Below are 72,089 nucleotides of genomic sequence, written 5' to 3'. Positions count from 1 at the left end.
TAAAATTTTCACAGTTCCAGGTTGGCTGATTATATTTTCTGAATGTTGTTTAACTTGCTTTTACTCTTCTTCATATACCTTGTGCATTGATTTCAAGCAGTTTCTCTTAACCTGGACTGCACATTATATTATTACTTGGATAATGTTTTAAAACCCTGATGGCTAGGCCACAGTCCAGGTCAATTTACATCAGAATCTCAGGATGGGACTCAAATATCACCAGTTTAAATGTTGTCCAGGTGATCCCAATGGACATCAGAAATTTTGAAAACACTGACCCATAGATCAGCATCAGCAGTAGCTGGAACCTCATGAAATGCAAATTATAGGGCCCCCGCACAGATACACTGAACCAGAAACTCTGCAGGTGGGGCCCAGCAATCTTTGTTCCAACAAGGCTGCCAGGGGGGTCTGATGCACACTAACATTTGAGAATCCCCATGATTGAGGTTTGATTTGCTTATTCAAGAATAAAGATCTCACTGATGGTGCTGTGGATTTCCAACTTTGGCTACACATTAAAACCACCCCCACAGCTCTGGTTCACTAGAATTCAGGCCCTACAGCAGATCAATTCCAAATATCTGAGAGTGGAGCCTTTAGGCCAGTGTTTTCAAAAGCACATCAGGTAATTTTGCACATGTTGGAGAGGTTAGGAACTACTGTCCTAACTCATGACTTCACAAGGTTAGGGTGTCCCACCTTGAGTGATGCTAAGATTCATTAGTGGATTTGGGTATTGTCCTTCTGTGATCCATCCATTATAAAGATGATGTTTATCATCTGTTCACCAATCTTCGCCTAGGTATTCTATTTGGTGTGAAAAAGTAGCGATTTTCAAAATCTATCATTCCTATTACATTAGCTCTTCTTCAAAGAACTATTGCCCTTTAATTATTTGATTGCTCTAATAGTTCACACAAGAAAGGTGATACAAGTGCTGGCTTCTTTCCACTGTCTGTCCTGTGCTGGGTGGATGCCCAGATAACACCACAGGTCACCAATAAATATTTTTCTAAATGTTGGTATTGCTCATAGATTTTTTTATCTATGTGAAATGATTCAATACATTGCAATTATTATTTGTTCAATGTTCTAATTGCCACAGAGTTAGTTAGGGGAAGTCCTTCAAGATGTAGACTTTGTCTTTGATGTGACCCCACTAGTCTTGAACAACCTGCCTGCTGGAGTTATCTACTTTGTTTTCCAATGCAGGGCATACTTGCCCTGAGCATATCTTATACATTTCCTTCCCCAGACATGATTTAATTTTCTCTGCAGAGCTTTGCTTCTTTTAGTAGGATATGTTGTTTTGAAGCCACAGTCTGAGTGCTAACTATGCTCGTTGCTACTGAGTCATCAATTCTTCTATAACTGTTCAGTGGGCAAAGAAAGGAAACATGAGTTAGAAAAAGAAGGAAATCATGAGTTCAAAATGCTATTTCCAATTTTAATTTAAGACTATAGGATTTTGAGTTTATTTTCACTACTTTGACCTTATATTTCTCTTACACTAAGGTCTTTGCTTTCAACTACATTAATATAGTCACTTATTTGCCTTTTTAAGATTTATTTATTTATGCATACAAGAGCTGGGGTACAGGTCAGAGGTATGGGGGTGAGAGGATCCACCAGAGACAGAGTGGGGAACAGAACAGGCAGATTGACCAAAGTACACTGCTGAGGGGAGCAGTGGGGAGACAGGAAATGTCTGCTGTGCCATATAGGCAGCCTCCTGGCTGGCCGGGGATCGAACTCATGCTGCAGAGGCTGCGGATAGCTTAATAGTGCTGTGCTTAATCCCTTGTGCCACCAGGAAGGCCACACTTATTTGCATTTTATACAATATATTTATAATAGTTTTAGGGATTGAATTGTGTGCCCCCAGCCCAATTCCATATGTTGAAGTCCTAACCCCTAAAGTGATGATATTTGGAGACAAAGTCTTTAAAGAGGAATTTATGATAAATGAGACCTTAGGGCAGACCTAATCCAATCAGAGTAGGTCCTTATCAGAAGAAGAAGGTATACCAGGATTGTGCACATACATAGAAAAAACAGGTGAGATTGAAACAGTGCAAAAGAAGTGCTCAAACAGTGCTAAGGGACAGTGCCCGAGGTGCAGAACAGGTCTCTGCAGTGGGTTCTCACACTTTCACAACTGCAAGACCACTCAGACTCAGGCGCTTGGCCCAACAACAGTGGTGCCTATTTAACAAACAGGAGATTGAGGAAAAGGGAAGAGTCTTTAAGGCTATAAGTGGCTGGCTATCTCACAGCAGATAGTGTTCACAGTGTCCAAAAGTCCCAAAGAAAGTCTACTCAGGGAAGATGAGGTGACAGGGCAGCAGTGCACAGCAGCAGTCTGAACGATGGGCCAGATGCTGGACCAGGCAGAGATGGACTCAACAGCACCAGGAAGTGGTGCCAGAGAACCAGAGGCTGTGGCCAGCCCATTGAGACACCAGGTCAATCTCGATGGCGCTCCTTGCAGGGTCAGAGTTAGGACCCAAGGCAGGTGCAGCCGCCTAGTCTCTGCAAAGGTCTACTGAGGTCTAAAGGTCCATAAGTCCATGGAGTTCTGCTGAATCCAACAGAGGAGCATGATTCTTCTCTCTTAAGAGGCCATCTGCCAAATCCTTCTTCAGAGGTGGACTGATGTTGCTTCCTTTTCCGCACCTAGGAGCAGAATGCTGACTCATCCAAGCTGGCTCTTGCTCTGCCTTATATCTCCTACAAGCCTGATTGGAGTGTTTTCAATCCAAAGCATCTGATTGGACCATTTAGCACCAATCAACTTGTTTCCCATTTTTCAATCCAAATAATTAATGAACCAATAAAAAATAAAGTGAGCTTGAACCTGATTGATCCATTGAGAATTCTAGAGTCATATACAAAAGGAGGAAAAGACCAGCCCAGCCTGCACTCAGGTCAACACAGGCTCAAGGGACAGTTGACTTCAGGGAGCCAGGGTCACAGCGGGCCTTACTGGGGCTGGGCATGAAGGCACACATGAGTGGGCTGAGGCTGCCGTGTCTGAGCCCCAACAAAGCCAACTTGCCTCACAGCCTCTGGGCAGCACAATAATCTAATTACAAGATCACAAAGAGGAAGCAGCCATCTGAAAGCTAGAAAGAATCCTTCCCTCCAAAATGACCCTGATCTTAAGCTTCTAATCTCTAAAATAAGAGAGAGAAAGAATTCTGTAGCTTTAACCACTTTCTGTGGTAAACTAATACAGTCAGAACAAACTAATACATGTAGTTTCAAAATAATAATACACTACGAACAATCTACCAAATTTACTGTTTAAATTTTGTTGTTGGGCCTCCCTGGTGGTGCAAGGGGTTAAGTTGCAGCACTATGAAACTATGTGCAGCCACTGCAGCAGAGTTCCAGGGAGCTACCCACATGGCAGAGCAGACCTCTCCTGTCTCACCCACTGCCCCCCTCAGCAGTGTATTTCTTCAGTCTGCCTGTTCTGCTCCCCACTGTCTCTGGTGAATCCTCTCACCCCCCACATCTTGTATGCATAAATAAATAAATCTTTAACAATAAATAACTTTTGTTGTCATCATTAACCCCTAGAATACATCCCACTATGAATGTAGAATCAACATACTGCGATTTTAAAAAGTAGAAGAAACGCTTACAGTCACCAGCTTGATAAGGTCACGTTCAATAGGTTGTTCAGTTTTACTCGTACACACCAGTAAGGACTGGCTGTTTTCCTGTGTCTGTAATGTAGTGGTAAAGTTATGATTTCTCTTAACCATTATTCTGGGGTTCCTTTTCTCCTGATAATTGTCATTTGTCTTGGTTTAGCTCTCCATTTTAATGGTGTGCAATTTCCAGTAGCTTCTTGAGAAAGAGACAATGGATGTAAGAGTAAGATTATTTTTCCCACCCTCATACATGATTGGTGGTTTGCTGGTTGTAAAATTCTAGGTCATAACCTGTTTTTCTCGAAATCATTGAGTGATTATGCCATTGTTTTCTAGCATCTGATATTGAGGTGTCTGATGCATTCTATACCTTGATTCTTTGCATTAAATATGTTTTCTTTCCTTTTTATAAGGTTTTAGGATCTTTGCCCCCAGAATTCTGGAATATTAGGCATTTCTATTTTTAGTTATCAGGCAGGCCTTTTTCAATTTGGAACCTCATGCCAATCCACCCTACAAAATATACTGATTTTGCTCTCACTATTCATTTTCTTTGTTCCAAAACTTTTGATGGCCTTAACTCGGACTTCCCGAATAGAATCTCAAATTTGCTTATCTTTTTCTTCCAATAACATCCAGGGTTCTTTCTTTCTCTGCATATTCCTTTTTAAAATAGTGTCCTAGTCAAGTTTCAAGGGTGCAATATCCTCTCTCATCTCTCAAATAATGTTTGCAAATTTATTTTTTGTTTCTCCTGATATATTGTCTGTTTCCTTCAAGTTGAGTTTGTTTAGTTTTATTTTTTTCCTGTTTTGCAACTTGTCTTAGTTCCTGTCTTTCATATTATGTGTTGTCTTCAAATATTTGAAATCCTTGATTAATAGAGAAGCTGTGAAACTTGGATGGGTGCTGTCTGTGTCAGAGGCTCATTGACTCTCTTTCCTGTAAAGGGTCTGACTGAAATCCGCACTGCAGGAAACCCCATTATCAAAATTATTAGTTTGTTATTTTTCCTGGGTTGGTCAGATTCTTCAGAGAATGTTCTTTCATCACTTGCTTGGAGGGAAGAAGCCTGGCTGTCAATGGTGTAGGAATTCAGGAGGGACAAAGGACATTCTCTCATGTTTCCAATGCTCACACCACATTTCTACTCTAGTTGTACTTACTGCCCAGAAACCCTGTCTTATCCTCTACTAAGACCGAACCTCAGTTTCCTGCCAGCATTGAGGAAGCCACTGCCCCGTGTAAAAACTTGGAGAGGAGGTCTGGGGGTCAATCTGCTTCTTAAAAGAGATTTGCAACTATTTTTCCTGCTTTTAAAAATTTCCAGACATTCCTTATGCTGAAAATTTTTGGCCTCCTGGGGATTCTACTATGTAAACCAGGTTGCTTTTTGGTTTTCACTTCTGCCAGTGAAATTATCCGTTTTCTCAGCTGAGCTACATCATTTGCCACTCACCATCTGCTATCCAGTTCTCCAAATTTTGTTATTTTTGTCCTTGTGGGTTTATGCCTTTTTGAAATGTTTCTTATTGAAGTCTAATACAAAAAAGGAAAATTGCATAAATCATAAGAATAGATCTGAACCAATGTTCAGAAACAGAACACAATCATGTGCCCAACTCCCACATCACAAAACACAAAAAGCAATCCTCTAGAGCCCCTTGGTGCTCCTTCCCAGCTCCTGTGCCCCTCCCCACAGTGGGATCCACCATCCTGACTTTAAGAGCACAGAAGAGTTTGTCCTGCTTTCCAACTTTGTATAAACAGAGTTACAAGCATGTATTCCTTTGTGTCTGGCTTCTTTCACTCATATTTTGTTTGCGACATTTATCCAGAATGGTGTATGTGGTTGTGGATGATTCATTCGTATTATTGCATAGCTTTTCCACTGTGAAATTATATCATAATTTATTTTCCCACTACTGATGACACCTAGTAGTTTTCAATTTGGGGGCCATGTTGCTATAAATATTCTCGTGTATGTTTTTTGGTGAACATGTGTGTGCTTATCTCCTCGGGACCTGCCCGTGGTGTCATAGGGTATGTGAATATTCAGCTGTTGCAGACACCATCATATTGTTTTCCAAATTCTTTATATCAATTTGCACTCCTACCTGCTATGTATAAGAATTCTGGCTTTTTATTTCATTACCAACATCATTTTCATTGCAAATTTTCCAATTGGCATTTTTTTTGCATTAAAAAAATTTCTTTTTTCTCTTAGTAGGAATAGAAATAGAAGTAAAGTTTAGCATTGTGTGTTTGCATTACTAGATTTAATGAGAAGCCACCAGGGCTTCTGTTCTCCTAAAACCAGTTTGATCAGGTCTCTCAACTTTACTAAACATTCCTCAGCATTTCTCAGGATAAATCTCAAGTTTCGTTCATTAGTCTTCAAGGCCATCTTGAACTGTGTCTGCGTAGCTCCCCACACCTTTCCCATCTACATGGCTGTAAGCATATAGAGCCTCTTGTGATTTTCCAAAAGCAGGATGCTCTCATTTAGGCATCTCTGCAATGAGATTAAATATATCCTCCTCTTACATTGCTTTCCCAGTCTTCTCTACCCTTGAAGACTTCTTCCCTGTGTGCCCACAGGTGTCTCCTCAGTATTCCTCCAACGGTCTCAATTTTTTCTATCATAACGGTGCCAACACATCACCACGTGTTCCTCCCCCATGTCTGGAAGGCACATGAAAGGAAGAACATTATGTCATTTCATTTTGCAGCAGCAATACCAATTGCAGTGGTTGAACAAATGGTTCTTTAATCCACTTATTCATCCATTCATTCATTTGTTCAACAAATTTTTAATAAATAATACATTCATGTCTCTGTTCTAAATCGAGGATACCATGGTGAGACAACAAGCAAAATCTCTGTTCTCAAACTAACACTCTCCTGAGTGAGGCAGAGAGTAAGCAAATAATCACAAAGAAATAAATAGAATCATCGAGAGTGTGCAGACAGCTTCCTTAGCCAGTGCTCCACCCTTCTCTGAAGAAACTCCTCTCCATCTGCCCTGCCCCAGCAACATGGGCCTCCTCGCCACGCCCCTCACTGAGGCCCGGGCTATGACTCTGCATTGACCTGAAAGGCTTCTCCTCCCACAAACTCTCTTTATCATTCAGGTCTCAGCCTCAATGTCACCTGCTCTTCTCCACACGCTCCATCTACTGTGGCAGCATGCTCTTTCAGATCTCCACACAGGCCTTAGAGGGATTTGGCATCTTTTATCTTCATGTCTTGTTTGGTTTTGTTTCTGTTTCCCCTGTATAAACTCCATGAGAGCAACAGTTGTGTTTTTTTTTTTTTTATTTTAACTGTCTAATTCTTGTCTCCCACATAGCAGTTCCTGATAAATAATAGGTGCTCAACATATTTATTAAGTGAGCAAATGGCCAGAATATTAAAAAATTGAATTTCAAAAGGGAAAATGTTGACACATTCATCTATACAGCCTCGCAACTGAACTCCTAGTTACCCACCCAAAAGATACGAAAACATGCCCACTAAAATATTTTTATGTGAACGGTCAAAGCATGTTTATTAATTGGCAAAAAAACTAGAAGCAGTACAGTCATCAATAGAGAAATGATAAACAAGTGTGATATAGCCAGCAATGAAATCCTATATGGCAACATAACAAAGGAGGACACTAGTGAATGAAGCAAGCAGATCACTGGCATGGTTGCCCGGAAGAGACACAAGGAAACTTCTAGAATACTAGAAAAGGTTTATATTTCAATTGTGGTTATAGGTACATGGTTTACACATTTGTCAGAGTCGCTGAACTATGCTTTTAAAATGGGCGCTTTCCAGTGATGCAAAATATGAAGCATTTACTTAAAAATTTTTGAAAAGAAAATGTGAAAATTAGAGCATACCTCACCTCCACTCTCATCCCCAGCCTCATCCATCCATGTCTGCCTGAGAAGGCCATCCCCTTTGGCTGTCCTGAAGTCTCCATCCCACACGTAAGGAGTCAGTGTCAATATCGGTTTGTTAACCCACCAGCCCCTGCCTGATTGTCCCCAAGGTCCATTCTACTCATGGATTAAAGTCCATTATCTCACCCAGGCAGCCACTGCTCACCCTGCCAGTCTTTCCAGAGGGAACAACTAGTCTTGCGCAGCTCAGCCCTACAAGCCCTGGTATGGCCCTGGCAGATGTATTGCCAGAACGTGACCCCACACCAGCAGAATCTGAGTCACCTGAATGCCAGGGAGGCAGAGGCAGCCCTGCCCCAGACCCGCGGAGTCTGAAGCTGCAAGGTAACCTAACCCTCAGGGGGTGCTCGTAACCCTCAGGGGGCACTCGAGTTTCAGGAGCACTAAGCTAAGGGTTGTTGTTTCAGATTTCTCTTTGCAAATGTTATCAATCATGCCTGTCCTTCCGGCACCTAAGGAGGGTTTCTCCAGGTGACACCACAGGCAGTCTCCTAGTAGGAGTCTGTGAGTGCCCCCCTCCCTCCCGCTGATCCTAGTGCCCAGGCAGTCCAGGATAGCCTCAAGCCTGCCCATATACAGTGTAGTTAGAGGGTCAGTGGCAGATCAGAGGAGCCCTCTGAATGGTGGAGTGACAGACTTCACAGACCAGGAGACATCATTGGAACCCACAGAGCATGTGCCCGGGGGAGGCTACCCATGATATCATCAATATCTCATTGCACGATCCTCAGCCCAGCACAGGCTACTAATAGCAAACACATTTCCATGTTAATCAGAAGGTGGCATTTCCAGTTGGGTCATTGTCCCCAGTGTGCCACCTCTCTCTGAGGATGGAAATGAGGCCTTTGTCCCTAAAACTCACCATTATTCACCTGCCTGCCAGCACGAAGACAGACACACCTCAGCTAGGATCCAAAAAATGCATCCAATAAAGGAGCGCCTTGGCACCCCTCTCTCTCTGTCTTCTCCAAGTTTTCCTTCCTTCTCCCTGCCCCTCTTTTCTCCTCCTTTAGCTCTGGCCACCTCCTCCTCCGGGGAAATGGCTTTCCCCTCAGGCTGTGGCTCATGAACTCACAAGACTAGGTAGGGATCTGACTGTAGCTGTTGGCCAGGACCAACACTTGTGCCAGAGTGTCCCCAGCTCCCTCGTGGGCACCCCCAGCCCCTTCTGGGTCCCACTGCCATTACAGTCCAAGGAAATTCCCTTGTGCTGATAGAGAACAACCATTGTAGTATAACCACAACAGGGTAGTCCCAGGAAAGGGGGAGGCTCCAGGTACCCAAGGGAGGGTGGAGCTGAGCAGGGAGAAGAAGCTGCAGAGGTGACTGAGAAGGAAGGAGCAGGATGGAGCCTGAAGGAGGCCTGTAGTGGGCACATGGAGCAGAGAGACACGTGAAGAAACTGCACTTGCCTTGTGGTTGTGGACGGGGTGACAGAGTCACCCACTGGGTGAGAGTCACCTACTGGGTGAGACAGTCTCTCACTGGGTGAGAGACCCATGGGGAGATGACAGTGGCAGCTTTTACCTGGATTTTGATTTTGCTCTTTTTCCTCCCAGACTTGTCTGGTTGATTCTGACCCTTTTCTGTGGGTCCCCACTGGAAGGTGCTTTAGACTTGGGGCAGCTTTTGTGCCTTGCACTGGGCCAGTCCTGCTTGGGTGGACTTTTACCCATGAGGAGACAGGTGACTTTGGGTGCTTGATTTGGAAACTATGTTCTTTGTCTTGTCTGTATTGCACACTAATTGTATAAATTTCCTTTTGATTAAAAGTCTTATATGTTTTGCCTTAATGTGGTGGATGGCAGAACCTATTTAGAGCAGGCAGGTATGGGAGTTCTGGGAGTGCCCCCTCCCTGCTCTGTAACATAAACACCTTGGTGGCCACTGCCCCCTCCAGTTGCTCCCACCCCCAGATAATCCACTAGATAGTTTATACACATCTCTATTTAATCCTCAAAACCAGACTAGGACAAGGAGAGAAGAGCCCCCCTATACAGGAGAGCCCAGGGAGGAAGAGAGAGATTAAGCACTAGACCCCAGTTCACCCCAGAGGTGAATCGAGGGTCTCGTTCATCTGGGCCACCTTGTGTCCACCCTTCCAGCCTGGCCAGCATCCTGCTCTGTCCTCAACTCACACCTGCCTTTAGAGCACTTCTCTGGGATGAGAGGAAGTGACTAGATCTTGGGACTGAGCTGGGGGAAGGGTGGGCGGCAGGGCTTGTCCTGGGGAGCCAGGTCCCGTGGCAGGGGTGGGGATGCTTGGATGCTTGCTGGTGGCGCCTCCATATTTCTTCCTTTCCAAGGGTCTCCGGTGTCAAAGTGATGGTCAGTATGCCCCTGGCTCTCTCCGCCTCGAGTGCCCTCCTCTGGTCAAGCCACACAGGACACTGAGAGCTCGCTGCGGCCTGCTATGTGAGGGAATGAGGGTTAATGCAGGACGATGGCAGTGCTCCCCAGGAAAATGGAGCCAGATGGAGCACATAAGTGCAACTTACTGCTTAGAAACCCAGCTTGTAGTGACAGTGTTGCCAGCACTCCGAGCAGTAATTGGCATTAAGAGCAGCTTGGAACTGCAAACCAGTGATTTTCAATTGGTATAAAAAAAGTAATTGACATTAAGTGCTGTTTGGAGCAGGGAACTAGTGATTTGCAAATGACATTCAATAAGAAATCATTTATGTCTATTGATATTAAATAGGCAGGAGCTCAGTGAGCACAAGGGGCATCAGGGCAAAGAGGGGGAGCTGCTGGGAACTCAGTTGGATCACAGAGGCCTGTGTGAGACAGGCCCAACATCCCGCACTAGGGTTCCCATCAGGTGTGGGTGTCCTTCAGCTCCAGCTGAGATCAGGCTGCATTCCAGGCCTGGGCGACTACTCTCCTCTCCTCTCCCCTCCTGTGGCCCCACTAGGCTATTCCCAGCAGCCTCAAAAGCCCCCCCATAGAAGAAGATGCTCCTGACCCACTTGGCATCTCTACTGCTCCCTTTGGCAGAGGGCTCTCTCATGTCAGGCTGTGCCAGCAGCCCTAGGAGGCTGGCTTCTGATCTGGGGGTGCTCTGTTCCCCATGCTCCACCAAGAGACACAATAGCCTCCAGGGCGCCCCCTCCCCCAAGTGCTGAGGGTTAGGGCCCAGAGTGCAAAGCAGTGAGTGCGCACTCCTTGGACATTTTGGTTGAAGGAGTCCAGCAAAGACAGTGGGGGAGAGTTCTGCAAATGATGGGAAAAAGCAGTAATGTGCTGCCAGTGGCCCAAACAGCAGCCCATGCTCCTGAGAGTAGAGGTGATTGGCGCATATGCCAGGGACCCCATCCTCCACAGGGGCAGAGAAGGTGGCATCAAGGTTGTCTTCTGCCTGCTGCAGCAGTGCACACACACATGGCAGCATGCTGCCAAGCAGCCTGCTGTAAGGGAGAATGAGTCTTGTAGCAGCCAGAGCTAGAGTCTTAGGGCAGTACTAGTGCTGGGTTGTGCATGTATTTTGCAATCATCACAACTACACTTTGGGTCCACAGCAAGAGCCACATTCCAGATGGGGGCTCGGGTGGCTCACCCTTGCACACATAAAGTCAAGCTAAGTTCTCTCTGGCCCTGAAACCAACATGCTTTGTACCACAACACAGCCCCGACTCCACTGGTGGAGGGTTGTGTGTAACCTGGGCCCCTGCCATTAACTCTTTCCAGGGAACTTGCGCAGGCCTTTCCCACCAGCTGCCTGGAGTGCTTGTCGGGCAGCACAGCTGAGAAGGGAGGCGACGCCATTGCGTTGGACTTGAGCCCCCCTAATAAGGGAGGATGGGCAAATTCAGGAGGATCTCTTTCCCAGGGGGAGAAAAATTATCAACCAGGAATGTTTCTCTTCTTGTTGTTCCATTGATTTCCCCAAAGAGCGCTTTTATGGAGTCATTTGTAATTATAGAAAAGGAAATTCAAAATACCCTTAGTCCAAGGCAAGAGTAAAAGAAACTCGGGAACAATAAATTAGAAACCTGGAGGCCTCCCCAGTGGCGCAGCGGTTGAGCGCTGAGTTGCGAAGCTGCCGTTAGCCTCTGCAGTGCCAGTTCGATCCCTGGCCACCGGAGGAGGGTCCCACATGGCATGCAGACCTCTCCTGCCGCTTGCTGCTCCCCTCAGCAGTGTACTTCGTCAGTCTGCCTGCTCTGCTCCCCGCTCTGGCTCTAGTGAATTCTCTCACCGTCCCGCGCTTCTGACTATACCCAGTGCTCGTATACATACATACATAAATAAATATTAAAAAAAAAAATACAGGTCTCAGAGATGCAGTTTCAATATTGAAGTGTGAGGAGACCCGCAGATTCAGTGCGCAGTAAAATAACCATATATAATAAAAATATGTACATATTTTTAAAAATTTAGACCATTGAATTTTAGTAATTTTTTCTAAGGCATACAACAAATCAAGAAGTACTTATTCAAGAAAATCTACTAACCCTCATTAGTAAAAGTTACGATTGCATCACTTCTGATCAACTGAAAGCCTGAGGGGTGTTCTCAAAACCCTTCTCAGTTTTGATAATTCACGAGACCCCTGGAACTCTCTGAGAGCTGTGACAATCATAATTATGGTTTATAACAGAGAAGGGGTACATGTAAAAATCAGTCAATGGGAGACAGAGTCTGCGAGGATTCTAAATGCAAAGCTTCTGGTATTCTCTCCCTATGAAGTCATTGTGTGTGTCTCTGTCAGCCTTAGTAGGTGACAATGTGCAAAAACTATTGCTAGGGGCCTCCCCGGTGGCGCAGCGGTTGAGCGCTGGGTTGCGAAGCTGCCCGCGGCCTCTGAGGTGCCGGTTCGATCCCCGGCTGCTCCTCGGCCACCAGAGGAGGGTCCCACATAGACGCAGACCTCTCCTGCCGCCCGCTGCTCCCCTCAGCAGTGTACTTCAGTCCTTCTGCCTGCTCTGCTCCCCGCTCTGGCTCTGGTGAATTCTCTCACCCTCCCGCGCTTCTGACTGTACCCAGTGCATGCATAAAACAAAAACAAACAAACAAATAAATAAAATAAAACATGCCTCTATAAAAAAAAAAAAAAATAATAATAAAAAAAAAAAAAAACTATTGCTAAACAGGGAAGTTCACTTGAGTTCAGTGTCCAGGGTTTTTATTGGAAGTTCATTATGTATGCATGATTAATTGATGGAATAATCATACACATGGTTTTGACCCAAACCTCCCACCCTAAATCACATGGTTGATTTTTATGGTATGGCCAGCCCTTACCCTAAGACTCTGAATGTGACTCTGAATGTTAAGATCTGGATTATCCACCCTACACAAAGACCCTGATCTGGTTTGACATAGATTAACTTCTAGTAGTTTCTGCAAAAATCATATATCATTGACCTTGACCTTCATAAAAGGTCAAATTTTTTACATATACATGCAAATAAAGAGATATGAATATATACACACAAACATATCACTTATAAACACTTAAAAGTATGCATGAACCTAACAACAAAGTCTTAAAATCATGAGGCAAAAACTAGTCAATTGCATAAAAATTGACAATATAATGATAATAACTGAAACTCTAGTACCAAACTTTTAATAATGTATAGAACAACTAAGCAGAACATTAACAAGGAAATAGAGTAAATGTATCACACTATAAACTTATTCACAGGTGCCTATATAATAAAAGAGTAAACCATCTTCTCAAGGGACACAGAACATCTCAATAGATCACATGCCAAGTTAAAACAAGTCTCAATTAGTTTTAAATAATTCACATCACAAAAACTATGTTATCCCACAAAATGGAATGAAATTAAAAATCAGTAGCAATGAAATTTGGAGAATTCACAAATATATGGAAATTAAACAGATTATTCATAATAACCAATGTAGCAAAGAAGCAATCACAAGAAGAATCTAAAAATGTTTTGACAAAATGAAAATATAAAATAATTAAACTTATAAAATGCAACTATGCTTCCTCTTCTTCATAATGCACATTAATATTTAAAAACCCATAACATTATGCTTAATGGTGAAAAACTGAATGCTTTTCCTCTAATATCAAGAACAGGATAAAGATGTCTGTGATTACCACTTCTATTCAATATTGTATTGAAATTCTAACTAAGACAATTATCCTTCCTGCCCCAAAAAAGAAAGTGAAATGAAGGTGTGTAGATTGGAAAGGAAGAAGTAAAACTCTATCTTTTGTTGGTTGGCATAAGCTTGTCTATAGAAAATTTTAAGGAAATTTCTCCCAACAAATCTATAGAACCATAAAATGAGTTTGGCAAGGTTGCAGAATACAAGATCAATATACAAAAACTAGCTGTAATTCCAACACTAGCAATGAATAACCCAAAAATGAAATTAAGAAAATATTTTCTATAACAATTTTAAAAAGAAAAAATGGGAATAAATTTTATAAGTTTTATTTCAAAGAAAGGACAAACTTTATATTCTTAAAACAAGATGTTAAAAAATTAAATAAGTGGAAAGTTAACCCCAATAATAGAGCTGAAGATACAATAGTGTTAAGATGGCACTACTCCCCAAATTGATCTAATATTCAATACAATCCCTCTTGAAACCCAAGTGAAGTTCTTTGTAAAATTGATAAGTTGATCTTAAAGTTCAGATGGAAATTCAAGGAACTCAGGACAATATTGGAAAACCAAAAAGAGGGAGCATGTGGACTCATGCTCTGCTGTTTCAAAACTTATCACAAAGCTACTCAAGACAATGTGATGTAGGCATAAGGATAGCTCTATAGATCAACAGAATAGACTTGCATATTCAAAAATAAACCCATACATTTATAGTCATTTGATTTTTGACAATGATGTCAAGACAATTTAATGGAAGAAAGAATAAAATTTTCAGCAAATAATTTAGGGTCAACTGGATATTCATATATAAAAGAATGAAGTTGGCCATTTTTACATCATACACAAAAACTAACTCAAATAAATCAGACTTAAAGTTTAGAGCTAAAATTATTGAAACGTTGAGAAAAAAACAAGAGTAAATCTTCATAACATTAGGTTAGCTACAATACCAAAAACATAAGGAACAAAAGAAAAAAATGGATAAATTGGACTTGATCATGATTTAAAATGTGCTTTAAAGGCCACTATCAAGAAAATGAAAAAAAGGCCTCCCCTGGTGGTGTAAGTGGTTGAGCACCGCGCTGTGAAGCTGTCTGCAGCCTCTGCAGCACCGGTTAGATCCCAGCAAGATACCAACACGGTCCAACAGACCTCTCCTGTCTCACCTGCTGCTCCCCTCAGCAGTGTATTTCAGTCCTTCTGCCTGTTCTGTTCCCTATTCTGCCTCTGGTGAATCCTCTCACCCTCCCATGCATCTGGACTGTACCCCGGTTCTGGTATAAATAAATAAATAAATCTCTAAAAAAAAAAAAGAAAATGAAAAAATAGTCCACAGAATGGGAGGAAAATTGTGCAAATCATGTATCTGGTGAGTAACATGTATCTAGAATACATAAAGAACACTTCCTATTCAATAATATAAATGATCCAATTACAATACAGGGAAAGGACATATATATATGATATATAAAATATAAAAGGACATTTTCTCAAATATATGTGAATGGTCAATAAATACATGAAAAAATATATGCAACATTATTAACCATCAGGAAAATTCAAATCAAAATCCCAATGAGACATCACTTCATTCACCCTAGGATGACTGTAATAATTTTTAACAGCATAAGAACATGTATTTATTTATTTATTCAAAATTTATTTATTTATTTATTTATTTATTTATTTATTTATTTATTTATTTATTTATTTATACAAGCACTGGGTACAGTCAGAAGCGCGGGAGGGTGAGAGAATTCACCAGAGCCAGAGCAGGGAACGATACACTGCTGAAGGGAGCAGCGGGCAGCAGGAGAGGTCTGCGCACCATGTGGGACCCTCGCCGGCCGGCTGGGGATCAAAATAGTGCTGCAGAGGCTGCGGGCAGCTTCGCAACCCAGCGCTCAACCGCTGCACCACCGGGGAGGCCCAGAACATTTATTTATTAACCAAAGGGATAGTCTTAATGAAAGCAACACTTTAAAATTATAAAATATTTGTGTTAAAGATAATTGAATACAGTAATAAAAAAAATGTATGATGAATTACTCAATTATCCCTGTGGTTAATTCCTGTCCAAATTGATGGAATTTTTTTTCACTTTTTCATTAACCTGATTACGGATGACATTATTCATGACACATTCCACCACTAATTTTCCATCTGCCAGTTTTTTTGTTATTGTCCTTTCTTTCCCATCCCAATCCTGACATTAAACCAATGCCCACTTTTTAAAGTTGAGGACATTCTGAATTTTTCTGTTATCAGCTGTAGTTTCTTCAAACTTCTCTCCCAAGTCCCATGAAAACTGTGTTGCTTTCAAAGTGCTCTCTTTTTATGGTGAGGCTTTTTTTTAAAGATTTATTTATTTATACAAGAACTGGGGTACAGACCAGAGGTGTGGGAGGTGAGAGGATTCACCAGAGACAGAGTGTGGAGCAGAATAGGCAGACTGACTGAAATACACTGCTGAGGGGAGCAGCAGGCGAGACAGGAGAGGTCTGCCACTCCATGTAGGTATCTCGCCGGCCAGCCGGGATCAGATGGCTGGGATGGAACCAACTCAGCAGAGGCTGAGGACAGCTTCACAGCATTGTTCTCAACCACCTGTGCCACCAGGGATGGCCTTTATGGTGAGGTTTTTGCCATCAAAGGTAATAACACAGTCTGGGTCAGCCATTGCACCCATACTTTGTAGAGCCATTCTACTTCTATTTTCTTCATGTCTTCATGAAAGTCCTTGCTGTTTTCCAAGCACCATTTTCCAACCAGCTGCCGAATGGCAGCTACGGTGGACACAGGAGGGCATGCGGAGAGAGCAGAGCAGAGTCCCACATGAAAACCTAGAGTACCAGAGTAATTCTTACATTGATACAGCACTGGAGCAAATATAAAATGTTTCAGTCATTTTGGAAGACAGTTTTGGAGTTCCTAAAAATGTTGAACAGAGTTACCATATCATCCAGAAATTTCACTCCTAGTGGCAAACCAAAGGGAAATGAATGTATAGGTCAACATAAAGACTTGCACAATAACCTTCACAGTAGCATCACTCATTAATTGCCAAAATACCCCATCTATTGATGAATAAATAAAATGTGGAATATGCAAACACATTTGGGATATTATTTGATAAAAAAGAAGTGAAAGATATGTTACATGCTACAGTGTGGAGAACCTTGAAGACATGGTTCTAAAAGAAAGAAACCAGGCATAAGGAACCAAATATTATATGATTTTTATGAAATGTTCTGAGTAGATAAATCTATAGGAAAAGAAAATAGTATCTGGTTGCCAAGGACTAACAGTGGCAAGTGACCTAATAGGGATGGGATTTATCTTTGAGCTGATACAAGTGTTGTAACATTGATTGTGACAATCACTATAGAAAACTATTGAATATACAGAAAATCACTGGATTATACACTCTAAAACAACAAATCATATTGTATACAAGCATCACAATAAGGCTCTTTTTTAAAATGAAATAGACTGCCGGGGCAGACTGGGTACATAGGGAGTGCGTCCCTGCATCACCACTTTAGAACAGGGACATTTCTTCAGTAAAGACTGCTTGAAGGCACACAGACCTCTCCTGCCGCCCGCTGCTCCCCTCAGCAGTGTACTTCGGTCCTTCTGCCTGTTATGCTCCCCGCTCTGGCTCTGGTGAATTCTCTCACCCTCCTGCGATTCTGACTGTACCCAGTGCTTGTATAAATAAATAAATAAATCTTTAAAAAAAAAAAGACTGCTTGAAACTGGCAGAAGGCTCCCGGAGGAGCCAGAGGTGAGCTGGGAAGTTCGCCCATGCCAGGCCCCTTCTGGCCTGCAGTCCGAGCCCACAGGGGGAGCGGGAACCCACCACCAGGGCTGATGGGGCGCTCAGGGAGTGCGTCCCTGCATCCTCATTTTAGAACAGGAATATTTCTTCAGTAAAGACTGCTTGAAACCGGCAGAAGGCTCCCAGAGGAGCCAGAGTTGAGCTGGGAAGTTCGCCCAAGATGCCAGCCAGTACCAGCAACACAGTGTCCCAATGCATACGGCAAATTAGAAAACAGACAGTAGGGAGTAGAAAAACCACATGCAACCCAGCAATTCCTCAGGAAAAAAGCACACTACAAAAAGAAAATCACCCCCCAGATTGCAATGACAGTAACTTGGAAGAACTTCTGAGCCTTCCAGAAAGAGAATTTAAAATTACCATGATTAAAAAACTGACAGAAGTCATAAAGGAAAACAATGATAAGGGGAAAATAATCAATGATCAGAAGAATGAAATTGAGTCCCTAAAGAGGGAAGTAAAAGAAATGCAGGAGATCAAAGAATTAATGGAGGCGCTAAAGAACTCTGGGAAAAGCAATGAAAGCAGAATAGATGAGATGGAAGAACGAATAAGCACTCTTGAAGACACAGAAATGAAAAGAACCAAAACAGAAAAGGAAAGAGAAGTATGAAGGAAAAAGACCAAAGAAAGACTTCGGGAACTATCTGACTTCATGAGGAAAGGAAATATAAGAGCTATAGGAATCCCAGAAGGAGAGGAGAGAGATGTAGGAACAGAGAAAATATTCAAGGAGATAATTGAAGAGAACTTCCCAAACATGAAGAAGGAGCTGAAAATTGACATACAAGAAGCAAGAAGAACATCAAATTTCCATGATAAAAGGAAAAATCAGCAAAACACATAATAGTAAAGCTCCCAAGAATCCAGGACAAGGAAAAAATAATGAAGCTGACAAGAGGGAAGAAACAGATAACATTCAAAGGAAAACCAATCAGACTGACATCAAACTTCTCCAAAGAAACACTATGAGCAAGGAGAAAGTGGAGGGACATAGTCAACAGACTCCAAGAAAACAGATGCCAACCAAGAATACTCTATCCCGCAAAGCTCTCCTTCCTCTATGAAGAAAGAATAAGGAACTTCCCAGACAAACAGAAACTCTGGAATTTCATTATACTAAACCCCCAATCCAAAAAATACTACAAGGAGTCCTAAAGCCAGAACCTCAGAGGGACGAATAACAATGAAAGAAGGCCAAAAAAAAAAGTCATTAAAAGAATAAATTAATAAAATCAAAGGAAAGACAAACACAATGGCAAATACAGATGCTAACATATCAATATTAACTCTAAATGTAAATGGACTAAACTCTTCAATAAAAAGACACAGAGTCACAGGCTGGATTAAGAAACAAAACCCAACCTTTTGCTGTCTCCAGGAAACACATTTAGGCACAAAAGATAAAAATAGACTCAAAGTTAAAGGATGGAAAATAATCCTACAAGCAAATGGACCAAAAAGAAAGCAGTAACAGTTATACTTATATCAGATAAAACAGATTTCAAACTCAAAAAGATAAAACGGTCACTACATTATGATCAAGGGGACAATACTTCAAGAAGAAATAACACTCATTAACATATATTCACCAAATGAAGGAACACCGAAATGTATCAGACAACTATTGTCATCTCTGAAAACAGACATCAGAGAAAACACATATGTAGTGGAAGACTTCAACACACCACTATCAACAACAGATAGATCAATGAGACAAAAAATAAGTAAAGACACTAAAGCTCTAAATAAGGATCTAGAGCGCTTGAGCTTAACAGACATCTATAGAACACTAAACCCAAAAAAATCTGAGTACACATTTTTCTCAAGCACACACGGATCATTCTCCAGGATCGATCACATACTGGGACACAAGACAAACATCAACAGATACACCAAGATTGAAATCATATCAACCATCGTTTCTAACCATGAAGGCATCAAACTAGAAATAAACCATAAAAAGAAGGCAAGGAACTCTCCTACCTCATGGAGATTGAAAACCACACTTCTGGAAGACCACTGGACTAACGAGGAGATCGAAGAAGAAATTAAAAAATTCTTTGAATTGAATGACAAGGAGGACACCAATTTCCTAAATGTATGGGATGCAGCAAAAGCAGGAATAAGAGGAAAATGTATAGCAATATAGGCTCACATCAAGAAACAAGAAAGAACTCAAAGAAACAACTTAATCTCGAAGCTCAAAGATCTAGAAAAAGAACAACAAAAAACCCCAAAACCAGTAGAATAAAAGAAATAATAAAAAACAAAGCAGAAATAAATGAAATTGAAACTAAAAAAACAATCCAGAAGATCAATGAAACCAAGAGCTGCTTCTTCGAAAAAATAAATAAAATAGACAAACCCCTAGCCAGGCTCACAAAGGGAAAAAGGGAGAAAGCACAAATAAACAGGATCATAAATGAAAGAGAAGAAATAACAAGAGACACAGCAGAAACCAAAAGAATAATCAGAAACTACTATGAACAGTTATATGGAAACAAGTTCAACAATCTAGAGGAGATGGACAAATTCCTACAACTCTACAATCACCCAAAGCTAGATAAAGAAGAAATAGAACACCTAAACAGACCAATTACAAGCAGCGAAATTGAAATGGTAATCAAAAACCTCCCCAAAAACAAAAGTCCAGGACCTGATGGAATTACAAATGAATTCTACCAAACATTCAGAGATGAATTACTGCCTATCCTTCACAAACTCTTCCAAAAAAATTGAGAAGGAAGGGATAAGACCAAACACGTTCTATGAAGCCAACATTACATTAATACCAAAACAGAACAAGGACAATACAAAAAAAGAAAACTACAGGCCAATCTCCCTAAAGAACACTGATGCAAAAATCCTCAATAAAATTTTAGCTATCAGAATCCAACAATGTATCCATAAGATAATTCACCACGACCAAGAAGGATTCATACCAGGAACACAAGGATGGTTCAACATCTGAAAATCAATCAATGTTATCTAACACATCAACAAAAAGAAATATAAAAACCATATGATAATATCAATAGATGCTGAGAAAGCTTTCGACAAAGTGCAACACCCATTCATGATAAAAGCCCTTGAAATTCTTGGGATACAAGGAACATACCTCAACATCATAAAGGCCATCAATGACAAGCCAACAGCCAGTATCATTCTCAATGGTGAAAAGCTGAAAGCATTTCCATTAAGATCTGGAACAAGACAAGGATGTGCACTAACACCACTGCTTTTCAATACAGTACTGGAAGTCCTAGCCAGAGCAATAAGACAAGAGAAAGATATACAAGGAATTCAAATAAGAAAAGAAGAAGTCAAACTATCACTATTTGCAGATGATATGATAATATACATAGAGAACCCCAAAAACTCCACAGAAAAACTAATTCAACTCATCAATCAGTTCAGTAAAGTGGCAGCATACAAAATCAACACGCAAAAGTCAGTAGCCTTCCTATAAACAAACAATAAATCTGAAGAAGAAGAAATCAAAAAACCATCCCTTTTATTATCAAAACAAAAAAAAAATCAAATACTTGGGAATAAATCTAATAAAAGAGGTAAAGGACCTATACAAAGAAAACTATAAAACACTGTTAAAAGAAATAGAAGAAGACACAAAGAAATGGAAAGACATCCCCTGCTCATGGATTGGAAGAATAAACATTATTAAAATGGCCATCCTACCAAAAGCAATATACAGATTCAATGCTATTCCAATCAAAATTTCAATATCATTCTTCAAAGAAATAGAACAATTATTGATGAAATTCATATGGAATCACCAAAAACCCTGAATAGCCAAAGCTCTCCTGATAAAAAAAGAAGGGAATGGAGGCATCACACTCCCAGACTTCAAACTATACTACAAAGCCATAGTCATCAAAAGTGCATGGTATTGGAACAAGAACAGACACACAGACCAATGGAATCAAATAGAAAATCTAGAAATAAACCCACAGATTTATGGTCAACTAATCTTTGACAAAGGTGCAAAGAATATGCATAGGAGCAAAGAAAGTTTATTCAATAAATTGTGCTGGGAAAACTGGGTCTCTACATGCAAAAGAATGAAGCTTGACCACTACCTCACACCATACACAAAAACCAACTCAAAATGGATTAAAGAACTAGACATAAGACCTGAAACCATAAAATACATAGAAGGAAATATAAGCGAAACACTACGTGATATGCACATCAAAGACATCTTTACAGACACATCACCCAAAGCAGTGATAGTGAAGGCAAAGATAAACAGCTGGGACTACATCAAATTAAAGAGCTTCTGCACAGCAAAAGAGACAATAATCAATACAAAGAGAAACCCCACCGACTGGGAGAACATTTTTGCTCACAACACTAATGATAAAGGACTGATCACAAAAATCTACAAAGAACTGATGAAACTCAACAAAAACAAGAAAATAATCCAGTCCAAAAATGGGCAGAAGAGCTAAAAAGAAACTTCTCTGAAGAGGAAATGAGAATGGCCAACAGGCATATGAAAAAATGTTCAACATCACTTGTAATCAGGGAAATGCAAATCAAAACTACCACGAGATACCATCTTACACCAGTGAGAATGGCACATATTAAAAAAACTAGCAGCAACAAATGCTGGCGAGGGTGTGGAGAAAAAGGAACTCTTCTGCACTGCTGGTGGGAGTGCAAGCTGGTCCAACCACTATGGAGAGCTGTGTGGAGATTTCTGGACCTACTAAACATAGAGCTTCCATATGATCCAGCAATTCCACTCCTAGGTATTTACCCAAAGGACACAGAAACATCAATTCCAAAGAGCACCTGCACCCCTATGTTTATAGCAGCACTATTTACAATAGCTAAGCTTTGGAAACAACCCAAATGCCCAAAAATACATGACTGGATCAAGGAGATGTGGTACATATACACCATGGAATATTACTCAGCATTCAAAAAAGATAAACACATGCAATTTGCAGCAACATGGATGGCGCTGGAAGGGATCATGCTCAGCGAAATAAGCCAGAAAGAAAAAGAAAAATACCGGATGGTCTCACTCATAGCAGGAATCTAGAAAACCTAAATAAGGGACCAGGAAAAAGAATAACTATAAGAAAGTTAAAATCAAAATCAACAAACATGAACCAGAGACACTCTATGAGGGGTGGGGGGTGGGGAGAGGAGGGATTGGGGTCAAAATAAGGGGGTTGCAATTGTATGGGGAATATAAAAATAAAAGAAAATTATATTAAAAAAATTAAAAAAATAAAAGTTGAATCTGATAATGAAAAAAAAATAAAATAAAATGAAATAGTCACATGTGGGCCAACTATTCAGTTCTTCACCCATCACAGGTAGGACAGTATTTTTTTTACCATTATGTAATCTCTGTTTACATTATACCAATGAATTGATTTGTCTTGATAAGGCTGAAATTATGTAATTAAAATGTATATAAAGACAGGAGTTAGCTATAAAACAAGAACATTCTGCAGAGTCCAGAACAAAACAATAAATATCAGTTTTCCCAGCAGTGAATTTTTTTTCATAAAATTTTTATAAGTTGTACCCTCTTTTATTAAGGTAGCATTGGTTTATAACATGTATATGATTCAGAGGCTCAGATTCAGATGCATGTAACCACAACACACCTCCCACCAAAACATCAATAATCCTCCACCACAGCCCACTGGACCATCTCCCTCTTTGCTCCCCAATCCTCTACTTCCCGCTCTATTAGCCTCAAATCTGCAGTCAGATTTCTATGATTTGTTCTAATCTAATTTTGTTTGTTCATTTGCTTTATTTCTTTGTATTCCACACATGAGTAAAATCATCCAGTATTTGTCTTTTTCTCTCTAAGTTACTTCAATGTTATTGTCAAACCTCTGTCAACTTAATAAGTAAAAAATAGTTTCTTCTTTTTAAAACTATGTTGTGTCATTCATTAGTATGCGCTAGAACATTTTCCCAAGTACACATCAATAAGCCAATGTCTTTTTCCAATTTGAAAATGCTAGAATTAAAGATTTTTTTGTTTCTTTGTGTTTGTGGTCTTATCATATACTTAACTTTGCATCTTTTATAATGTTAATAGTTTATAACAAAGACCACTTCTGTATGTAACTTCAAATGAACTTAATTTAAATAGCAATAGTCCTTTAGTGACTATATTATAATCCACTGAGTAATTTCCCGGATGCTTAATACTTAGACTATTTTTTGTCTGCACACACACACACACACACAGAAACAGCAGCAATGCCAATAGGACACTTTGCATGAAACCATGTCCACATTTAGGTTATTTATGTGGGGAGATGACCAGGGATGGAAATGCTGACACTAAAATGTGAACCATTTCTTGATGGTTGACACACCTACTTTTCCAAAGGTTTGTATTAATTAACACCCCTCCATTTCGCCACAATTTTGAGTGCTTTGCAAAGTATCCTTTGAAAAGGAAAATCCATGTCTATTCTGAATGCTCAAGAGAATCAGCTGTTCTAAAACCCCTGTGTAAAAGACACGTGAGCCACTCTGCTCCGCATGACCACGGAGTGGTTGCATCTTCACACTGCCTTTGCTCGGTGTAGATGCCACCCACATGCTGCTAACACTGCGGCACTGCTCATGTGCATGTAACTGTCTGGTGTCTGCCAACTGCCAGTCTCAGGACTGACATGCCTTCTGTAGGTTGTTGGTTCTGAGCACCTAGTTCCAGGGAGGCTGTTCTCAACAGGAACACATTTTCCCAGTGGCACTAGTAGCCTGAGGTGGGGGCAGAGCATGTCCTTGTGTTGCCTGTTCTCAGACCTGCACACGCAAATGGAAATTTGGAGACAGATTGTTCTTAAATCTGTCCTTGGCATTTCCTGCCACATCCCCCACAGTGCTCTCCACATGGCAAGAAACAGAAAGAGAAGGCAAAATTCAAGCACACATTTCACTGCAGGGGCCCTTGCATCGGCCCCGGAGACAGGGCCAGGGCAACAGCAATGAATGGGAAGCAAGCTTCTACCCAGAGACAGTGCCTTGAAAGAGTTATTCACCCTGTTTTCTAAAAATTGGAGTAGCATTGCCTACGAATGTGCTAAAGAGCATCTTAGGATGAAAGAGCAGCATGGCTGAGCACTGCACACAGCTTAATTGAAAGAGTATTTCTGGAAGAGCGCACCATATGTTTCACATTTGCATCCAGTCTATAAATATCCCATAACAACTTGAGTCCATAAATACTGCATTCAGAATGCTTAGCTGGAAACATCTCTCACCAACCGTAGTCATCTGTTTACCAGTGTGATTGTTCATTGTCCTCCTCATGGCACAGAATTATCCCCAGGATCAGGGTCATGTTGGGAAAAGAGTGGGTGCCCATAGATCCCACAACAGCCCGGCAGCCTGTCCTCTATGGCAGGCCCTCTGATCTCCCTCCCCTTGGCTCTCAGTCTACCTCAAGACTGAAGGTGACAGATGGTACTTCTTTAGCAAAGGCCTGTGTAGGAAGACATGCAGTCTTTAAGAAAACTCTAAATAGACTGCAATAAAGGAAGGGCCCTGTCCATTTGTAGAGCTGATCTTTCAGCATATTTTATGTGCCAAGCACAGTGCTAGGAACTTTTTATTCCTATCTTCACCACAAATCTACATTGCCAGTATGATCTCACGTCTATCAATGGGAAAACCAAGACTTGCCAAGGTAAAGATGCTCACTCTGTGAGGAAATCAGGATTCTAACCTGGAGGTTACTAACACCAAAGTATACTAGAACAGGCCCCATGCAGGCGAACCCAAAGCACTGCCATCCATCCACTCAAGGATCAGAAATGCCCACCATTTGCTTTGGGGCTGCTGAACAATCACAACGATGAAGCAATTTCACATGTGTGCACTTACATTCTACTTAGCCTTCTTCTGAATGGGGATTTAGAACACATGCTGGTCAGTCCATTTTCTGGGCAGGGGAAGCATGTGCAGAGAGAAGCAGTGACTTGCCCAAAGTCACACAGCTAGCAGAGAACAGATTTAAGAGGAATATTTTGACTTGCCAATTTCTATTTCCATGTCCTCTCCCTTACGGGGTCCACGAGTGTCACTCAGGCAGAGTCAGGAGCAGAGGCAGGACTAACCAGAAGTGCCTTGGAACAAACCCAGGCATTCTCCTGAGGCCCCCGCCCTGCTTGGGGGTTGCACCAATGTGTGGCACCAGGTTCTACCAGGGGCAGCAGGCCCGTGAGGGGCCTGCAGAGAGAACTTGCCAAGAACTTTCTGCCCCCGCCAACACCACATTCTTCTAGATCATGAAGAGGGGCACAGGGATTGCTTCTGCAATTAGGGAAAGGGCAAAGGCCGAGACACGAGTTCTCAGCTTCCTGGGCCTTCACTACTCTCAAAAGTACATTCTTTATGGAATGGAAGTGAATGACCTCACTCCCCAGTATCACAGGGACACATGAGCAGAGGCCTCTTCTGGGCATATTAAGAAAAGCCCACCTGCCCCTCTGAGGAGACACAGCCCACACGTATTTGCTCCATGTGTGGACAAGGGAGGAGCCGCTGGGTACAACCCCCGTGACCGTCGCAGGGCGTGTGTCTGTCTATGGGGCTGCAAGCATCAGGACCAGACGCTGGTCTGCACCGGGCAAGGGCAGGGCAGAGCAGAGCCAGCGAGACCAGGTGGCAGCACCCTAGGAAGCTGAAGGCCACCACACACTGAGTCTGTAAGTGTCTTGGCTGTTTTGTGAAGGAAAACAGCAAGGCCAACAGGGAGCCCATCCACCCACCACTAAAACATGGAGACCAGATTACCCAATTAGTCAGCGAAGGGGGCAGGCCTCTGCTCACACAACCTGATATTCTGGGGGGAAGGACAGTAAGTAAGTAACCAGTACATCTTTGTCACATGGATTTAATGCCTTGATGGAAAACAGAGCTCAGTGTTGGAAAATGACTGACAAGGAGTTTACGTTAGTAGCTACATTGGCAGGAATGTCCTCTCTCGGGTGAGGACATATATATTAAAAGGCTCGGCCTGGGGGTTAAGTCTCAGCACTATGAAGCGATCCTTAGCGACTGCAGCAGGAGTTCAATCCCTGGCCAGGGAGCAACCCACATGGTGCAGCAGACCTCTCCTGTCTCTTCCACTGCTCCTCTCAGCAGTGCTGTCGGTCTGTCTGCCTGTTCTGTTCCCCACTCTGTCTCTTTGTGAATCCTCTCACCACCCCCCACCTCTGGCCTGTGCCCCAGCTTTTATATGCATAAATAAATAAAATAAATCTCAAAAAAATAAAAGGGTCAAACATGTCAAAGTCCATCATGGTCAGAGCAGAGTGAGCCAGGTAGAGACAGAAGATGAGGATGGGCTAGCATCATCATGAGCCTTATCAATAACAGGTAGAGCTGAAAGTTTATTCTGAATGTGATGGAAGAATGGAGTGGAGGGGGTGAGGTAGAGCAGAATGGTATAATCTGAATTTTGCTTTCCTAAGATTATGCTGACCTTTCCTGGACATAGATCCAAGTGCAGTCCAGTGGGGTCAAGGAGCCAGCATTGTTTACAGTCACACTAACCTTAATCACTATACATCTTGAACCCCACCTCACTACCTCTTCCTGCCTCCCTTGATTCTTTCGAACCTGACTAGGGACTCACTCTAACAGATAACCCAACTCTTCTCATACCACAGGCCAACTACTTGCCCATAGTCTCTGTTTAGAAGAGAGACTGAAATGTCCTGTTTTTTAAAAAGACAAATTGGGAAGTCAACGCTTCAGTATTGCAAAATGCTCCTATACTTCAGTAAAGATCGTGGGGAAATTAATGGACATGGATCAAAGAGAGAAAGTAAAACCCCAAGTGTGTAAAGTCTGCTCCTATAGTCCCTTGCCTGCATGCTGTATGCAGTGTGTTGGATACTAATAACTGATAGTGACCCTACCTACCTCTTGGCTCAGAAGATCATTGCGACTGAGTGATGGCCCATGAAAATTAAGACTGAGAAGTCAGGAGATTTTAGGAAATAGAAATGTCAGGGTGGTTGATAACAAGTGCTGGTTGGAATGACAGTCTGCCATGGGGCTGGCATCCCTGCAATCTTTTGGGGAGTGAAGACTGCACAGTCTCTGGTTTCTGAGGCAACAAGATGCGAGGTGACCACCGCATGACCACAACTACCATGGCTGCTTGCTACAAGATTTGCTTCTCATTTAAAAAGCTCAGCCCCTGTGCCAGGTTGCTCAACTGTAATACAAACTGACTGAATGAGTAGCAGAGATCTAGGCATTGCATTCTCTATGAGACTTGGGAAATAAGAAACCACCAAAAGTAGACTGACACTGACTACTGCTCTTACTGTGATAATACAAACTCTCATCTCTGGTCCAGGAATCTATTTTTCTTTCCTCAGCATGCATGGAACTAGATTGTTAGCATGTTCGTTATATAAAATCTCAGCTCTCCACAGATCTTGACTATGAACTCGGTTACACTCCAGCTATGTCTTTTAGAAGAGGCCGGAGATACCCCTATATCCAACGCAAATAGGAGAGGGCGTTGTGGGAATCTTTGAAGAGCACTTAAGTGGCTCTTCTCAGGAGGACAGGATGCAGTCAAGAGGAGAGGCAAGGAGGATGAGGTTACTGATTTAAACAGAGGTACCGACATGCAAATATGCAGGCATGGTATAGCATCTCTGTCCAAGGCACAGAAGGCATGATACGATAATGAGCAATGGCATTCATGGGACATGTAAAAGGTCTGCTTCTGGCTAATTAACCATGGGGATACAAGAAAAAAAAGAGGTTGACTACCCAATAATTTTTTCCTTGTGTAAAACAAGCAAAAGATAACAAACAATGCTGCCCAAGTCCAAATAAAAGAAACCTCTGTTAAGCCTCAAGTCAGAAAATCACATCCAGGCCTCCCTGCTGGTACAAGGGTTTAAGCATAGTTCTTTGAAGCTATCCAAAGCCTCTGTAGCATGAGTTTGATTCCCAGCCAGCCAGGGAGCAACCCACATGGTGCAACAGACCTCTCCTGACTCGCTGGCTGCTCCCCTCAGCAGTATATTTCAGTCAGTCTGCCTGTTCTGTTCCCCACTCTTCTCTGGTGAATCCTCTCAGCCCCCATACCTCTGGCCTGTACCCCAGTTCTTGTATGCATATATAAGTAAAAGAAATCTTAAAAAAAAAAAAAGAAAATCACATCCTCTAACCCAAATCTCCAACCTAAGTCTGCTATTCATCCATCACCATACATGAGTCTGTTCACCCACATAAACATGATAACTGCTCATCCATATCCCAGAATCGAGTCTTTTCTAAATGGACATTTAGAAAACAGTGTAGGAATAACCAGGAAATAGAGGTCAGTGTGAACAAAATACCAATTTCTGGTATCATCACTCTTGTAGAGTCACCAAACCAGTGCTCATGCCCTCTCTCATCCTATATTCTACATGCCAGACACTGTTCTAGGTACAAGAAATATAAGGAAAACAAGCCAATCCTCTGCCCTTACTGGAGTCATAGTTCTAGAGGTAAATGAAAAATGTAGTTTTTCAAAGAAGCAGGTTTTGGTTTAATTGATAAATCTTTACAAAAATGAAAAACAAATAAATGGGATCAAAAGTGAAAGAGGAGAATGCAGAAATCCAGAGGATAATCAGAAATTACTATGAACATTTACATACAAAAAATTGGATAACCTAGATAAGATGGACAGGTTCTTAGAATTATGCAATTATCCAAGACTGACTAGGGGATAAAAAGAAATACTAAACAAAATAATCACAAGCAAAGAAATGGAAGCAGTAATCAAAACTCTGTCTAAAAACAACAGTCCAGGACCAGATGGCTCCACATGTGAGTTCTACAAAACTTTCAGTGATGAATGAATTCCTATGATGCTCAGATTCATTTGAAAAAATGAGAAACAAGGAATACTTCCAACTATATTTTATGAAACCAATATTATGTTAATACCAACCCTAACAAAGGCAATACAAGAAAGAAAACTACAGACCAATCTCATTAATGAACAAAGATGCAAAAAATCCTCAAAGGATTAACATAACAGAGTGAGATTTGTATCAAGAACGCAAGGACAGTTCAACATCTGAAATGTAATTCATCACATCAAGGGAAAAAAAAAAGGTAAAAACCATGTGATCATATCAGCATGATCAATAAATGCTGAGAAAGTATTTGATAAGAGTCAACATCGATTGATGATGAAAGCCCTTGAAAAACTAGTGATAAATGGAACTTATTAAAACCATATATGACAAACCCACAGCTAGAATTATTCTCAATGGTGAAAAACTGAGGGCTTTACTACTAAGATCAGGTACAAGAGAAGGATGTCAATTCCCATCACTACTATTCTACATAGATTTAGAAGTTCTAGCTAGGGTTATTGAGCAAGATGAAGCTATAAAATAATTCAAATTGGGGAAGAAAAAGAAAAACTATCATTATTTGCAGATGATGTGATAATACAGACAGAGAACCCCAAAGACTTCATGGAAAAACTAATCAAAACAATAAACCAGTTCAGCAAGTGGCAGGATATAAAATCAACACACAAAAATCAGTTGTCTTCTTATAGTCAAACAATGAACTAGAAGTAGAAGAAATTAGAAAAGGCATACCATTTAAAATCTCATCACAAAAAATTAAATACCTGGGAAAGTAAGCATAACAAAGGAAGAAAAGAAGCTGTACAAGGAAAGCTATAAAACATTCTCTTTTTTAAAAAAGATTTATTTATACAAGCACTGGGTAGAGTCAGAAGTGCAGGAGGGTGAAAGAATTCACCAGAGCCAGAGCGGGGAGCAGAACAGGCAGACTGACGAAGTACACTGCTGAGGGGAGCAGCGGGAGCAACAGGAAAGGTCTGCATGCCATGTGGGACCCTCGCCGGCAGCCGGGGATTGAACCGACGCTGCAGAGGCTACAGGGCAGCCTCTCAGCCCAGGGCTCAACCACTGTGCCACCAAGGGAGGCCTGCTATAGAGCATTCTTAAAAGAAAGAGAAGACACAAAGTAGTGGAAGGATATTCCCTGCTCATGGATAGGAAGAATAAACATTGTCAAAATGGCCATCCTACCGATAGCAATTTATAAATGTAATAGAATTCCAATCAAAATCCTAAAGACATTCTTCAAAGAAATGAAATGAATAATACTGAATTTCATATGGAACCACAAAAGACCCCAAATACCCAAAGCCCTCCTGTCAAACCAGACACACAGACCAATGGAGTAGAATTGAAAGCCCAGAAATAAAACCACACATTTTTGGTCAAGTAATTTATGACAAAGAAGCAAAGAATATATACTAGAACAAGAAAACCCTCTTCAGCAAATGGTGTTGGGAAAACTGGACTAGACATTTTGCAAAAGAATGAAGTTAGACTACCATCTCACACCATACATGAAAATTAACTCAAAATGCATAAAAGACTTGATTATCAAGATCTGAAACCATAAAATATATAAGAAAACATAGGCAAAACATTCCATGAGATAAACTTCAGAAACATCTTTAAGGATTCATTTCAAGCAGCAAGGAAAATCAAGGAGAATGTAAAAAAACTGGGTCTACATCAAATGAAAAAGATTCTGTACAGTGAAAGAAACAGCAACCAAAACAAAGAGACACCCTACTGAATAGAAAAAATATTTTCACATCATACACCTCTCAAGGGACTGATATCAAAAGACTACAAAGAGCTTATACAACTCATCACACACACACACATACAAAAAAAAAAAAAAAACTCAATTAAAAATGGGCAGAAGAGTTAAATAGGCACTTCACCAAAGAAGACACACAGATGGCGAATGGACAATTGAAAAAAATGTTTATCGCTTATCATCAGAGAAATGTAGATCCAAAACCACAATTAGGGCCTCCCTTGTGGTGCAATGGGTTAAGATGCAACCTATGAGGCTGTCTGCAACCCTGCCAGCCAGGGAGCAACCCACATGGGGCAGCAGACCTCTCCTGCCTCGCCCACTGCTCCCCTCAGCAGTGTATTTCAGTGGATCTGCCTGTTCTGCTCCCCTCTCTGTGTCTGGTGAATTCTCTCACCCTCTGCATCTCTGTCCCGTACCCCAGTTTTTGTATGTATAAATAAATAAATCTTTAAAAATAAATAAATAAATAAATAAATAAAAACCACAATGAGATACTACCTCACAACTATGGAACTGGTCCATATTAAAAAAAAAAAAAAAAAAAAAGTACTGGCGAGGGTTTGGAGAAGAAGGAACTCTCCTACACTGTTGTGGGAATGTTGATTGGTCCAGTCCCTATGCAAAACTGGGTAGAGATTCCTCAAAGCACTAAAATGGATCTCCCACATGATACTGACCCAGCAAATCCACTCCCAAAAGAATGTGCCATTAAAAAAAAAAACTAATTTGAAAAGAAAAATGTACTGTGCTGCTCACTGCAGCACTTTGTACAACAGCCAGGAAAACAACCTAAATGTCCTACAAGAGAGGACTAGATGGAGAAGATGTGGTATATATACACCATGGGATACTATTTAGAGATCAAAAATAGGTAAACTGTTTTTCAGCAACATGGACAGAGCTATAAGATGTTATACTAATAAAAGAAATCAGGAGAAGTATATAAATACTGGATGGTTTTACTTTTATGTGGAATACAGAGAAACTAAACAAAAGATTATACAAAAGCAAACCTTGAAAGCTGAACACGGATCTGAGGCATCCAGGGGAGAGGTAGGAAGAGAGAGGGAAGGGAGGGATGAAAACAGGAGCAGGAAGAGCATCTGGGGTATGGCTAAGGCTACCAGAGACGGGGTGGGGTGGGGGCAAAGGAGAGAGGGGGTTTAATGGATGATGCTAGAGCTTTGGTGGTAGGTGTGGGGAAATAACATACAGTTGTAGAGGTGTAAAACTATACCCCTAAGACATATACTGTGATGTAAATCAACATGATCACTTAATAAATAAAACTAAGAAAAAAGAAAGAAATTCATATAATTTGCGCATGTAAAATAAACATAGCCTTTAAAATATTTACTTTGCATTCATATTTTAACAAATAAAAAATTAGGATTAGGGCCTCCCTGGTGGTGCAGGTGGTTGAGCGCCACACTGTGAAGCTGTCCGCAGCCTCTGCAGCGCGGGTTCGATCCCGGCCAGCCACCAAGGGTCCCACATGGCGCAGCAGACCTCTCCTGCCTCGCCAGCTGCTCCCCTCAGCAGTGTACTTTGGTCAATCTGCCTGTTCTATTCCAAACTCTGTCTCTAGTGAATCCTCTCATCCCCCACATCTTTCGCCTGTACCCCAGCTCTTGTATGCATAAATAAATAAATCTTTAAAAATGGGCCTCCCTGGTGGCGTACAGGTTACGTCTCAGAGTTATCACAGCTATGGCCTGAGTTCAATCCCCGGCCAGGGAGGTGACCCACATAGCGCAGCAGACCTCTCCTGTCGCATATGCTGCTCCCCTCAGCAGTGTATTTCAGTAGATCTGCCTTTTCTGCTCCCCACTCTGTCTCTGGTGAATCCTCTCACCCCCTGCACTTCTGGCCTGTACCCCAGATCTTCTATGAAAAAAAAAGTTAAAGATAAATTGGGTCAGGGTACATGATGGAATGCTGGCTGTGATAAAAGAATACAATTATAGCACAAATGTATGAAGCAACTTCATGGAAGTTTTTCCCTCCCATGAAGGGGGAAAAAGGTGTTGACCTAAGTAACTCTGGAAACAAGTGGAATCTGGAGATCAAGGCGGAGGAGCTGTAAAGAAGCACTGTGCTCTGGCTGAGGAAACGGTCTCGGCACTTCGGCTGATCCTGCCTGACATCTTCACCAGCCGCATCTGCTACCCAACCTGGCTGCCCATCCCAGCAGCCTCCTGAAGGTCACCGACTGTAGACACAGGTGATTTCAGTTTGATTTGTCCATGAACAAAGCTAGCGTTCACAAAATTACTTTTTCTTCAACACCAGACAAGAAGGCCTCAGACAGGATGACCAAGCCCATGAGAGCTGGCCTCCCTAGGGCGCCCTGCCCTCCTTCTGGCTGGGAATGGCCTCCCTGATGTGCCAGGCTCTCCCCCAGGGCTGGTTTCTGGTGTCCCCAAAGGAGTGGCAGTGACTCTGGGCCCCAATGTCCTGGTGTAGTGGAGGCAGGCAGTGGGGCAGAGCGGGCAAAGCAGAGTCCTGGAACCCTCAGTGACGTTTTCAGGTTTTAAATGATCTGCCTACACCACCTGTAGTGAGACCACCAGGTGCAGGACAAGTAGGGGCAGGCTGGGGGGCCAGGCTGGCAGGCCTCCTAGCCCCTGGCAAATCTTAGCTCTGTTCTGAGTTTCTCTTACAGTCTCTCAGGTGCTCTCCGCTACACCGTCCTCAGCTGCACCCCACCCTCTGTGTCGCCACCCTTATATGCTTGGTCTCTCAGCTCAGGTATGCCCACTTATGCATGCCCACCCCATACTCCAGATGTCCATCATCAGGCATGCGTACCCAAGCCCATACCCCCAGCACCTCCTACATTCAAGGCCGCAGGTGAGCGCCACAAAGGCAACCTGTGCAAAAGCCTGAGCATCTTCATTTACCCTACACCTGGCATGCCCTCCCTGTCCTCAAAGGAGCAGGGAGTTGCCATCTGCCTGGGAATCCAGGCATGAAAGACTGATAGAAAGGAGTGGCGCGCCGTGGCGGCTGCTGACCCACAACTGTGTCATGGAGATATATTTAGTGTCAAGAACGCTGGTTCTATTTCAGTGGGAAGTGGTTACAGCATTCCACTCATCATTTAATACTAATTCTAACCACTAGCTTTCTTCTTCTCTTTTTTCCTCCCTTTGACATAAACCTTCTCTGTATACAGTCACTACACTTTTCTAATTACAGCAAACGGAAACAAACCACATCCCACAGCTGGAGACACATTTTGTTCATAATTAATTAGAGCTAATTGATTGGATACCTTTCCTAATGTGTGGTTTTATGGTCAGATTGAAATATAACCCCAATGCACCCTTGCACAGCTCTCCAGGGCCAGAGGAGAGAGTGCCTGACATGGAAGACAAAGAGCGGTGTGAGTACCGTGGTGTGGAGCAGCCAGGCCTGCAGGGGGAAGCCTCAGCCTCACCTGGCCACCCACCTGGCCTGCCTTGGGGCAGAGAAGGAAGAGGCCTGGGGCTGCAGGGACAGTCCCCTCACCCAGCAGACATCTGCCCCGGTCACTCTGACAGCTGGGGTGACAGCAGACGACTCACCCTCCACAAAGTCGGGTTCCATCAAGGACATCAGGAGTAAACAAGTTCCTGTAAAAGCAAGCCAGCGCGTGGCCATCTGGTGCAGGTGGGCCTCCAGCCGGCCTGGAAGCAGCAGCGCCTCCACCCTTCCCAGCACGACCCAGATTTTTAAGCCACTCTTTGCAGTGAGGTGCTTCTTCAGCTGTTGTTCTTTCCTAGATGGCACTTTGCTGGACAGGCTGATAACTATTTCCTTCACTCAGTTTTGCGGCAGAAAGCGCCACCTGCCCGCCACCTGCTTGACCTCTGGAAAGGCAGCAGAGGAACCCAGGAGGCCACGTGCAGCGTAGAGACAGAGCCGTGGCGCCTCGGCCTCCAAACCCGCTGAGTTGGTTTAGTTTGATTTTCACATTAGGTGAAGCGAGGTTGAGCTCCCTGTTGCAGACCCCAGAACTGGCTGCTCTCAGTGGCCCCCTCTTTGTGACCCCAGTGCTATGTGTCCTCCTGTCCTGTCCTGCCCTGTCCCGAAGGGCCCTGCGTGGAGGACTGGGGCTGCCCTGAAAGCCAGCCCGCTTCACTCAACCCCTTCAGCTATGAAGCCAGCAAAAGATTCCCTGTTTTCTCTTCGAGCACCAGTTAATCTGGTGCTTCAATACATTAGACCCAAAATAAAGGAATAGTTAAGAGGTTCACTTAACAGAAATTGCAATTCAAACTGCTGAAACGATGAAGGATCAATTGTCTCTTGGAAAGGAAACGTGCACGGGCGCGGGCTTCAGCTTGGGGCAATCAGGGTCCTCCTTGATCCTCTGATCTTCCTCCTCTCGCCCCTCGCACCCAGGAAGGGCTGTGTCCTGAGCTGGCTTCCCTCCTGGCCCCAGGAGGCCCACTGGCATCAGGGTCATAGCAACAAGTCCCGACCCAGACGCCAGGACTGAGGGTCACTGTGAGGCATGCTCGGGGCGAAGGGCACTCGTGACCCCTGGGGAGGAGCAGGACTCGTGGGAAGAGGCATCACCCCCTGCCGCTTTCACTGATTTGGTACGATTTTTTTTTTTTAAGTATGTTAATTTTTCTGATTCTACTGAAAAATATAAGGCAGAAAATAAAAGTCAATTGGCCCCACATCAGTGGTCCCTGCAGGAAATACATAAGCATATTTTCGTCAGCATTTCAGGCTTAGGTGTTGTAGGGTAAGGTGAAAAGTATCAGGCTTTTCTGCCCTCCCGCCATCAGGATAGATGAGGGAACCCTGCGGTCCCGAATGCATGCCCGATGGCGGCACCTGGAGTAGGGTGTGGGCATAGATAGATGGGATTCACCTGGGCTAAGACTGGGCTTTTAAGGGCGGCGTCACAGGGACACCAGCAGAAGCCGAGAGGGAAGCCAGGAACGAACGAAACCTGAGAGAAGGCCGGAGAGCCCAGGTAGAGTAAAGACTTGCTGGGGGCTGGGAGGCCTGCCAGCCTCCCGGCCCCTCAGCACCCCTGCCTGCCATATGCCTGGTGAACCCCAATAAAAGCCTGCAAAAGCCACCGAGGTCTCCAGGACTCACTCCTCCTTTACCCGGTCTGCTGCGTCATAGAAAACCTGCCCCGTGTCATTCCTGCCTCTACAGGTGTGATCCCTAGAATTCTATCTCCGTTGCTCCAACAACAGTCCCAATTTTTCTTAGGAGGTGCCCCCTCCCAATTCGGTCCCTGTGTGGGCGGGCCGCTCCCAGGCCCAGAGCAGAAGCCACAGCTGGAGTCCAGAAGGTGTGGTGGGATGGGTGGAGGCCGTGGGAGCCAGCCCCCGGCCAGGGGCCTGCAGAGTGTTGGGTCTCTGGATTTTGGGAGTCTGGTCCTTTGCCGCTGCATGTGAGCCCGGGAACCTGCTCCCAGGTGGGAAAAATACTGCCTTTGATAGAATTAACTCATAGGATGTGATGCTGAGAGGTGGGAACATAGAAACAGAGCCTGCTCACTTTGCAGGAGGCCTGCCCTGAGCCGTGCCTGAGGCTGCCCACCTCCCAGAGGCCCTCCTGCCTGCACCTCTTGCTTTCCCTCCAAATGCGTGAATTCTAACAGATGGAATATTTTCAATGCGTAGCTGTTGGACCCTGTATTTTTAATGTAGGTGTATATCTCATCCCTAATTGTTTCCCTGGGCTCTAACCCCAGACACAGAGCTACTAAGCCCGGGTCTTTATTTTCAAGACTTTTGGATGCATCTTGCCAAACCGCCCTCTGGAAATACTGGATCAATGTGCGCCCTCGCCCAGCGCGAGCATGCTCTCTTCCCACCCCTTCATCAGCAGGTCACTGTGGTGTTCTGAAAGTCTTCTTAAGTTGATATGTGAGCTGATTCTGCACTCAAATGCACGCGCTGTATATATTTTACAGTGTGGAATTGGACAAGTAGCCCCGCGGTGCACACCACGGGTCTCATTCCCGCCGAGGCGCTCTGGGGGGCACCAGGAAGAGCCTGCGGCCCTCGGGCGACACACACCTGGCTCCCACCTCTGCCAGTCACAGACCTAGTGGAGTGGAAACGTGCCTTTTGGAAACAGGTGCTGCCTAGCAACATCTTAGCCCCCACTTTTGAGACAGGTTAAGAGGCCCAGTGAGCTCCAGAGGCAAAATTAAAGATCCAGGGACTTATTTGCCTTGCTCTGGGTGAACACAGCGGACTTAGAATTGGGAGCCAGTGACCCCAGCAGGCTGTGGGGTGAGCAGCGGCACTGCTAGGCCCAGCGGCAACTGGACACACTGTCCGCAGGTTCAGGTACAAGAGCCACCCAGAAAGTCCTGGCTACTCCTTCCTAAGTCACACCGTGGTCCTGGCGGCCCCTGACCAGCCCGTATGCCAAATTTGCGTCTCCAGGCCTCCTGCTGATGTTGTGAGCCCCCAGATCTTTGAAATACACCCCTTTTTATCTAAAACAGTTGGGTGATTTTGCCTGCAATGATGAGCTCACAGCCCCCCTGACCATGCCCTTCGGCACCGGGAGGGGCCCCCCCACGCCAGCGGCGGCAGGACGCCTCTGCCCAGAGCCCGCGACGGGGGCGGGCTGAGATGGCGGGTCCCGTCCCCCTTCGTCTCTGCGTCCCCATCACTTTCTCAGGGAAACGCCTCCAACCCCCACCAAGTCCAAACCCCAATTTTCTCTCTCGGTAACAATTTTCAAAATTTAAATTTAACTATTTACTTGTTAAAACCATTGTCTCATGCCTGGTCCCCGAGAGAGTGACTGTCGGCAATGGCAGAACTCAGGGGGTTGCCGGGCACTCTGTCGTCCAGGATCCGGACTGGCACTGGCTCCACAGAGCGCTTCATAGCCGTGTCAGTGAGAGAAAGGATGGGCGGGAAGGAGGGAGGGAAGGGGGTGACGATTCGCTGGAGCATCACACAGGCGCTGCCGTCCCCTGCTGACCTGCATGCTCCTGTCACCTCGCGCTACACCCAGGTCTTGCCTCCTCAGTTCCGACCCCCCATCACCACCCACACCCACACATTGTTACCTGACAGGTAGACCTTGTTATTTCCCCTCCAAGGCACCGCCTTGGATTTCATTACATCTAATGGCCCTTCCCACCGCCCCGGTCCTTTGCTATGATTGTAAAATGGCAGCTCCTGCCTCTGACGTTTTGGAAAATAAATGTGATGCTCTCCTCTCTATTCCCTGCCCACAGCTGACCCCCTGTGAATACATCATGGTCAATGGACACCAGCGCAAATTTGTAGAGACCTGAAAAGACTTAAACACAGAGCTAGAAGAAGGGGCACAGAAAGGCCCGTGGGGCAGTGGGGTGAGGAAGCCTGTCTCTAGTGCCCAGCACAGAGGACACATGTTCAAGTGCAGAGAGAGGGTGGCTGCGGCAGGCCTGTTTTGCTAAGCAGGGTTTGCCTGGGGTCAGATCAGAGGTCAGCCCCAGACTCATTCTCCTCTGCCCTTGACCCCCAAGGCTCCAATTTGACCTCTACATAAATTTAAGGGTGAGCTGTTAAAATAGATGCCAAATCGGGGCCTCCCTGGTGGCACACGGGGTAAAATCTCAGCACTACAAAGCTTTTGGCAGCCCCTGCAGCACGAATTGGTTCCCGGGCCAGGGAGCTACCCACATGGCACATCAGACCTCTCCTGTCTCGCCCGCTGCTCCCCTAAGCAATGAATTTCAGTCTGCCTGTTTTGTTCCCCGCTCTGTCTCTGGTGAACCCTCTCACCCCCCTCACCCCACCTCTGACCTACACCCCAGTTCTTGCATGCATAAAAATAAAAATAAAGAATAGATTGCCAAATTGCCAAGACACCCCTGTATCCTGGCCTTCCCTGAACATCCCAGAAGCTGTGGTCAGCTGTGAGGATGGGGCTAGTGGACTACATCCTTTTTTAACTGGGGCTGTCATGGACCCCGCACATCTGCTGCCTGCTTCTAGGCTCTTCAGAATCCTCAGAACTGGGTGGCTCTCTGCAAGTAGCAGATACATACACACTGTTAAGGGTATCCATTGCTACAAAACAAACACTAAAACAAGGATGACAATTCATTTGCCCACAGCTCATCTCTGTACCACCTGGAATCAGTCTGGGGCTCAAAAATTGGCTTGGAACCCCCTGATGTCTTGTTGCATCCCTCTGTGATGGTTAGTGTTGGCTGCTTGTTTGGGACCCCTGCAGAACTGACACCAGAACACACGTGGCCACCCTTGACCGCTAAGCTTCCATGCATTTGGTGGCTGGATCCCCAGCAGCAAGCACCAAGTGGACAAGGCACAATTGTGTCCTGTGTTCCTGTGTGACCTGGCCTGGGAAATCAAGTAGCACTATTTTTCCCAGGGTGACAAGCCCACCAGGTATAAGGGGAGGGGCATCTGCCTCACAGTATAGGGAGCACATATGAGGGGGGATATTGAGGAGATATAGAGGCTGCACCACCAGTTCACAGGTCATCACCCCAGGACAGGAAGTGATCGGAGGTGGGAGTCAGCTGAGGGTGCTGGTGGAACTGGATGGACACGGCTCATGTCCTTTAGTGTGCATTTGGCTACGTGGCCATGTGTATAGTTTCCAGTGGTCTGATATAAATGCCTTACAATCTGTATGGGTTGTCTGTTGCTACCGATGAGTTACACTGGAGCCTAGATAGTTGGAACAGTACACATCAACCCTTTGCTTGTTCCATGGTGGGGACCATCGCAGAGGGATGCGACAGGACATCAGGGGGTTCCAACCCAATTTTTGAGCCCAGCCAGGTGCCTGCATCATGCAAAGGCTGTGGTTATCTCACAACTGCGCAGGCAGGCTGCTTCCAGGAGCATACGCTGGGGCTGCTCCTCACTGGCCAGAGGCTGCTGGACAGAGGTCACCCTGTGATCCTTCCCTCATGGGCCTCTCCAAAGCAGCAGCTTGCTTTGTCAAAGTGCAAGGATTCAGAAGGCAGCAGGGAGAGAATAGAAGCCTGTCACACAGGGGACATTCATCTTTCTCCATATGCTGGGCCTTAGAAGTGGATGACAAGCTTCAGCCCACTTACTGCAGGAGGCAACAACAGTGAGGCTCCACAATGCCCACCTCAGAGTCCCAGGAAGCTTCCCAAACCTCAGCAAGGACTCCCTGCTCCTGCTTCTCTTGATGACATAGATGTGAAAGAAAGGATAAGAACACTTTCAAGTGCTTGGAGATTGAGGTAGGATGGTAGCCAATACACCAGGCAAGGGAAATCATGGTGAAATTTTGCAAAATTTCCTTTGCAGAGCTCCTTAAAAATCTGTTCCACTGTCATTATCCTCAATTCTGTATTTTAAACCTAATCTCTTTCAGTTAATTTGTGAATTTTACAAACAGTAAGATACACATGGGGAGGGGAAGGGAATATTTAGCCTATTTATGACTGTTAGTCTTTTTTAAAAAACTTTACATCAGATCTATGTAGGGAAAATGAAGTGGATCAGGCTTTTTCACACCCTCCCGCCACTAGGCTCCATGGCTACGACCTGCAGTCCTGCACCCCTCCCATGATTATGGACACCTGAGCCCACAGAACATGTGGGTACACATATGTAAGCGCATACACCTGTGCCGAGAGGGGAGGCTAAAAGGAAAAGGGCAGCGAACTCTGAAGACCACTCTGAGATGAGATAACACAAAACTGTGAGGGAGAATCCCAGAGAGAATACAGGGAGAGTGTGGAAAACACAGAGGCTGGGTCTCAGCGGCCTCCCAAGCCTCCTGCCCCGCCCTGGCCTTGCCTCCATACCGGGCCCTGGCCTGCTTGCAATATAATCTATTCACATTCATTTCATAAAAGCCATCACATCATGTTAGTAAGTTAAATCTACCCCTCACATACACATTACTCTCCCCCTCCTTTTGTTCTAAGTCTCCATTAGGTAACCCACTCTCCACAGTGAAAAATGCTTCACTTTGCATATGGTTGCCAGGGGGTTCGTACAAGTTGAGCCCAGCACGCCCACTGCTTCTCCTAATGGGTACAGCTTCACGGGGTGTCAACTGGGTTTGCCTCGCCATGTAGTTGATGGCAGAGCCCAGGAAACCAGAAATGCTGCTCTGGTCACAGGTGAGCCAGGCCCGGGCTCATCCTACCTGCTACCCCTGCATCCCTGGGAGTTCCCCGTGACATGAGGACTGAGCCACGTTCCAACCCTTAAATTCGCCTCTAACCGTGAGCCTTTTCTATGTCCTCCTCTCCATCTGCTCCTGGTCTTGGTTCGCCTCAAAGTTTCTCCTCTCTGGCTGGCACCATTGTTGCTCTGCTCACCTCATCCTGCCATGATTTCCACACCACTTCCAGTGAAGGGAAAACACCTGGTCATGGTGAGTTCTGTGTCCTCTGGCTTTCTTCGGCCTCAGAGGCACTATGTTGGGGAGGCATTTGTTGATTTACTCAAGAACCTTTCTTTTCGTTCCAAGTTTTTGCTTAAAATAATGGCAGGTTCTTGGGAAGTTTCACAAATATTCTGCTCAGTTTCCCATAACTGACACTTGCCATCTGCCTGTGCCGTATAGAGCCTGGCAGACCGGCCCTCGTAACACCGCATGAGCGCATCCCCCCCCCCCCCTCAGCGCACGTGCGGATGCAGGTGGCGACGCACAGCCAGCTGTGGCGCTGCTCCACCTGCAGGGCAGGAGGGCGAGGAGCAGGGTCTCTATGACCCCAGCAGACGGGAAAGCAGAGTCCTGGAGCCTCGGTGGCTTTTCAGCGTTTTAGGTCGTTTTACCAGGTACCCGGCAGGCGGGGGTGCGGGGGCCGGGGCTGACAGGCCTCCCAGCCCCCGGGGGAATCTTCACTCTTACTGGGCTCTGCGGCCTCTCTCGTGGCCTCTGCTTCTCCTTTGCTGTTCTGCCGGCTCTGCTCTTTTCTCCTGCTCTCCTGGTTCCCATCCCCTGACGCCATGCCTAAAAGCCCCATCTCAGCCCAGGTGCACCCACCTACGCATCCCCACGCCCCACTCCAGCTGCCGCCGTCAGGCCTGCATTCAGGACCGCAGGGTCCATCATCAACGCTGGTGGTGGGAGGGCAGAAAAGCTTCACATCGTTTACCCTGCACAGCTGCTGGAAGCTCTCCTGGAGGGCAGGACCTTTCCAGCCACACCAACGCCTCCTAAACATCGTGAACCCCACAACCAGGAATCTGATTCCATTTTCTATAATTTTCTCATTTTTTTGAATGCTTTAAAAATAGAGCCAGTGTGGGGCCTCTTGGTGACCTAGGGGTTAGGTCTTTGTGCTATCTCCACTGTGGTCTGAGTTCATTCCCCAGCCAGGGAGCTACCCACATGGCAGAGCAGACCTCTCCTGACTCACCTGCTGCTCCCCTCAGCAGCTGATCCACCTTTTCTGCTCCCCACTCTGTCTCTGGTGAATCCTCTCACCCTCTCACCTCTGACCTATACCCCAATTTTTTTAAAGATTTATTTATGCATACAAGAACTGGGGTACAGGCCAGACATGTGGAGGGTGAGAGGATTCACCAGAGACAGAGTGGGTTACAGAACAGGCAGACGGACTGAAATATACTGCTGAGGGGAGCAGGGGGAAGACAGGAGAGGTCTGCTGCACCATGTGGGTAGCTCCTTGGCCAGGGATCGAACTCGTGCTGCAGAGTCTGCGGACATCTTCATAGGTTGCATCTTAACCCCTGCACCACCAGGGAGGCCCTAAACCCCAGTTCTTCTAAGAAAAAATAAATAGAACCAGTGTGTCACCTTTTGAGATTAGCTTGTTTTGCTCAAATATCTTCAAAGTGAATCAAGTTGAATCTATTGGTCCTTAGTCACTTAGTGTTGCTGATTAGTACTTCAGAGTATGAATGTACCGTGATGTGTTTCACTATCCACCCATTGAAAAACATTTTGGTTGTTCCCAATCTTTGGCTATCACAAATAAAGCTGTTATGAACATTCCTGTAGAGAATTTTGTGTGAATATAAATTATTTATCTGGGATAAATGCCCAAACTTATTGTTGGCTAAGTTTATCTTTTTAAGAAACTTGCAAATTATTTTCCAAAGCATCTGAATTATTTGGCATTCCCACCAGCAGTTATGAGAGATCCTTTGTATTCTCAGCAGTGTTCGGTACTATCACTTTTGTTTCTGGAAGGTTTTGTTGTTGTTGTATTATTACTTTTCATTGAGGTAACATTGGTTTACAATACCATATGTGATAGGTCACACCATCTTCCGTGTCTTGTGTCTTGTAGTTCTCTCTTATGATGTCATTTCCCTTAAGGTCTCAAGGTGTCGTGTCTTATGTTGTTTTGTCTACTCACTTTGCTGCTTTAAATATCCCTATTTTTTAAAGTATCAGTAGCAGTTTCTTAAATAGGTCAACTACTTTTACTTCCGCTGTGACTATTTTGGTTTTAATTTTTCACCTTGGCTGGTATCAATAGGTACTAAGATCTATTTTTAAAGTTGCTGAGTCATAAGGTGGGGAGAGGCTTGGAGGGATCCAGCCACTAGTGTAAATGTGCTGGGGGGATGACTCATTTGTAACATGGCACTGACACTTCCCTCCTCACTGACTTTCCAAAGCTTAGACTCTGCATTCTGTGTACTACAAGTGTGCACCATAGGGGTCTGTATCCGACCTCCCCCACCCCCCTAGATCACAGCTCCAGGAATTTCTCTCTGCCCACCTCCTATTCAATATTTGTGACTCTTTGACTCTGTCACAGTCTGCATCGATGTCCTATGTCCAGAGGGTATTCCACTTTTCCCCAAGCCAGAGGGTTCTCTGAGTATAGTGTACCTGTGGGTAATTGTAGATTCTCCTCCCAGGAGCAAAGCAAAGAATGTCCTCTGCCACCAACTCGGTCCCCTGTCTCATTAGATTACCCTTTATCCCTGCTCTCCTTTTCCTTCCTGTGTGCAGGGCACAGGCAGAGAGGTCTCCTTCCTAGACTCTGCAGTGGCTTGTAAATCTGCACCAATCACTCTTGGACCCTCTGAGAGATAGTAGAGAATACTGTTTTGGACCATGACCCAAAATTAGAGCCCATGTGGATGTCCAGGGTTCTGGTGAATTTCTACCACGCTATGTATGTTACTCACCACAGAATACAGTGAGATGGGAGCTTTAGCAGACAGCTTAGCGAGCATGCCAGCAGGTGCTGTCTTTTTTTTTTTTTAATTATTATTTTAGTGGTTCCAGTGGTAAAAAGTAAATGAAAAACTGGATCATATAGTGGGAAAGTCTTAATTTTCACTCTCCTAGTTGCTTATGATGGCAAATATTTTTTCATGTGCTTATTTGTCATCTATGCATCCTCTCAAGTTAAATGACTCCTCATGTACATTTATAAAAGGATTATTTGTATTTTTTAATGTTGAGTTGAGGATTTTTTAATGTTCTAAATATGGGTCTCTTGCCACTATGTGATTTGCAGATATTTTTTCATAGTCATACCTTGTCCATTCATCCCCTTTAATATGTTTGTCACATAGCAATTTTTTTTTAATTTTGATGCAAATTTTCCCTTTTATGACTTGTACTGGTGTAATGTCTAAGTATGCTATCATTCCAAGGTGACCTAAATTTTCTACTCTGTTATCTTCTTCTGTAAGTTCTATAACTTGTCATTCTACAATTAAATCTGCAATCATTTGAACCACTTTGGGCATAAAATTCCCCTCCCCATGGCTGTTCAATATTAAAGTGCCATTTATTGATAAGATTATCTTTCTTCTATTTAATAGCTTGTCCACCTTTCTCAAAAATTTATATGCTGTACTTGTGTGGAGCTATTTCTGAGTTCTCTATTCTGTTCCAAAATCTTTATGTTCATGCTTCCTACAATAACATATTGTCATTATGTAATGTCTCTCTCTGTCTTTGGCAATTTTTTTTTAACTCTGAAATTGACAATATCTGATATTAACATGCCCATTTATATTTTCTTTTACTTATGTTTGCATGTTATATTTTTTCCATGCTCAACTATTCAACTTACCTACATCATTGTATTTGAAGTAAACTTATTGTAGGCAGTATACATTTGTGTTGTTTTAAAATACACTCTGTCAATCCCTTTCTCTTAATCAGTTATTTAGTCCATTTACATTCAATGTAGTTGTTATGTGTCAGGGTGTAAGTCTAGTATTTTAATTTTTATTTTGTTTATTTTTAATTCATTTCTGTTTTCTTTATCTCATCTTTTGTTATCTACTTGTACCTTCTTTAGAATTCCACCTTGACATGTCTGTGTATGGTTTTGGCTAAATATTTAGTATATAATATTTATATTTGAATAAGCATTTAATTATTGACCTAGGTATTAAATCATACATATATAAGTTGTTGCAGGCTACTAGTGTCAATACTAGTGTCAACCAATTCAAATGAAACATAGAAATTTTCCATCTATTTACACCATTTTATCTTTCCCCATTTGTAATAGAATTGTCTTAAATATTTCTTCTATTTATTTTGAGAATTATATCAGATAGTATTATGACTTGGGTTCAACATCAAACATAATACAGAAACTGAAAAGTCTATGGTATTTACCCACAATTTTACTTGTTTAATTGTGTGTTCTCTCTTCCTAATGTTCCCAATTCCCTCTTAACGTCATTTTATTTCTATTTATATAATTTCCATTTAGCCATTCTTTTAGGTTTACTGGTGACAGATTCTCTTAGTTTCCCTTCATTTGGGAATGTCTTGATTCCTCTTCAATCCTAAAAGTCATTTTCAATGGATATAAAATTTTAGATTTAGAGTTCTTTTCTTCCAGTGCTTAAACGATATCATGTCACTTTCTTCTGGTTTCCATGGTTTCTGATAAAAAAACAGCCATTGCTCTAATCATTTTCCCCTTACAAATAAGGTATAATTTCTCTTTTGCTGTTTTAAAGATTTTTTCTTTATCCTGAGTTTTCATGAATTTGTACAATGTATCTTGGCATAAGTATATTTGGGTTATCCTTTTATTAGCCATGGTTCTACTGAGAAATAGATCTAATAGTATATGTACATATTATATATGTATGTATATTACATATATATATATTTCTTATATAATATAAAATGAGAGATAGTCTTGTGGAATTATAAAGGTTGAAAAGTCCGACAGTCTGCCTACTATAAGCTGGAAACTGAAAAACTAGTGGCAGATTTCAAGTCCAAACCAAAAGGCATGGAAACCAATGGTATCACTAGTGGTCCTAATCTGAAGGTCCAAGAAACAGGACCACTTGTGACTAAGGCCCAAAAAAACAGGCACATTGGTGGCTGAGACGATTGATGTGCTAGCTCAAGCAAAGAGGAAATTTGTCCTTCCTCCAACTTTTCTGCTCTATCTACTCTCTCAACGGATCAGATGATCTCCACCTATATTGGTGAGGTTGGTATCTTTTTGCAGTCTACCAACTAAAATGCTAATCTTTTCCAGAAACATGCTCACAGAGATACCTAGGAATGATATTCTACCAGCTATCCAGGTTTTCCTTAGTGTTGTCAAGTCAACCCTAAAGTTGACCACAAACTTGTTTGAGGTTTGCTTAGGTTTTCTGCTTTAGGTTTATGTCTTTTGCCAAAGTTGGAGACATTTCAGTCATTATTTCTTTGAATATTTTGTCAATATTTTGTCATTAGTTCTTTGAATATTTTGTCTTTCTCCTTTCCTTTGGGAAGTCTGATAACACAAATATTAGATCATTTGTTAAAGCCTAACTTGTCCCTGTTGTGTATATTTTTCCCAGTCTAAGTTTCCTCTGCTCTTCAAATTGAGGAAATTTTATTCTATCTTTAAGTTTACCAATTACTTCCTTTGTAAATTCTATGCGGCTGTTGAGTTTATCCACTGATATATTTATTCAGTGTTCAAAAATATCCATTTGGTTTTTTGTGTCTAGTATTTCATTGCTGAGGTTTTTTTCTTTTACTTCAAGAATCTTTGTCAAATTTGACAAGAATGGTTATCAAATGATTTTATGATGGCCACTTCTAAAATCGTTGTCCAGTAGCCCAAGTATCTGTGTCATCTTATGTTGGCATCTGTTGATTGTCTTTTCTCATCCAAACCGAGATGTTTCTGATTCTTGGTATAGAATGTGTTTTTTAATAGTTTCCTGGCCATTTGAGTATTTTTCTGCGAGACCCTGGAAGTTATTAATCCCTGTTTTAACCAACTTCCTCTGACATTGTGCCAGTGGTGGAAACGGAATGCTACCTCATGACCACCAGTTGGAGAAGAAAGTCCAGCCTCAGCTGCCCCCCGCCCCGTCACCTCAGGGATAAGAACAGCAGGAAGTATGTCTTACAATTACTATGTGCAGAAATATAGGTGCTCTTATGGTCTCTGTGGGGGGGGGGACAGTTTCTTTTCTGTGCTATTTTGCTAGAATGGAGGGTTATTGGCTAAAAGTTTTCTGTTTTGCTAGGCTTCTCCTTTGTGCTCCTTTAGCTAAAGAATAGATTTTTCTTGGAGCCATTTTTTCTAATTCCATTGGAATTTATGAGTTGCCATCTTCTCTATTCCAGGAATAGGCTGGCACAGGAAACATGGAGTAAAAGAAAAGTCAAGGCACCCACCTTCATGTCATTTCTATACAACCCTTTCCTTCACCCTTGAGCCTACTTATATTTGCATTATACATACGTAATTTCCAGAATTTTATTTGTACTTAGTAAGAGAAATAGGAAGATGTCTGTCATCGCAGGACCAGAAATGTGACAGGTGTCTCATGTACGTGCTGCTTCCTGCAGCCCTGCCTGAGCTACCGCCATCAGCCCCCACTGGCACACCTCCTGTCTGCCTCCTTACGAATTCCTTATGTTGGTCCTCACTGTCTTTTCCAACCTAGATTCCTCAAGGCCCAGGACAGGTTAACAGAAGTGTTTGCAGCATCTTTGTCCACCAAATCTGTTTATAAAAAAACCATTTTCTGTGACTCATTAGGGATGTATGAGTTGGGACATAACTCCTGGCTCTAATCCTTATTCAGTGGCTTATTCTGGAGACCGAGGAAGAACAATAATTACAGCAACTGCTGTTATACTCCAGTGGGTAAGACCCCTGGACAACTCATGTCAGAGTGAATTCCTGAGCACACCTTCCTTTCCTATAACTTTTGCTTTTTAATCAACACCCCAGGAGACTTTTGAGAAATCCAGATCTAGAAGGTCACCTGCATATAAAGACAGTAGCCCATTTAGATGAGAAATGGGACTCACTGAGACTAGTGAGTATCACCACAGCCTAGCACAGTCCCTGGACATGACAAAGCTACCCAGAAATTAATTGTTGAATGAATTTGCAAGCCATGTCCTGCTTCTGCTATTGTATGCCCACAATATAATCTTTCTTCCACTTCCTCTCCCCCTCCTCTTTCAAAATTCTGAAGTTAAATTAAATTCTAAAGTTTTCTTCCTAAAAATTACCATGGTGCTTACTTAATACCTATTCAAGTCCTAGATATTAAAACTTGGAGGTTCTCTAAACTGTATAAACTTATAACTGAAAAATATTCCTCATTTACACAATATTAAAAAAAGGATACTAAAATCATAGAAAGAATTTCCCTTCTAGAGAAAGAATTACATATAGAAGAGTACATATTAGACTATCTGAGGAATTCTTGGAGGGAGCCTTGCAGGCAAGAAGGAAATTGCAAGAAAGTTACAAGACCCATTTTGATAAAAACTTTTAATAACATGGGAATAGATGGAACAACCACAATATACTAAAAACCATATTATCACAAACCTACCATGCTAACATTACACTTCGCAGTGAAAAACTGAAAGCTTTCTCTTTAAAATCTGGAACAAAGTAAGGATGTGACCACTTCTATTTAATCTAGTATTAGAGATTTTAGTTAGAGCAAACAGACAAGAAGAAAGAAAAGTAATTCAGATTGTAAAAGAAGTGAAATTATCATTATTGAAGATGATGTGATATTATATACAGAAAACCCTAAAGACTCCACCAAAATCAATACATGAATTAGTAAAGCGGCAGGTTTGAAAATTAACAACAGAAAACTCTGTTGCATGTTTATGTACAAATTATGAGAGAGAAGAAAAGAAACTAAGGAAACTATTTTATTCACAATCACATCAAAAAGAAATAACTAAGGGGACAATGGATTTAAACAATGAAAACTACAAGACACTAGCTAAAGATATAGGATAAGACATAAAAATATGAAAATATATTCTATGTTAATGGATGAGAATTAATCTTAGAAAAATACAAGAAAAATGGAAGTACCACATTACCTGATTTTAAATTATATTTTGAAGCAACAGTGATTAAAACAATGTAGTATTGGACTAAAAACAGACATACAGATCAACAGAAGAGAATTAAAAGTTGAGATAAATCCATGTATTTATCAATAATTTATGACAACAGATGCATGAACATACCATGGAGAAAGGAAAGTCTGTAATAAAAGGTGCTGGGAAAACTGGAAAGCCACATATAAAAGAATAATCTTCAATCATTGTGTAACTCATTCACAAAAATAAATCAAAATGGATGAAAGATTTAGGTATGTCCTACAACAATAAAATATAGCAAAGTATTGTTGATCTGTTTCATGACATCGATGATAGCAATATTTTGGGATACTAAACAAATACTGCAAAGGAAGTAAAATTGAAAGTAGACAATTGGAACTGCTTCCAATGTAGAAGTTTTTACACAGCATTCTCCCATTCTATAGAATGGGAGAAGATATTCATGCATCCCACAACTGACAAGAGGCTAATATCCAAGGAATACAAAAAACTTATCTGGCTTAACAACAAAAACACAAGCAATTTAAAAGATGGGCAGATCTAAATAGACAATTTATTTCAAAGGATGTAAAGAAAGCCAGCAGATATATGGGGAAAAGTGCTCATCATCATTTTTAACAAGGGAGATGCAAGCTTAAACCACAAGGAGACATTAGCTCACACTAGTGAAAATAGCAAACAGCAAATTAGAAAAAACGTAAGATGCTTATGAAAAGCAAAGTGAGTAACAAAAAAGACAAATATTGAATAATTTCACATATATGAGTAACATAAGGAGTCAAAACATATAAACTGAAAAATAAAAATAATTATAAACTAGTGGTCATTGATACCTGGACTCAGGCTTCTGGGGTTATGAGGGAGGGGAATGAGAAAGGGATAAAGATTTATAGGGATTGTGGTTGTGAAAAATATGAGAGTGTGTGTGTGTTAGGAAGTCTAAGTAGAATTTAAATTCAATTCTATAGGGCATAATTTACTATATATAACTTACGTTGATTTTAAGTTCTCTAATGATCAAAGGGGAAAAAGTGTCAGTTATAGAGAAATAACTTGTCTTAAAATACATTTTTTTAATATTTTATATAATTCTTACATCATTTTTCATTTTTTCACAATGTATTTTCATTTTGGTTATATTCCCCATACAATTGCACCTCCCTTATTTTGACCCTAATCCTTCCTCTCTCTGCCCCCACCTCCCACCGTAGTGTGTCTCTGGTTTATAGTTGCTTGTTGATTTTGATTTTTACTTTATATTAATTAGTCTTTTTCCTGGTCCCTTATTTAGGTTTTCTAAATTCCTGTTATGAGTGAGACCATCTGGTATTTTTCTTTTTCTTTCTGACTTATTTCGCTGAGTATGATCCCTTCTAGCTCCATCCATGTTGCTGCAAACTGCATGTGTTTATCTTTTTTGATTGCTGAGTAATATTCCATTGTGTATATGTACTGCATCTTCTTGATCCAGTCATCTTAATGTTTAGTTCAGGGAAAGTGTGGATGAATGGGTGACTGGGTGGGTGGCTGGGTGGATAGATGGGTGGATGAAATAATGTGGGTATTAATAAATTCACTGAATTTTTTTAAAGATTTATTTATTTTATTTATGCATACAAGAACTGGGGTACAATAGGCCAGAGGTGTGGAGGGCGAGAGGATTCACCAGAGACAGAGCGGGGAACAGAACAGGCAGACTGACCAAAGTACACTGCTGAGGGGAGCAGCAGGCACGACAGATGAGGTCTGCTGCACCATGTGGGTAGCACATGGGGATGGAACTTGTGCTGCAGAGGTTGCAGATAGCTTCACAGTGCTGTGCTTAGCCCCTTGCACCACTAGGGAGCCCCTGAATGTTTGCTTTTTAACCCAAACACCTTTGAGCCACACGTCAGGTCTCCCTGAGCATACCTATTGTGCTTACTACACAATCTCATCCATATCCTCCTCCATGTCCTCAGTCACCTTCAGAATAAGTCCTAGATTGCTTCATCTGTTTCTCTAACACAGAACTCTGCTCCTCAGATCCAGATCTCTACCTGCTCCTTGGCTGCTCAGCTGTGCATCCCATAGGCAGTTCAAAATTATCACGTGAGGTAAGACCAGCAAGTCTGATCTGCAACCCAGAGTTGCCATCATCTTTTCTGTCTCCTAGATGTGTGTCTCCTTCCTGGCTGGGTGTGCTGATGCATGGGGAGGGCTTGCTGATCTTGAACATGGAATCATACCACGAGGAAGGAGCTCACCAAGGTTCACATACCCATCAGAGATCCAGGACTGTGTGGGCCCAGAAAGGATTTGGTGAAGACAGTGGTGGTGATGATGATGATGAGAGCCGAGGAGAAAATGGAGGAAGAAGTTCAAGAAAAAGAAAGGGAGGAAGAAATGGTAGGAAGAGAAGCAGAGGAGGAAGAAGCAGCAGACTCTGACCCCAGCATGGTCCACCTCAGAAGCTTTGTGCACACCACTTCCTGTGCCAGCAATGCTCTTCCCCCAGAGCGCCATTGGGGGTCCCCCAGGGGGCCCCCAGATTTCTAGCCCATGCCTTCTGACCTCAGAGGTCTCCCTTGCCTGACAAATTTCAAACTAGCACCATTCCGTGGCTGCCTCTTCCTTTGCTGCTCTGCGGTGTTTGTAGCACCATCCCCAACTGTTTCACGTTTACCGTGTATTGGCATCACCCGCCTCCACCAGGATACAAGCTGCCATGTCCAGCACAGACAACCCCCAGCATCTTAGTCAGTGTCTGCCACACTGAAGGATTTGATAACTTTGCTCCATAAAGTGGATGGAAGAAAGTGGAGGCTGAGGTGAGAGAAGGTGGAGAAAGAGGAGCAAGCAGAATGGGGAGGGGGAGGAAAGTGAAGGGGAGGAGGCACCACTGTCGCCAAGCCCCCAGCAGCTGGGGTGAGGGTGAAGGTGCAGGTGCAGCGGCATCCAGGCCAGACATGAGTGATCCAAGAAATGTCCACCCTCTAAAGGAAGACTAGGCCTCAGGGGGGTGGCTCTCAACTCTGGCTGAACACTAGAATCTGCAGTACTTGGTCCCATCTGACTAAGTGCCTCTGCAGCTCTAGAGGTGCAGCTGCACCCCCATTTGCCATGCTCTCCGGGGATCTGGAGGAGCAGCCTAGACCAGTAGCCCAGAACCCAGACCCAGGACCCACCAGAGAGGAGACAGATGAAGGGAGGAAAGGGCCGAACTGCCAGCGGGGGCGGCGGGGCTGGGCCTTGCAGCAGAGTGGCCCTGGGGACTGGGAGACAGACTGTGTTGTACCTGCCCTGTCAGCACCTCAGGCTACACCTCCACTGCCCAGACACTTTCCCGCTAGGGAGGACAGCAATTTGTCCAGAGGCAGGTGAAGCTGGGCCCACTCACCCACAGGCAGCACCCCAGAACCAACATCTGCATGATGGTTACTTGTATGTGTCACCTTTGGCTGGACTGAGGGATGCCCAGGTAGCTGGTAAAGCTGTTTCTGTTTAGCTGTGAAGGTGTTTCCAGAGAGATCAGTTTTTGACTCAGTAAACTGAGTAAAGCAGAGACCCTCCACAGTTCAGGCAGCACCATATCTAGTAAGGCCTAAAAGAACAAAAAGGGAGGTGAAAGAGGGAATTTGTTCTTTCTCGGCTCGAACTGAGAAATCCACCACATCCTGCCCTCAGACAACAGCACCCCTGGATCTCGGACTTTGGGCCTCAGATTGGAGCTTACACCATGAGCCCCCCATTCTCACCCCTGCATTCTGGAGCTGAATTGCACCGCAGACCAACTTCACTGGCTCTCCAGCTTGCAGATCCTGGAGAATCCTGACCACCGCAGCCAGGAAATGTCCCGGAGGACAAGGACATGCTGACTCTAGTGGATGGATGGGTGCCAGGGGCTCCAGAAGGTAAACTGGAGTTCAGCTCCTTGGCACATGTACCAGCTTTCACAGAATTGCCCTCCCTTGGGCCACTGGCACCTCCCCAGCTGCTCTGCCCCATGCAAAGCACAAATAGGGCTGTTTCATTTGCTCTGATCAGTCTCCTTAAAGCAGACACTCCCCAGCAGGAGTGAGCCAGCCAAACCCTGCCTGGGCAGAGACAAAGGGCCAGGAGATACCCAGAGAAAAGGAGAACCATGTGGGCCCCAGCAGGCCACAAGGGCTCCCCAAGGAAGGGGCACCTCAGCTGAGATAAGGAGGAACGGAGAGGGTCCTTAGGGCTGACCCCGGCAGCACTGCCCCCTTGCGTGAAGGCTGGCTGGTGTTCTCAGACAAACTGTCCTTTCATTTCCACAGGCGCGTGAATGAGAAAAGAGGGGGGAACCCTTCTGCGAAAAGAGCCCCACCCTTTCTTGATGCTCACCTTGTGATGACCCGCTGGGAGCAGGGGAGAACAGTCCTCTCCCTGTGGGGCCATTGCAGGACAGGCCGGAGCCCACCCGAGCTTTGACTTGGCTAAAAGGCACTGCCTTCGAAAGCCGCTGGCTCCGTCTGGGGAGGCTCGCCCCTGGCTCTCCTCCTTGGAAATTAATGGCCCACCTGCAGACAGTTCTGAATTTTGTCTGATACAATTTAGTCAGGTTGCTTTGATGTTGAAAAAATAATTAAAAGTAAATTTAGGGCCTCCCCAGTGGCGCAGCGGTTGAGCGCTGGGTTGCGAAGCTGCCTGCAGCCTCTGCAGCGCCGGTTCGATCCCCGGCTGCTCCCCGGTCACCGGCGGAGGGTCCCACATGGCGCGCAGACCTCTCCTGCCGCCCGCTGCTCCCCTCAGCAGTGTGCCTCGGTCCTTCTGCCTGCTCTGCTCCCCGCTCTGGCTCTGGTGAATTCTCTCACCCTCCTGCGCTTCTGACTGTACCCAGTGCATGTATAAACGCAACAAACAAACAAACAAATAAATACATAAATAAAAAGCATGCCTCTATAAAAAAAAAAAAAAAAAAAGTAAATTTAAAAGCTTCATATTTTATTTAAAGTAGAATAAAAAAAAAAACTTTAACTTGAACCCCTGTGGTACGTGACTGGTCCAGACTTCCTGTGAAGCAGAGAGGGCGGAGGAGACAGCTCCGGAGGTGCCTCTGTGCTAGGAGATGATGACGAGCTCTTCCTCCAGCCCTGGCTGCAGGTTATTCTGAAGATGGGCTCAGAAGCTTTTCTCCCTGAGCCACCGGGGACTCAGTGAGGCCCCCTGTCTGTTCTCAGTTTATGTCCTCAGGGGCACTCACTGAAGGGATCATGCTCAGCAAAATAAGCCAGAAAGAAAAAGAAAAATACCGGAGGTTCTCACTCATAGCAGGAATCTAGAAAACTTAAATAAGGGACCAGGAAAAAGAATACCTATAAGAAAGAATGCCTATAAGAATACCTGTAAGGGGGCTGCAATTGTAAGGGGAATATAAAATAAAATTTAAATAATAATTTAAAAAAAGCATTTCTTTCCAGGGCTGCTCTCTTTCTAACTAGAGGTAATGCCCAGCCTGTGGGGCCTGTGCTGTCAGTAGCCAACAAGAAGCAGGCATCAGTCCCAGGAATAGACATTCTGCCTCAAACAAAGCAGCAGAATCTCCACTTAGAAAGCCTTTTGGCCTCCCCCACCGCTCTCTTCCTTCCTGGAATGCAGAGATGACGCCTGGGGGGCAGCTACCTTGTGATCATGAGGTGACACGTAGGCCCCAGCGCTGCAGCAGAGCACAAGGAGCAGAGAGAGGGAAGTGCTGCCGCCCTCATGGCAGGACTGACACAGCCAGTGTCTGGGCATAAGGAGCACCCGCGGACAGACCTCCTGCGGCCCGAGATGAGGAAACCCTGCACCAGCCTGCCCACTCCACGCTTTTCTGAAGCCTGAAGCCTGGCGACCCCAGCACCCCCCATCCTCCTGCCTCCTAAGGCGGCAGCACTTCCCTCTCTCTGCTCCTTGTGCTCTGCTGCAGCGCCGGGGCCTGCGTGTGGCCTCATGATCACAAGGTAGCTGCCCCCCAAGCGTCATCTCTGCATTCCAGGAAGGAAGGGGGGGGGGGGCAAAAGACTCCCTCGGTCCCTTTCCTTCCACCCTGACTGCCCCTCTTCCTTCTCCAGTCTTCTTTCCGCTCCCTCGTTCTCCCTCTAAATGCTTACTCTCCAGAAGAGTCGTGTTCTGTATTGCCTTGGCCATGGGACACGTGGGCCCCACCCCCGGGCTGCCCTTTCCTTTTCGTCTAAGTAACTCTGGCGCAATCTTTGGACTTCTAGGTCAGGCCCTTGCACAAATCCCCAGGACATGCCTGCTGCCCTCGGGGCCACAAGCTTCCCTCAGCTGTTGCTCCTGCTTCTGCCTATCTTCGAGCATCGTCCCGGCAGGACACTGCTCCATTGACCACTGTTGAATAAATCACAACTGTGCCATCGCACACCATGGACGAGACACATCACACCCCAGATCCACAGCCTGGATGCCCCTGGGGCTCAATCTGGGACATCAGATAAGCACTGGCCAGGCCATGGGGGAACCTAGAAAAGACCTTCAGGTCAAGAGCACAGAGAAGTAGGCTCTGTAGGCGGGTGGTTTTGTTGAAAAGCTGCAGACGAGTTGGGGGTAGTATGGGAGAGGCAGGCAGGGCCAGCCCACATGGGGACCTAGTCACCAGCTCTTCCCTCTGAAAACAGTGGAGACAAGGATGTGGGTGCTAAGCTGGGGCCGTGGAGAGCTGTGGGTTTTGACACCCCTTGCTGCCCTCGGGGGGGGGTGAGGAATGCTGGCGGAGGGAGCAAGGACACGCAGCCCCCAGACATCCACTGAGGCAGCCCAAGGACAGGGCTCAGAGCCTCTGTGTCTGGGGGGCGCTCACCCCACGTGGGCTCTGAGGCAAGAGTTTGACAAGTGTCAGCTGCTCAGCCCGGGAAACTCAGGTGAGAAGACAGAGGCCCGAGCAGTTTAGAACCGCATGGCTGGGAAGTGTTGGGCCTGACCTGAACCACACCTCAGGCGGTCGCCAGGCAAGGCGGGCAGGAGGAAGGGGAAGCACCAGAACCAGGGCCTGCAGGGGAAAATGGGTTAGGCGGGACTCGCCAGTGGGCACAGGAGAGCTGAAGGGAAATCTGACGCAAATAAGAAACAATGATAAAATTTGCTGAAACTCAGAGTCACATTCACTCATGTTTTTTCTTCTTGGAACAACAAGTGTGCCTGTGTGCGTGCACATTGCCCGTGTACATGTGTGAGCAGACACCCACTCATGCCGCCCCACAACTGCCTGGCAGATTGGTGACCGGCAGTCATCAGGGTCTTGTTTCCAACAGCTGCTTCTAGGTCTCGTTGAACACCAGGTGCGAACAGGCTGAGGAAGGTGTGAGATTTGAGACCACGGACCCCAAACGTCTAGAGTGTTCTTTGGAGAAAATCTGTTATAAAGAGGAGAGGAAAGAAAGGTCAATAAATAGTGTAGGATGGAGATTTTCTTTCATTTTAAGAAATGAGACATGACAAACGCAGGACATGTGTCACCCATGGCTCTTCCCTCTCAGATGCCAGAGGAATTGCTGTCCAGAACTTGCTGTCTGTCATTGTTGTGCCTGTTGCTATTTTATATTTATAATTTTATATTTTTATTTGTATAAAATTTTCATGTATTTATACAGATATATTTATTTATCCAGAAGTAACATTCTGCAGGGTCATTTTGTTTGCGTTTTCATCTGTACGTGAACGCTGTCATTCTGTCTGTCCCTCAGGAGCATGCCTCCTTTCTCCACGTGATGATTACGGGATCTACGGAAGCTGATCCATGCGATGCTATGTAACTGCTCTGGCATCCCACTGTGTGTATTGCCCTCATTTACCCCTCTACTGAGTACAGGGTTCCACTCTTCCATAACGCTACAGAGAACAACCCTGTGCCCTCACCCAGGCCAGAGACCTGCGAAAGGGATGCTGGGCCGAAAGTACCCTCCCCCGATTGGCATCACCAGATCAAGTGCCCCCTGGTTTCTGGTTCTAGGTTCCACCCTTCATCTTGTCCCCTTAGCCACTGCCCCGTCATCTTCTTGTTTGAAGTCACACAAAACCTGTTTTCAAGAAATATGCAAGGTGTGCAGTGGAGCACAAATGGGGCTAGAGTTTGGGGGGTGTGAGGAAGAAGGAGGAGGGTGGCAGCTGTTGCCAAGAAAGAGAAGTCACAAAACTGGAACTTGGAACTTGGAGGATCAATGAACTTCAAAGAGCTGAAAGCAGGACTAGTCTAGGGAGGCATGAGAAGTGGGGGGAATCAGAGAGGCAGGTCCCCTTTACCAAAGTCCCTTAACCCTCACGGAAATGGGTGACCTTAGAAGAAGACCAGGAGAGGACATGTGCAAAGTTGGTAGGAAAGCTAGCATTGATGGGACGGTCCTAGCCAGCTTTGTGAGGAACAAAGAGAATAACCAGGCCAGAGCACAACCTAAAATGTCAATTGTGTCCCGAAGTCTGGCGAGTAAACAAAGCACTGAAAGCAGATGTCCAGGTTGCCGTGACGTGGGCAGCACCATGCGTGGTGGAAGGAAGCCAAGGTGCTCTTCAGGCCCATCTAAACCCGGCCCTGGCTGCAGGATGCTTCCACAGACACCCTCAGATCCACAGATGCAAAAGAATAGAGAGAAAAAGGCACACAGTGGAGTTACAGAATCAAGATGCAAAGGGACTGAAGTGCTGGGGAAATAGGTGACTGCAGTTGTCTGGGACCCCACCGGATAGACACCAGGGCGAGTGAGACCCCATCCGCATACGAAAATATGGGGACAAGTCAGTTTAGCAGCAGCAAGTTTAACTCTCTGGGCTTTTATGCAAGGAATCAACAGATATTGCAAAGTTATATTGACTTTTCAAAGTTAGCACTGTGAACACTCATATTTAGAACCCCATTTCAGTGAAGAAGAGAGGCTAAAAAGAGTGTCCATGCACGTGCAGATAAGCAAACTACAGGACCAAACACGCCTGGCATCCTCCACAAGGAGTAGGGCCAGTTCCCCTGCTGGAAGAGCTGGGGGGCAGGTGCTTGGAGGTTGTGTGAGGCTCCTCGGGCTGGGGTTCAGGGAAGCATGTGGTCTCCCCATGAACACACTCTCCAATCTGCCTTCTCTTCTGTTGTTTCGTTTCTGAATAAACCCTCCCTATTCCAATAACTGGTTTTTGAGTTCAACGGCACAAACTGGCTACATTCTAGAATAGTGCATTCTTCATGAAATCTCAAGCTGTGGTGCAGTGAAAGTATGCTCTTGGAGACTCATCATAGGCCAGCCTTTGCCTGGAGTATGCGGCCCAGTTCATGGAGTCCCACCTGGAGACCGGTACATGACTGTGGGTCAGGACGCCCTGTCACATGAAATAATGTGAAACAATGGGAGAGGTTTTACCTGGAGGCAAGATGACTCAGAGAGAATGCAAGAGCCATCTTCATAAAAACAAACATGGAATGACAAAGATTCAGACCAGCAAGTCCCATCCCAAGACCTAGCATCAGAACCAGAACGGGAGCCCAAGGAAATAGTCTCCAACTCACAGAAAGGGATCCTTAGGATGCGAGAGTTACTTGAAACAGAAAAGCTATCTCAGGAGAGAGCATGTTCTCTGGCAAAGGATGATCTTTCAAGAGATTCTTCAGAAAGAATCAGATGGGACTAAATCAGAGGGGCAACTATTTCATGTCCACCTCAGTCTTCTAAAAAAATTCTTTCCAAATATATAAAGATGATGTTCATTCCTCGATAATGACAAGCAAATGAAGTCACATTGCACTGAGAGGTTGACCAAATGTCATTTAAAAGAATGTTCCTGGGCCTCCCCGGTGGCGCAGTGGTTGAGCGCTGGGTTGCGAAGCTGCCTGCAGCCTCTGCAGCGCCGGTTCGATCCCCGGCTGCTCCCCGGCCACCGGAGGAGGGTCCCGCATGGCGCACAGACCTCTTCTGGCGCCCGCTGCTCCCCTCAGCAGTGTACCTTGGTCCTTCTGCCTGCTCTGCTCCCTGCTCTGGCTCTGGTGAATTCTCTCACCCTCCCGCACTTCTGACTGTACCCAGTGCTTGTATAAATAAATAAATTAATTAAAAAAAATAAAATAAAATAAAATAAACAGATGGTGAATTATTAAAAAAAAAAAAAGAATGTTCCTGTGTAAAACACCCTTAATTCATTTCATTAAGTGTCAGAAAGAAAAATTAAAATGTGCAGTTTCATGGCAAGTGCTGTAGGTATCCGTATTTTTTACCATTAACTTTGTAAAGGTGCTGAAGAAAAATTCTTCTAGCCCTGTGAGTTTATCTTGGATTGGCCAAGCAAACAAATTAGCATCAGACAGATTGGTGATGAAAAAGAACAAATTTAATTACACACATATGGAGAATTTAAATAGCTGTAAATTGTGGAGTAAATAAGACAGAATGGATATTTAAATCATTGAGTTAATGAATGGGCTAATGCCCTGACATATCAGGGAGAGAGGAGGAGTCTTGAAAGACAAGTAGAGGTGCCTTATATCACAAAACCAGATGCTGCTGTTATTTGCCCTGGATGTGATAGGTTTCTTCACAAAACATTATTTCTGGAAATGGCCCCAAATCTGAGTAATCTTCATTCTTTAAGGTAATAGTAATCATATCTCTTGACTTCAGTAGTGCCTTGATTGACATGTCAAGGTGACACATGTTGGGAAAAACCTGCTGTGGACATTTTGGGAAACCTTATCCTTCAATTTAATCCTAAACAGCAACACTATAAGTATTTCTGTTTGTCTTTATTTTTTTTAAAGATTTATTTATTTATGCATACAAGAGCTGGGGCACAGGCCAGAGATGCAGGGGTGAGAGGATTCATCAGAGATGGAGTGGGGAACAGAACAGGCAGATCGACCGAAGTACACTGCTGAGGGGAGCAGCAGGCACTATAGGAGAGGTCTGCCGTGCCATGAGGGTAGCTCCCTGGCCGGGGATTGAACTCATGCTGCACAGGCTGTGGATTTCTTCCTAGTGCTGTGCTTAACCCCTTGCGCCATGAGGGAGGCCCTCTGTTTGCCTTTAATAGAACAAAAAATTGCAGCTTACAAAAGTTACGTAATTTGAATGAGACTGGGCAGGCCATGAGAACTTAAAGATTCAAAATGAATTTCATGAGATTTCAAACTTTATTTTGGACTATAAAAAACTGCAAAAAATATTGCTCTCGCCTTACGAACAAAATATTGTGGATAATTTACAAAACCACAGTTTGTCTTGAATAACTGAGAGATCTGATTTTGCAGGAGAAAGCAGCTGATGCAAAATCTGTGGAAAAAAGACACCTCTAAGGAGAAATGTGACATAAGGACTTATTTGCAGCAGACAATGAACACAATCTAAAATAGTAAGAAGACTTAATATAAACATTTTAACAATCGCTAAATGTTGAATATAGACTAATGTGACAACTCTACCCTCACAAGATAACACTAGAAGAATTTGAAATCCATACTGCACAGAGAGTGACACAGATCCATTCATCACCATATTGACCCAAATCCCCATAGTAAAGGCCCAGATAAAAAGGGAGGGCGTGTTTATTTCCAGGAATTAACACTAGTTACATTAGTCACCACTACACTATACTATAAAAGGTGTCATCTTTAAAACAAAAATTACAATACACACAAACAAGTAAGGTGGAGGGAGGCGAGAGGGAAAAGTGGCCAATAAAACTGTATGTGATATTGTGACATATATTAGGTCTTTGTTCTGTTTATTCCTAATCTTAAACCCTTAGAATTTGCTAAGTGATGAGAGCCACCAGTGTACCCCATTTATGTTAATGAGGTGACTTTTGTACCAAATATTAAGGAGGGTTTGCTTATCAGGGGAACCAACCACAGGGTTAGAGGATTGGAGCTTTTTATCGCATGCCCACACCCTCCAACTTGACCTGGAAGGAGCAAGGGCATGGAGCTTGAATCAACTACCAATGCCAATAATTTAATCAATCATGGCTTTGTAAAGAAGCCACCATACAAATCCAAAAAGATAGGGTTCAGAGAGCTTCCAAACTAGTGTGCATGTGGGGATTTGGTGAGAATGGTATGTACTTTCCAAGAACTTTCCATATATCTTGTCTGAGGTATCTCTTTAATCTGCTTGTTCCTGAGCTATATCCAGTATGTAATGTATACCCAGTATGAAAATGGCTTGCCTGGAATCTGTGAACCACTCCAGCAAATTAATCAAATCCAAGGCGGTTCTGGGAACCTCTAGATTATATAGGCAGTTGGTCAGAACTGGCTGACACAAAGACTTGTGACTCGGAAGTGCAAGGAGGCAGTCATGGAAACCAAACTATAACCAATTAGTCAGAAGCACAGTGAACAGCCTGAGCCTGCAGCTGGGGTCTGGGGCAGGGATAAGGAGGCAGTGTGAGAAGACAGGACTCTTAACCTATGGAATCTGACACCATGTCCAAATAGACAATGTGAAAACTGAATTAATTTTTAGGACACCCACTTGATACCTGGAGAATATCTTGTTAGGTTTCAGGAAAATCCCCCCTCACACTGGAATCCCAAAATACTAGAATTCAACATATCACAGACATTAAAACTACACGATAGGAAATTTAAAATAGTTATAAATAAAATGTTAAAAACAAGTGGGAAAGATAGCATGCATGATGAGCATGCAACATCTCAGAGACATGAAAATTATAAGAAAACCAAATAGGCATAATAAAAATGAAATACATGGTGAAAGAGTTGAGAAATGCAACAATATGGCTGAGGGAGAAAAAGTCAGTAAACTTGAAGATAGATAAATATAAAGTTTGGAAACTAAAACACAAAAGAAAAACAGTGAGGAAAAAGTGTACCCAAAAGCTGTCAGACAATATCAAACAGTCCTTACTTATGTGTATTTGGAATCCCAAGGGAGAGGAGAGAAAAAGCAGGGCATAAATCATATTTGAGGAGATTATGGCCAAGCCACAGATCCAAGCTCTCAAAGAAAACACACCACATAATATCTACACATATCATATTAAGAGTAAATCCGGAAGACAACCATAGCGGGTGGGGAGAAAGCACTACATATAGAGGAACAAATACAAGAATTACACAAGACTTCTCATCAGAAACATGCAGACCAGAATACAATAGAGTGGCACATTTAAGGGGCTGGAAGAAAAAAGTCAACTATATACCCAATGAAATGTCTTTTGAAAATGAATAAAAATAAAATCATGTTCATCAAACAAAACAAAGACATTTGTTTCAGTACATAGACTTTAAACAGACATGTAAAAGGAAGTTCTTCGGATAGAAGATGTATGCTACAAAACCTGATACACACAAAGAAAGTATGCCCTAAATGAAATATTCTCTAAAAATTAACTTCTATCTACACAAGAGTCAACCAAGTTTTTCTGAAAATGATCAAATAGTAAATATTCTAAGCTTTGTAAGCCATATATCGTCTCTGTCACATGTTCTTTGTGTGTGATGTTTCATTTGTGTTTTTTAGATCCTTTAATAATGTACAAAAAAGTCTTTGTTACTTGCAGACCATATAAACACAGGCTTCAGGGATTCACATCTAGGAAGATGGAATAAATAAATGTATTTTTTTTCTCAAAGTGGTTCTCTGCTAAGTGCTACTAAACTTGAACACTATACATGAAAGAAGCATTAGGAGACTAATGCTGAAATGTGGGGAGGAAAAAGAAAATGAGCTAGTGACTGAGGAGACAAGAAAAGATATTGTGCTACACCTTTTGAGTTTGATATTTGCTTCCTATATCCCAGACGAGTAGCAGAAGAAGCGAACAACAAAGGCTTGCCTTTTCTAGTCAAAGTTTAGCAACAGGGCTGCCCAGTGAGAGAGGAAAACTTTTAAACACTAACCATTCAATGCCAGCCAAACACCCCAGAAAAATGGGTGTCCTCACTCCTACTGACAATGGCAAGGCCAACATGTGTCCCTCTCACGCCCTGTGAGATTGCTGTCAGAGGACACTGAGTCTGAGGCTGCGGTGTTTCTCACCCAACACAGTGAAGTCTCCCCGTGGAACCAGTGGAGTCCATGTAGGAAATCAGGCTCCCACTCTCTACTGGTAGAAACCAGATGTTCTTCCCCTTCCCTTGATGTTGTCAGAGTTGGCCTAGTAGAAAATCATAACTTTTATCACTACCCAACAGAAGCAAGACAACATCCACAGATTCCGTGGAGGCCATATGAGGAGCAGTAAGGCACCCTTACTCTCCTAGTCATAGTATCTCCACAAAGGTTTAATTTCTTCTTTTTTTAAAGATTGATTTATTTATGCATGCAAGAGCTGGGGTACAGGCCAGAGGTGCGGGGGTTGAGAGGATTCACCAGAGACAGAGTGGGGAGCAGAACAGGCAGATTGACTGAAATACACTGCTGAGGGGAGCAGCGGGCATGACAGGAGAAGTCTGCTGCAATGTGGGTTCCCTCCCTGGATAGCCCCATAGGCTGTGTCTTAACCCGTTGTGCCACCAGGAGGCCCTACAAAGGCCTAATTTCCACACACACACACCCCAGCAGTATTAAAGGGCCCCACTCGCTCTATAGTGTCAAGTGAGGTTCATGGTAAACTTGTACTTCTACACTAATTTGCTAGTAATGAGGTGTTACCAATCCTCTACTCCCTGATGGAGTAGTATCACAGAAATTAAAAAAAAAAAAAAATAGGTTTCAATAATATCCAGAGTCTCACAACATAAAAATGCCAAAAATTTCGTTTTTAATTGAAAATCACTTGTCACAAAAAACAATATAATGTCAACTGAAAAGAGACAGGCAATAGACAACAAAACTAAAATGACAGTGATGGTTAATTTTACAAATATTTTAAAGCCACCATCATAAAAATAGTTCACTGAGTAATTATAAGTATAATTGAAACAAATGAAATAAGCTGAGAAAGAAAAGATATAAAGAAGAACCAAAAAGAAATTATATACCCGTTAAAACACAATACTCCAATAATAAAATCCATGGATGGACTTTAGAGTGAAATGGAGGGGGTAAAGAAAAGAATCTGTGAAATTGATGGTAAGACAACAGAAATTGCGCAGTTAGAGCAGAGGAAAAAAATATACTGAAAAATAAATTGAGCAGAGGGCCTCCCTGGTGGCACAGCGGTTGAATGCTGGGCTGCAAAGCTGCCCCAGCCTCTGCAGCACCGGTTCAATCCCCGGCTGCCAGCGAGGGTCCCACATGGTGTGCAGACCTCTCCTGCCGCCCGCTGCTCCCCTCAGCAGTGTACTTCCTCAGTCTGTCTGTTCTGTTTCCCGCTCTGGCTCTGGTGAATTCTCTCACCCTCCCACGCTTCTGACTGTACACAGTGCTTGTATAAATAAACAAAGAAATCTTAAAAACAAATAAATAAATAAATAGAAAAGAATCTTTAAAAAAAATTTAAAAATAAAATAAAATTAAATAATAATAATAAATAAATAAATAAATAAATTGAGCAGAGCCCCAGAGACACACAAGTTTATAAGAAATGATCTACTATTCATATCATTATAAAGTGAAATGGAACAAGAAGATTAAACATTTTTCAAAAAAGAAAAAGGAGGAGGAATCAGTCTGATTCTGAAACTTGGTGTGTTGGTTACAACAAGACAGGCAAGGGCTTCTCCTGGTGGAGCCAGAACTGGCCTCTGGCCACAGAGATGCTCCAAGAGATCTGACTTGAGCAAACAAGAGTTTCAACAAATACCGTTAGGATTTTTTTCAAATTACCAAGTGTGTCCTGAGCTGTAGATTGGTTTGAAAAGTCCACACCCTCCAGGAAATTGTGACCCTCGACTTCAAAGATCGTAGGTGCCTCCAAGGCAGAGAGGACTGCAGAGACCTTGGGTCTGTCCGAGGGGAGCAGCCTGCAGCCTCAGACACCAAGATAAGAGGGAACTCTAGTCAACAGAACAGCCGCCCTATCCTGGCAAAGGAGATGAGGCCCGGGTAAGTAGCAGTGCTTCAATTCATAAAATGTAGCTCTTGTGCATTGGCTTTAAATTCTCAGCCTGCCTTTGCACCCTGTAGAGCAGATCCAGAAATCAGAATAGACAACCCTCACCCTGAAAGGGAACCGTCACTGTGGGGCCCACAGACCAAGGGCAGAAGCTCACCCCTGATGGCTGTTCAGACCACGGAGCCTTAAAAACACAAGGTAGGTGACTTCCAGAGTTCCAGGGTTCTGGATTACCCTCTCTGCTGATTTACGGGGAAATAATAGATTACTCAGTCCAGGCCTGCCCCTGTGAATCTCCTCAGAAACGCTGGCCCTCCCTCCTCTTTTCACTGGGTATCACGCAGGACCTTCCAGTCCCAGGCAGTGCTGCTCTGTACAGAGAACCTGCTCTGGGACAGAGAACAGGAAGCAAACGTGGGTCTTGCTCTCATAGGACTGGCCTCTGTGGCAAGGAGAGGAGCTCTAAATGTGACAGCAAGCACCCTGGAAAATCATCCACCAGTAGGACTAGTGCTGGAGTTGACCCCAAACTGCAGGGGCCCTGAGAAACCAACCTGGCAGATGCCAGAGGCATGGGCAAGGCCAGCCCCGGGGGAGAGGCGCAGCCACTCCAGCACCATCACGAATGCTGATGCTGACTGAGCTGTGTGGTTTTGCTTCAGCTGCCTCATCTGTGAAGCATGGTTTATTGTGAGAAGACATGGCATTAACCATGCTGGCGTCACACAGTGAGGAGAAGAGACGATAGAGTGAAGCAGAAGACCCACGAGCTCTGGGGCACCCACGCCCAGGCCCCTCCAAGGCCTGCATTCCCATGTCAGCCTCATTCCTAAGAGCCTTCAGGGGCCACAAGCATTTTAATTCCAAGAACTGGTGCCCCTTGGTAAGAGAAACAAACATGCCAGTAAGTCCTATGTTCGACAAAGCCGCCCATAACTCCCCGAAGCCACTTGGGAAGGCCTTGGGAAGGGGCATCCCACCTCTATGGAGACCACAGGGAAACAGACTGGCCCACCTGGCAGAGCAGGCCTGGTGGGGTCCCACTCTGGGGCTGTGCAGCCAGAGGCGTGCAACTGCGGGGGTCTTGTCCTCAGCAGGAGGGATTATCACCTTCTAACTCCAGCTCTCCAGCAGTTACTGAGAATGGACTGCACTGCCAAGGAAAATCCCATTTTCCTTGCATCCTAAAGATTCAGGGGAGAAAAAAAAGTTACCCAGATATTCATCGTCATTGTGCCAATCACCATTGGTGTGACTGCTTCTCAGAATCCCTGCAAGGCTCAGTGCCTTTATTTTTTCAAAATGAGAAGATCGATGCTCACCTACTTGCAGTGTGGAAAAGGTGAAACGGTCTCATTTCTGAGTCAGGGGCCCAATGCAAGCCCTGTCCGCAGCAGCAGATGGGGATCTTCGTTAGATGCATGAGCAGAGAGAGAGCACACACTCCATGCTCCTGGCCTCAGTCAGGCTTCCTGCCTCTCTGTCACTTCCTCCTGGACACTCAGCCCACACAGTCGGCCTCTCTAAGTGCCTCTTCCTCAGCTCGAGACCCCGCAGTGGCTCCCCAGGACCACAAGACAGGGGCCAGGAGCATTAAGCTGAACTATCAGATCTCAGGGACCCAACTGGCCTGACCTGACCCCCTGCAGTCCCCTCTCCCCAATTGGTGGGCACTTTGTGCAGTCCTCCAAAGACCCACCTGATCAGTCCATCTTTACACAGCCATGCCCAGCATGTGGGCACTTTCCAATCCTAAGTCAAGTACTCTGGGCTCCACAGCAGCCCAGCAAATACCTGCCTCCATCACACACTTAGGGCTTCTTAGCAACCCCATTTCTTCATGTCTGTGTGACGCTCAGGTCAGCATCAGTTTGAGAGCAAGCCTGGTGTCTTGTGTATGTATCTCTGTGACCTCAACAGGGCTCAGCACAAAAGTGTTCTTGGATATTCGCGGGAGGAAGGAAGGATGGGCCAAGGGACAGGAATGGGTAAGGTGGGGGAGGGAGGGAGGGAGTTAGCTGCTAAAATAAGACCAAAGCCAATCATTTGACCCTCAGGAGGAGAATCAAACTTGACTTTGTGAGCTTACGCTTGAGCAAACTAATCGCGCCTGAGAAGCAAGTTCATGCTCAGGCCACAGATGCCAAGAAAGGAACAGGCTCCCATCCGTCTTGTGCCTCTCTTTTGTTATCCAAATTATAACATGAAAGGCAGCGGCAGCATAATGAGGTCCTGTGCATTCTTGGAGGGAGCAGGAAACAAAGGCCCCCAGCCTTCCAGGAAGGAGGCGCCCTCATTTTCTCAGGCAATCCCTCTTCCTTTGAAAGCAAGAAAGAAGCACAAAGCTACTGCCATGGCAACCACTCCTAAACCATCCTGGGAGTTGACAACTCGCTGTATGTGTGCCAGACACCAGGTTCCCCCCATTTCCAGGCGCACAGGAATAGGAGCCCTTTAAAAGGATGACAGACCAAACTTCCAGGCCTGGTCCATCCACAGTGATGGATGGGGAACGCCTCTGTCCTCACCCACCACCTGCTCCACCGCAGGATATAATTTCCCTGTCCTGAACTCCAATTTAAAGGCAGCCTGTAACTATAAACCCAAAGATCTGCTAATAAAGGCTTATGCATCAGTAGACAAAAGGAGACATCACCTCTTGGCTCATACTGAGCTCCAGACTTGTGACTGTCAGAAGGGCTGTGGCCTCCACACAGCCGGGTCCTCCCGCAGGAACCGCCAGCCACTGGCGCTGATGAGGTCAGATCAAATGTGGCCCTGGGAAGAGGGCCTTGGCTGCGAAGTCCTTCAGATGCTGCAGTAAGGCCCTACACAGAAGATACACGTGAACTGTGCCCATCACAAAGCTCATGGGGCAGAGATTGCTTCCAGTCCACCAAAATCCACTGCTCCATTCCCCTTTCATAGTAGCCCTGCCGCCTGTCACATGGCTGGATAGCGACATCATGCACTGCCCCCACCCAGGCTACCCCACAGCCAGGCAGACCTGGGGGAGCAGAAGGGTGGGTGGCCTGGAGGACAAACCTACACGAGGGAGACCACCTCCACTATAGTCTCGTTCCTCCTCCCGCAGACCTGCGTGTGGACAACTGGATCACACGGAGGAGAGAGGCCTCGGGAGCTGGGGAGAAGCGATAGGGAGTAAACCAGCAGTGGCAGAGTAGGGCAGGTTGTGAGACACCCGGCTTCTGTCTGATTTGAGCCTTTGCTTTCTGGGGTCTGCTCGTTGCAGCCCAGATGCCACAGGCCATGCGAGCACAGTGCAAATGCACTTGCAATTCTGTCACTCAAGCCCACGTTCACGCTGGTCGGCGCCCAGTCAGAGGGACAGAACGGGAATTTAATATGGAGCAGCAGTGATGGAAGTGTTGGGAGCCTGGAAAATGAGCAGGAAGAAGCCTTGGCGAGCCTGCCATGAGCCAGGCGAACACCCGTCAAGCTGGAGAAGCAAAGAAAAATCAGCGCGGCCCAAGCTGTGACCATGGTGTCCCCTTGCTGGGAATACCCCCTGCCTCGGCTTTGCCCTGTTGACCTGGAGCACGAGCAGTCATCCTTTCAACAACAAACGGGATTTGTTTGGAAACAAAACAACTGAGTGAAGGCAGGCTGGAGAGTGTGTCCATAATGAGACCCCTGCGCACTTGCCCAAGCCCAGGATGAACAGGCCCCAAGTAGCGCTGGGAGCACCTCCCTGCAGCTATGCCGTGGCAAGAGCAATGGGCCGCACAAGGCACCACGGGGCCTGTAATCTGCATCTTCGTGCCTGCGGGACCACTCTCTAGCCCCTGACCTCATTGAAACAGGGTTCTCCGCAGAGCCCACTTGTCAGCGACCCGGGTGCCCTCACTCCCCGCAAAGCGCCTGAGAACTCTGCCACGGAGGCTGCTGGGTCACAGGAAGAACAAAGAGGTTTCTCTCTTCCTCACCCTTTCTGTCTCCCACCTGCACCTCTGCTGGGCGGGGATGGCACAGACACCGTCCGGAAGAGCATCTGCGCCCTGTGTCTGCAGCCTTAGTCCCTGAGACAAGCTGAGTGTGAGGAGATGGTGGCGACAGGTCTAAGTGTGAGAGACACCAGCCAGCGCTCTGGTCTAGCGACGGCCAGGACTGGCTGGGCACAGGCCCGGGTTCCAGACCTCAGGCCCCTCTGATGATGGCCTGACATGCCTTTCCAGGATGCTGGGGGAGAAGATTTCTGTCCAGGCCTGGGCTGGGAGGAAAACAGGGTGTCTGGGAAGTATGGTGGGGAGTGGTGGTACAGGCATCTTGAATTTCTCATCTCTGTTCCCATGAGCAAAGCTTTCAATACCAGGACCCTGCCTTGGGGGTGAAATTGTCTGAGAAAGGCCCATAAGGCACCAAATAAAAGTGCTTAATCAATGTAGTAACAGGGGCCACCAGCCACAAAGTGCCCTTGCATGCCACGCACCCTGCTGAATTTTCAATAGTCCTCATGACAGTCCCACTCCAGGGACATGTATCCCATTTTACAGTGCAGGACAGGGAGACGTGTAAGGTCATGTAAACTCACTCAAGAAATCAGAAGTAGGGCCTCCCCCAGTGGCGCAGTGGTTGAGCTCTGGACTGCTAAGCTACCCACAGCCTCTGCAGCGCAGGTTCGATCCCCGGCCGCCGGCGAGGGTCCCACATGGCACGCAGACCTCTCCTGCCGCCCGCTGCTCCCCTCAGCACTGTACTTCATCAGTCTGCCTGTTCTGTTCCCAGCTCTGGCTCTGGTGAATTCTCTCACCCTCCTGAGCTTCTGACTGTGCCCAGTGCTTGTATAAATAAATAAATACATATATTTTTAAAAGATTTATTTATTTATTTATACAAGCACTGGGTACAGTCAAAGGCGTGGGAGGGTGAGAGAATTCACCAGAGCCAGAGCGGAGAGCAGAGCAGGCAGACTGACGAAGTACACTGCTGAGGGGAGCAGCAGGTGGCAGGAGAGGTCTGCAAGCCATGTGGGACCCTCGCTGGCAGCCGGGGATTGAACCAGCGCTGCAGAGGCTGCGGGCAGCTTCCCAACCCAGCGCTCAACCGCTGCGCCACCAGGGAGGCCCAATAAATAAATATTTAAAAAAAAAAGAAAAAAGAAAAGAAATCAGGAGTAGCGAAGCTGAAATTGGAACCCAAATCTGACTCCACACATAAGACTTTTCCTGGCAACTCCCTATTCACAATGATCCCCACTGACCCCCCCACACACACCCCAGTTCAACCTGGGAGCCTAAAGAGACAGACTGGGGCCTGAGCCCAGAGCACCCCGCTTGCCTCCAGCCAGGACCCCTCTCAGGTGCAGGGGGTTGCACATGCCCAGATGATTCTTCTGGTGTCAAATCTCCCTGTGTAGTTCCCGCTTCACATAGATGTGCCCACCTGCACACCTTCCCCGGGCAACTCACACTCAACCCAGGGATTCAGACCCAGAAGTTCTTGATTCTCTGCTGACTCTGGAAATCAGGCCTTGTGTCCACGTGGCATCTGAAGCCCCTGGTCCCGCCCCTCCACCTACTCCTGCTGCTTCAAGGCTCAGCCCCTCCAGTCCAGAATGTGGGGTTCAAATGATCCCCAGCAGCCTGTGTCCCCCTGCCAGGCATGTACCTCTCTCTCAGAAGCTTCTCCTTCCTACTACCCCTCCTGCAGGCCTCAGCCCTCCCCAGCAGGGCTCTGCCAGGTCAGGCCTGCTCTGTGCTCTCAAAACCTCACATAGTCCCTTCTTACAGCAGCGTCCTGATGGTGTCCCCCACCCCCTCCTGGCCCGCCCCCCTTACCTAGCACACCGAAGCTTCACAGGCAGGCATCGTGGCCCCTGGTCTTAGTTCCCAGCACCAAGCACAGCATCTACCTCCAAAAGAAGCTGAAAGAATACGGGGGAGCTGAGTTTCCCATTGCATAGACTCTGCAGCTCATACCTCAAACAGGGTCAGACTTCCTCACACCGTCCTGGAGAGGACTTCCTTTCCGAAGGAAGCCTAGCAGGTAGACCAGAGAGGTCCAGTGTGCAAGTTTGGACTGGAATTCTCAGTTCTGCCGTTCCCTTCCCGTGTCTCAGGCAGAGCTCTGCCTCTCCTGGGCGTCACTTAGGGAGCAGAGAAGACCGAAGAGAGGGAGTGAGCGTGAAAGCCAGCAGCCCCTGGGAATGGCACTCAGGGGCCTCACGCAAGTGGAAGGTTTCCACAGGCTGTCTCTGTCCCTAAAAACATCCTGACTCCCTCCCTGGTCTCTCCCCTTCCCTTTCCCAGTCTGTTATCCAGCACTTGGCATTTTCCCACAGTGACATGTGACCAGTGCAATGGGCAGGTACCTCTGACTCGCACAGATGGGAAGGCCACAGAAGAGTAATTTCCTGGCACCCGTCTCCATGTGGCAGCTCAGGTAGGGAGAGTCTCCTTGCCCCTTACTCCATGCCCCATGCCACTCCATCCACCAGAGCATTTACAGCCCCAAGTTGACTCACTTTAAGCCCTTAAAAACAAAAGACTTTGTTAAGTCTCATAGAACATACACACACACACACACAGACAGACTTTCTCTCCCCAGAATGTCTTGGACAGCAGGTATTGGTGTGAAA

The 72,089-nt window shown here is 44.7% G+C and overlaps 1 pseudogene; it reads right to left on the bottom strand.

Moving 5' to 3' along the window:
- Nucleotides 1-15,775: 15,775 nt before the first annotated feature.
- LOC119255080 (fatty acid-binding protein 5-like) lies at nucleotides 15,776-42,194 on the bottom strand (annotated as a pseudogene).
- Nucleotides 42,195-72,089: the final 29,895 nt, after the last annotated feature.

Source organism: Talpa occidentalis, unplaced genomic scaffold (assembly GCF_014898055.3).
Source record: "Talpa occidentalis isolate TD23 unplaced genomic scaffold, MPIMG_talOcc4v2.1 talOcc4.3, whole genome shotgun sequence".
Classification (NCBI taxonomy): domain Eukaryota; kingdom Metazoa; phylum Chordata; class Mammalia; order Eulipotyphla; family Talpidae; genus Talpa; species Talpa occidentalis.
Note: the sequence above shows the minus strand (reverse complement) of the source record. Positions and strands in the feature narration are given on the sequence as shown.